This window comes from Jaculus jaculus, chromosome 18, assembly GCF_020740685.1.
Source record: "Jaculus jaculus isolate mJacJac1 chromosome 18, mJacJac1.mat.Y.cur, whole genome shotgun sequence".
NCBI classification, from domain to species: Eukaryota; Metazoa; Chordata; class Mammalia; order Rodentia; family Dipodidae; genus Jaculus; species Jaculus jaculus.
The window spans coordinates 37038279-37110367 of NC_059119.1; the positions used below are offsets into that span (position 1 = coordinate 37038279).

Here is a 72089-nt window from a genome sequence, read left to right on the forward strand (position 1 = left end):
AACAACAGGGAACAGCATGTTTAGTAAAATAAGTCAAACAGGGCTAGAGAGAGTGGGTCATTTATTTCTCCCTCTCTCTCTGCCTCTTTCTCTGTCTAATAAATAAATAAATTTTTAAAAATAGGGCTGGAGAGATGGCTTAGCGGTTAAGCACTTGCCTGTGAAGCCTAAGGACCCCGGTTCGAGGCTCGGTTCCCCAGGTCCCACATTAGCCAGATGCACAAGGGGGCGCACGTGTCTGGAGTTCGTTTGCAGAGGCTGGAAGCCCTGGCGCGCCCATTCTCTCTCTCTCCCTCTATCTGTCTTTCTCTCTGTGTCACTCTCAAATAAATAAATAAATAATTTAAAAAAAAAATAAGACAAACACAGGAAGGTAAATATGTTTTTCTCTTATATAGCTAAACAAAGAGGGACTATTAAGAACTGGCAGCAGAGCTGAAGAGATGGCTTAGCAGTGAAAAGCACCTCCTTGCAAAACCTGATGATCAGGGTTCAAAGTCCCAGTCCCCATAAAGCCAGATGCACAAAGTGATGCATGAATATGGAGTTCATTTGTAGTGGCAAGAGACCCTGGTACTCCCATCAACACACACACACTCTCTCTCTCTATCTCCTTGCAAACAAATAAATAAATATTTTAAAAAAAAAATAAGACTCAGGAACAGAGCCAGGGAAATAGAAGATATTTAAAAGAGTTTTAAAGCATAAAAGAGAAAGTGCAGAGACATTTGGTTAAGATGGTGGCGTAGGTACCACGCCAAAGCAGCCTGGGGGAAAAAAAAGACCAAAAAAACTCAGCAAAATACACACTTTTACTAAAAAGTGAGGTGTATAGGAAATTGAAGCAGCAGCGGAGAAGTAGGAGAGATCCAGAGCATCAGAGCCCGCACAGGCAGCAAAAGTGGCTCCGGCAGCTCCGCCAACCGCGGCGGCAGCGGCGCACCAGAAAGCCACCAGGCTCGGCTCCAGCCGCAGGAAAAGCCAGGTGCGGGCGCTTCCCCTCACACAGCGCTCTCTGCAACTCAGGAAACGTGAAGGGAGAGCAGCAGTGAGCAGCGGAAGAGCAGACCGCGACGTAGAAGAACACGTGGAGCAGCAAGAGAACCAGAGCAGCCGCGGCTCCCTCCCCTCCCCCACCACCTGAGCCCAGCTCCAGCGAACAGAGCAGCGGTTCTGGGACCCGGCCACGCCAACCTGAGCCGACAGCGAGACCCAAGCAGGAGCAGAGTTCGGCAGCAACATCAGCGGCTCCAGCACCGGTAACAGTGGCCCAAGCAGCAGCAGACCCAGGACAGGCAACAACAGCCGACCCAGCAGCAGAAGCTTCAGCTGCTGACAGACCCAGTGAGGGAGATGATCTGCAGGGCCACAGTTGCCAGGCTTGGTTTGACCCGCAGGAAAAGCCAGTGCCCAGCTCCAGAAATCACAACAACAGCCCGAAGACCCAGGCAGCAACTTGACTGAGACCAAACTCATCCAAGGTAACTGGGTTTCCACCAGGGAAGGGTCTCACTTGGTCACAGGCTGACTGGGATACCTCAACAGGCCAGAAATCTTAACCTCTATGTTGATAGACGATCTGGTTGTTATAATAACTACTCTGGCATACATACGTGGGGCTGTTTTTGACTGAATGGGTACAGTGTTTAGTTAACTTTTAGAATCTACCAGTATTTTATTCCACTCAGCCTACTTGAATACCCCCATAGCAGGGAAACTCAACCCCTAGGAGTACCTTTGTAGATACTCTCAGAGTCTTAAGAGCCACATCTAACACCTCAAGCTCCTACCCTGAAAATATATAACATCAAACCAATTGATACAGCTAAGAATACCCAGCTAGCTAGAAAATCCAAGCATTAACTTAATCCAAGATGCAAAAATATATACATTATAACACCAGAAACACTAAAAAGCAAGACGATATAAATCCATCTAAAAGTATTAATGCATCAGAAATAACCTCCAGTGAGAACGAGTTAGAGGAAATGCCTGAGAAAGATTTCAAAAGAATGATTATAAATATGTTCAAAGAAGTCAGTGAACGAATCAAAGGAGTCAAAGAGGAACTTAAAGAGGAAATCAAAGGAATCAAAGAAGATGCAGGACACCAATTTCATGAAATAAAGAAGGCAATACAAGACATAAATAAGGAAATAGAAATAATAAAGAAAAACCAGTCAGAATTACTAGCAATGAAGAACACAGTTAATGAACTAAAAAACTCTGTAGAAAGTCTCACCAGTAGAATGGATGAGGGAGAGGACAGAATATCTAAGCTAGAAGACCAGGTGGCAGATCTAATACAGTCCAACAAAGAGAAAGACAAACTTATAGAAAAGTATGAGTAGGAATTTCAAGATATTTGGGACACTATGAAAAGATCAAATATTAGAATTCAGGGCATAGTAGAAGGAGAAGAATTCCACTCCAAAGGCATAGTAGGTGTCTTCAACAAAATCATAGAAGAAAATTTCCCCCAAATTGGGAAAGAGGTGCCAATGCAGATACAGGAAGCCTTTAGAACCCCAGCGAGACAAAACCTGGAAAGAACCTCTCCTCGCCATATTATAATCAAACGTCCAAACACACACACCAAAGAAAAAAATATTGAAAGCAGTTAGAGAGAAAAATCAAGTTACCTACAAAAGTAAGCCCATCAGGATTACAGCAGATTATTCAACACAAACTTTTAAAGCCAGAAGGGCTTGGAGTGATATATTCCAAGTTCTGAAAGCTAACAACTGTCAACCAAGGTTACTTTATCCTGCAAAGTTATCCATTCAAATAGCCGGAGAAATAAGGATATTCCATGACAAAAGCAGGTTAAAGAAGTATTTGAAGAAAAAACCAGCTCTACAGAAAATACTTGATAGAATCCTCCATGCTGAAGAAAAGGAAAAGCACACATATAAGGAACCTAGAAAAATACAAGCAATACTCAAATGCTTGTTAAAAGAGCACAGGTAGAACCGGAACCACAAAAAAAAAAAAAGGCAAATATAAATACACACCTTTCAATATCTCTTAATATCAACGGCCTCAATGCCCCAACGAAAAGACATAGGTTTGCAGACTGGGTTAAAAAGCAAGATCCTACAATTTGTTGTCTCCAAGAAACTCACCTTTCTACAAAGGATAGACATTATCTTAGGATGAAAGGTTGGGAGATGGTGTTTCAAGCAAATGGGCCTAGAAAATAAACAAGGGTTGCTATCCTAATATCTGACAAGGTAGACTTCAGTCCAACATTAGTCAAGAAAGATAAGGAAGGTCACTTTATATTGATTAAGGGCACACTCCAACAGGAGGACATTACAATCCTAAACATATATGCACCTAACATGGGAGCTCCCAAATTCATCAAACAAACACTATTAAAACTAACGTCACAGATAACACCAAACACAGTGGTAGTGGGTGACAAATTCATCAAACAAACACTATTAAAACTAACGTCACAGATAACACCAAACACAGTGGTAGTGGGTGACTTTAACACCCCACTCTCATCAATTGACAGGTCATCCCGGGAAAAAATAAACAGAGAGGCATCTGAACTAAATGAGGTCATAGAAGGATTGGACCTAACAGATATATACAGGACATTTCATCCAAAGGCTGCAGAATATACATTCTTTTCAGCAGCACATGGAACTTTCACTAAAATAGACCATATATTAGGACACAAAGCAAATCTTAACAAATTCAGGAAAATTGAAATAATTCCTTGCATTCTATCTGACCACAATGGAATTAAACTACAAATCAGTAGCAAGAAAGGCTATAGAGCATACACAAAATCATGGAAAGTAAACAATACACTACTAAATTATGAATGGGTCAATGAAGTAATCAAGACAGAAATCAAAAAATTTATAGAGTCAAATGATAATGAGAACACAACATATCAAATCTCTGGGACACAATGAAGGCAGTTCTAAGAGGTAAATTTATAGCCTTAAGTGCTATATTAAGAAATTAGACGGGCTGGAGAGATGGCTTAGCCGTTAAGCGCTTGCCTGTGAAGCCTAAGGACCCCGGTTCGAGGCTCGGTTCCCCAGGTCCCACGTTAGCCAGATGCACAAGGAGGCGCACGTGTCTGGAGTTCGTTTGCAGGGGCTGGAACCCCTGGCATGCCCATTCTCCCTCTTCCTCTGTCTTTCTCTCTATGTCTGTCGCTCTCAAATAAATAAATAAAAAATGACCAAAAAAAATTAAAAAAATAAATAAATAAATAAAAAGAAATTAGAAAGGTCACATGTAAATGACCTAATGCTTCATCTTAAAGCCTTGGAAAAAGAAGAACAAGGCAAACCAAAAATCAGTAGACGGGAAGAAATAATAAAGATTAGGGCAGAAATTAATGAAATAGAAACAAAAAAAAACAATCCAAAGAATTAATGAAACAAAGAGTTGGTTCTTTGAAAGGATAAACAAGATTGATAAACCCTTAGCAAATCTGACGAAAAGAAAGAGAGAAGAGTCACAAATTAATAAAATCAGCGATGAACAAGGTAACATCACAACAGATTCCAGAGAAATTCAAAAACTCATAGGGACATACTATAAAAGCATATACTCCACAAAGTATGAAAATCTGAAAGAAATGGATGATTTCCTTGATCTATATGACCTACCTAAATTAAATCAAAATGAGATTAATCACTTAAATAGACCTATAACATACATGTAGATCCGTACAGTTATCAATAATCTCCCAACTAAAAAAAGCCCAGGCCTGGATGGATTCACTGCTGAATTTTACCAGACCTTTAAGGAAGAGTTAACACCATTGCTTCTTAAGCTTTTCCAGGAAATAGAAAAAGAAGGAATTCTACCAAACTCCTTCTATGAGACCAGCATCACCCTGATACCAAAACCAAGCCAAAACCAAGCAAAGATAGAACAAAAAAAGAAAATTGCAGACCAATCTCCCTCATGAATAGATGCAAAAATTCTCAATAAAATATTGGCAAACAGAATACAAGAGTATATCAAAAAGATCATTCACCCTGACCAAGTAGGCTTTATCCCAGAGATGCAGGGATGGTTCAATATACGCAAATCTATAAATGTAATACATTATATAAATGGGTTGAAGGACAAAAATCACTTGATCATCTCATGGACGCAGAGAAAGCATTTGACAAAATCCAACATCCCTTCATGATAAAAGTCCTACAGAGACTGGGAATAGAAGGAACATAGCTCAATATAATAAAAGCTATTTATGACAAGCCTACACCCAACATATTACTAAACGGGGAAAAACTGGAAGCTTTTCCACTAAAATCAGGAACAAGACAAGGGTGTCCACTGTCCCCACTTTTATTTAATATAGTTCTGGAAGTCTTAGCCATAGCAATAAGGCAAGAGACACACATAAAAGGGATACAAATTGGAAAGGAAGAGATCAAGTTATCATTATTTGCAGAGACATGATTCTATATATTAAGGACCCTAAAAACTCTACTAGCAAACTGTTAGAGCTGATCAAAACCTACAGCAATGTAGCAGGATACAAAATAAATACACAGAAATCAGTAGCCTTCATATATGCTAACAACAAATACACAGAGGATGAAATCAGAGAATCACTCCCATTCACAATTACATCAAAAAAAAAAATAAAGTACCTTGGAATAAACCTAACCAAGGAAGTAAAGAATCTCTACAATGAGAACTTTAAAACACTCAAGCGAGAAATTGCAGAAGACACTAGAAAGTGGAAAAACATCCCTTGTTCCTGGATTGGAAGAATCAATATTGTGAAAATGGCAATCTTACCAAAAGCAATCTACACATTTAATGCAATCCCTATCAAAATTCCAAAAGCATTCTTCATGGAAATAGAAAAAACAATCCAAAAATTCATTTGGAATCACAAAAACCTCGAATATCTAAAATAATACTGAGCAACAAAAATGAGGCTGGTGGTATCACCATACCTGATTTTAACCTATACTACAGAGCCATAGTAACAAAAACAGCATGGTACTGGCACAAAAACAGACATGTAGATCAGTAGAACAGAATAGAGGACCCAGATGTAAGCCCAAGTAGCTATAGCCACCTGATATTCGATAAAAATGCCAAAAATACTCATTGGAGAGAAGACAGCCTCTTCAGCAAATGGTTTTGGAAAAACTGGATATATATCTACAGAAGCATGAAAATAGATTCTTCTCTCTCGCCATGCACAAGAATTAAGTCCAAATCGATTAAAGACCTTAACATCAGACCTGAAACTCTGAAACTGCTAGAGGAAAAAGTAGGGGAAACCCTTCAACACATTGGTCTTGGCAAAGACTTTCTGAATATAACCCCAATTGCTCAGGCAATAAAACCACAGATTAATCACTGGGACCTCATGAAATTACAAAGATTTTGCACTGCAAAGGACACAGTGAAAAAAGCAAAGAGGCCACCTACAGAATGTGAAAAATCTTTGCCAGCTATATATCTGATAGAGGATTAATATCTAGGATATACAAAGAACTCAAAAAGTTAAATCATAAGGAATCAAACAAGCCAATCAAAAAATGGGCTATGGAGCTAAATAGAGCATTCTCAAAGAAAGAAATACGAATGGCATATAAGCATCTAAAAAAATGTTCCATGTCACTAGCCTTCAGGGAAATCAGATTAAAACTACATTGAGATACCATCTCACTCCTGTCAGATTGGCCACCATCATGAAAACAAATGATCATAAATGTTGGCGGGGATGTGGAAAAAAAGGAACCCTTCTGCACTGCTGGTGGGAATGCAATCTGGTCCAGCCATTGTGGAAATCAGTGTGGAGGTTCCTAAAACAGCTAAAGATTGATCTACCATATAACCCAGCTATAGCACTCCTAGGCATATATCCAAAGGACTCATCTCATCTCCTTAGAAATACGTGCTCAACCATGTTTATTGCTGCTCAATTTATAATAGCTGGGAAATGGAACCAGCCTAAATGTCCCTGTTGCAGTCCGGTTTGTATTGCTGTTAGAAATCACCCAACCAAGAGCAGCTTCTGGGAAAAAGAGATTTATTTTGGCTTACAGGCTCGAAGGGAAGCTCCACGATGGCAGGGGAAAACGATGGCATGAGCAGAGGGTGGACATAACCCTCTGGCCAATATAAGGTGGACCATAGCAACAGGAGAGTATGCCAAACCTTGGCATGGGGAAACTGGCTATAAAGCCCATAAGCCCGCCCCCAACAATACATTCCCTCCAGGAGGCATTAATTCCCAAATATCCATCAGCTGGGAACCTAGCATTCAGAACACCTAAGTTTATGGGGGACACCTGAATCAAACCACCACATTCCGCCCCTGGCCCCCATAAACTGATAATCATACATGATGTAAAATGCAAGGCATTAAGTCTGACTTTAAAAGTCCCCATAGTTTTTATCAATTCCAATGATGTTCATACATCCCCATAGTTCAAGATCTTTTAACTGAGCCATAATACCAAAAATAATCTCAAAAAACCCATAATGGCACAGAATAAATATTCACACTGCATTAGATGGCATTGAGCATAGCAAAGAAACATTCAACTAATACCAGATTTAAAACAACCAGGGCAAACGTCAATCTGTAGCTTCAAGTCCAGCAACTCTAGCCAGTGACAAATCTTCAAGTCTGATAATTCTAACCAGCAACAAGTATCTGGCATTCCAATTCCGCCCCCCAGCTAGGCTACTCACAGTCCTGGAAAACTTCATCAGGGCCGGCAGCTCCTCGGCAGCCATCTCATGGTCCCGGCATCTCCACTGGGTCTCCACTGCAAGCCACGGTTCATCCTCATGGCCCCATGGGGTCTCTATGCAGGCAACCAGCAAACCCGCTTCACACTGCCCATGGCCATTTCCAAAACACAAGACCGTGTTGCAAACTCAATGACCCTCTTTCCAGCATTTCTTATACTCCACGATACCAGGTAGGGTGCCAATTTGTTAATCCAGGGGGGAATAAAGCAGACATTGAAGAACAGGACACTCCTTGAGCACTCAGGCCCCTTCAAAAGAGTCTACATTCTTCTTGTTGCCCCAGCGCAGGTCAGCTAGCCCAGTCTCAAAGGTTGTAATCTCTCAGTTGCAGCTGAATGGGCAGCAGTTCACCCAAATATTTTTCTTTCTGTGCCATATCCCTCTGCACACACCAGTTCATTTCTACGCTAAGCAACCCTGCACAACTTCTCAGGACATGGGTATAAGAGCAAGCTTCTCATACAAACTGCTAGCCCAGTCCAGGCAAAGCTTTTTCTCATCCTCATAAACCAGACCTCACAGTCCATAGTTCTTACTGCCTTCAGGTCTTTCAGCTCTGACCAGGATAGACCATCAAGCTGTACTTACAGCACTGCAAAGCATCTCTTAGGCCAAGGTTTCAAATCCTCCCACATTCCTCTTGAAAATCAGCTCCAAAAGGCCAAAGTCACACAATCAGGTGTCTAGCAGCAACCCCACTCCTGGTACCACTTTACTGTTGCAGTCTGGTTTGTATTGCTGTTATAAATCACCCAATCAAGAGCAGCTTCTGGGAAAAAGAGATTTATTTTGGCTTACAGGCTCGAAGGGAAGCTCCACGATGGCAGGGGAAAACGATGGCATGTGCAGAGGGTGGGCACCACCCCCTGGCCAATATAAGGTGGACCATAGCAACAGGAGAGTATGCCAAACACTGGCAGGGGGAAACTGGCTATAAAGCCCATAAGCCCGCCCCCAACAATACATTCCCTCCAGGAGGCATTAATTCCCAAATATCCATCAGCTGGGAGCCTAGCATTTAGAACACCTAAGTTTATGGGGGGACACATGAATCAAACCACCACAGTCCCTCAACTGATGAGTGGATAATGAAGATGTGGCACATTTATACAATGGAGTTCTACTCAGCAGTAAAGAAAAATGAAGTTACGAAATTTGCAGAAAAATGGATGGACCGGGAAGGGATTATACTAAGTGAGGTAACCCAGGCCCAGAAAGCCAAGCACCACATGTTCTCTCTCATATGTAGATACTAGCTACAGATGACTGAGCTTCTGCGTGAGAATGAAAATACTTAGTAGCAGAGGCCAGTAAGTTAAAAAGGAGACATAAAGGGAAGAAAAAGGAAGGAAGGAGGGTACTTAATAGGTTGATATTGTATATATGTAAGTCCAATGATTGTGATGGGGAGGTAATATGATGGAGAATGGAATTTCAAAGGGGAAAGTGTGGGGGGTGGGGAGGGAGGGAATTCCCATGGGATTTTTTTTAATAATCATGGAAAATGCTAATAAAAACTTTAAAAATAAAAAATAAATAAAAATAAAAATGGAGAAAAAAAAAGAAAAATCAAAACTATAAAAAAAGAGAAAATGCATATGACCAATACACAATATGAATTATGTAAATGTCTCCATGAATTGATACATGTCAAAAAAATGTTAAATGAAAAAGAAGACATTATAATGGATGCTTCAGAGATAGAAAAGATCGTTGTAGGTGGGATAGCTCAGTGGATAAGAGTGCTTGGTGTGCAATCAGGAAGACCTGAATTCTATCTCCAGAAGCCATATAAAAATTGAGGAAGTGCCCTGCATGCCTGTAATGCCAGTGCTGATGGGGCTTGGTGGTCAGCCAGCTTAGCCTAAAAATAGACAGCTCTGTGTTCAGTGAGACACTGTGTAATAAGGAAATAAGGCAAAGAGTAATAAAGGAGTACACCACTAACCTTTTCATGCATGTGCACAGGGCATGCGTCTGCATACATATCTATGCATGCAGCACTCACACCTGCCTATAAAGAAAATTCCATGATTGGCTGACTTCAATAGCATATTTTATCAAATTGTAAGGCACTTAGCCACAGATCCTTTAGAAAATAGACAATATAAGTACCTCCTCCCAACATGGTCTAGGATGCTGCTACAGTCAGGTTTGTGTTGCTGGCAGAAATCACCCAACCAAAAGAAGCTAGTGGGAAAAAGGGTTTATTTTGGCTTATAGACTCAAGGGGAAGCTCCATGATGGCAGGGAAAACAATGGCATGAGCAGAGGGTGGACATCACCTTCTGGCCAAAAGCAACAGGGAAAGTGTGCCAAACACTGGTAAGAGAAAGCTGGCTATAATACCCATAAGCCCACCCACAACAATACACTGTCTCTAGGAGGCTTTAACTCCAACTTGCCATCAGCTGGGGACCTAGCATTCAGAACACCTAAGTTGATAGGGGACACCTGAATCAAACCACCACATTCTGCCCATGGCCCCTATAAACGGATAACCATCTATGATCTAAATGCAATGCATTCAGCGCAACTTTAAAAGTCCCCATAGTTTTAATCAATCCTAATGATGTTCAATTGTCCCCATAATCCAAGGTCTTTTAACTGAGTCATAATACCAAAAAGCCCCTCAAAACCCATTATGGAATGAAATTTCAAAGGGGAAAGTGCGGGGGGAGGGGGGAGGTATTACCATGGGATATATTTTATAATTATGGAAAATGTTAATTAAAAATGTGAAAAAAAATTATGGCACAGAATAAACACTCACACTACAAAAGATAGCATTGGGCATAGCAAAGAAATGTTCAACCAATACAAGATTTAAACAGGGCAAACATCAAATTCTGTAGCTCCAAATCCAACTACTCTAGTCAGTGACAAATCTCCAAATCCAATAATTCTAACCAGCAACAAGTCTCTGGCATTCCAATTCTGCCCCTCCAGCTAGGCTACTCACAGTCCTGGAAAACTTCATCTGGGGGCAGCAGTTCTCTTTAGAGCCATTTCATGGTTCTAGCACCTCCTCAGGGTCTCCAGTCCAACCCATGGTTCATCCTCATGGCTCCATCTGGTCTCCATGTGGGCATCCAGCAAACCTGATTCACACTGCCCATTGCCATTTCCAAAGTACAAGACCATGTTGCAAATTCAATGACCCTCTTTTTCCTGCATTTCTTATAATCCATACCAGGTAGGATGCCAATTTGTTAACCCAAGGGGAATAAAGCATTTTGAAGAACAGGACACTCCTTGAGCATTCGGGCCCCTTCAAAAGAGTCTACAGTCTTTCTGTTGTCCCAATGCAGGTCAGCTGGCCCAATCTCAATGATAGTACTTTATCATACAATTGCAGCTCAACAGGCAGAAGTTTCAGCCCAAAGATTTCTTTCTGTGACATATCCCTCTGCACACCAGTCTGTTTCTACGTAATGCAACCCTGAACAGGTTCTCAGGACACAGCATAACACAGTGGTAAAAAGGATTTATTTTGGTTTACAGACTCAAGGGGAAGCTCCATGATGGCAGGGGATAACAGCATAACATAACATAACATAACAAAACAAACATAACATAACATAACATAACATAACATAACATAACATAACAAATAGCATAACAAACATAACATAACATAACATAACATAACATAACATAACATACAAGCCTCTCATACAAACTGCTTCTAGCTCAGTCTAGGAAAAGCTCTTTCTCACCCTCATAAACCAAACCTTACAGTCCATAGTTCTTATTGCATTCAGGTCTTTCAACTCTGACCAGAATAATCCATCAAGCTATACTTAAAGAACTGCAAGGTGTCTCTTAGGCCAAAGTTTCAAATCCTTCCACATTCCTCTTAAAAATCAGCTCCAAGATTGAGTAAAGGAAAGGTGGAGGGAAGGCTAATCAAAGTCTGAGACAATATAAATAAATCAAATGGAATCCTTCAGTTTTGGACAATGGAACACTCAGGAGCCATAGATCGTTGCTAGAAAATTTTCAGTGCCAGGTATGGGATATCTTCCAGTGAGTTGTTGGCCAGGGAGGTCCCTGATGCCACCAAAACATTATAGGCCACTGCCAAGGCCCTCGGTTTCCCATCAGGAATAGATGGTAAGACCCTATTGCTGAAGACTCCACATACTTGGGCTGCAAGACCACTAAGAAGTCCTGCTGGAACTAAGCTGATCTCCTCCATGTAGACCAGCTGACAGAAAGCTGAAAGAAGCCATTCTACATGCAGTTCAATGGGCGAAAGATACACCACCAGTGAAGATACTCAACAGTGGACACTGCAAGCTTATAATTGGCCAGCCAGGCCAAATGAGCCAATGGGTGCAATAGTGGCATGCCTGTCATGGTGTAAACCAACTGCCCTCCAGTTGGACTGGAGGCCCGCTCCAAGGGAGGGAATACAACCCTGATACTGAAAACTTAAAACAGGGATAGTCATGAGCCCTAGGGTTGTAACATCTGCTGATGTCTGGATTAGGGTATATACTATGCTTATCAAACTGCCCTGAAAGCACTTCTCTTAATATTCATACCCTTATATTAATGCTACTCTCAGTTTGGATAGAGAATATTCTCTTTTCAGATGGCAGTGACCTTGGGACAACTCAGAAGGTATCATGGTGCTGGGAAGAAGTTACTGGAATACTGAGTAACATCTGGATCACACCTTCCAAGGCTAGCGGTCTAATGCAGAAAGAGGTGGCAGAAAGAATGTAAGAGCCGAAGGAACAGTAGAACTCCTTACAACGTGCTCCCTCCAGACAAAAAGTTGGCCTCGATATCCATGACCTCACCGTGCTGACATGGCCTACACAAATGAGAGGAGGGAAGGATCGTGGCATCCAAATAGAGGAGAGACTTACTGAGATGGGGAGTGGATGTGATGGAGAATGGAATTTCAAAGGGGAAAAGAGGGGAGGAGGGTATTACCATGGGATGGTTTTTATAATCATGGAAAATGTTTAATAAAATTGAGGGAAAAAAAAAACAACAAAGAAATAAAAAGAAAAAAAAAATCAGCTCCAAAAGGCCAAAGCTACACAGTCAGGTTTCAAGCAGCAATGACACCACTCTCAGAACCAACTTTACTATTGTAGTCAGGTTCACAGTGCTGGCAGAAAACATCCAACCAAGAGCAGCTTATGGGGGAAAAAAAGATTTATTTTGGCTTACAGACTCATGGGGAAGCTCCATGATGGCAGGGGGAAATGATGATATGAGCAGAGAGTGGACATCACCTGCTGGCCAACATCAAGTGGACAACAGCAAGAGGAAGTGTGTCAAACACTGGCAAGAGAAGCTGGCTATAATACCCATAAGCCTGTCACCAACAAAACACTATCTCCAGGAGGCTTTAACTCCAAATTGCGATCAGCTGGGGACCTAGCATTCAGAACACCTAAGTTTATGGGGGACACTGGATTAAACTACCACAGAGGCCCTGATACCAAGCCTGACAAAGAATTGTTAGGTATATTATATACATGAACTGTCATGAATATAGACATGAAAGCCTATATTAACAAAATATCAGCATATTGAATTGTAAAAATTAAAATACTTGATATTCAAGCCATCATCACACAATGTAGCTTGTCCCAGAAATATGTAATATTAATGTAACTTTCTAAAATCAACCAGTATTAATTTACTGTGTTAACAGAATAAAGAATAAAAGTATAGATTATGCCAATTGAAGAAGAAAAATCAAAGCACATGGGACTAGAGAGATGGATTAGCAGTTAAGGTGCTTGCCTGTAAAGCCGAAGGACCCAGTTCCATTGCCCAGGACCCACATAAGCCAGATGCACAAGGTGGCGCACGCGTCTGGAGTTCGTTTGCAGTGGCTGGAGGCCCTGGCGCACCTATTCTCTCATTCTCTCTCTCTCTCGCTCCCTCTCTCTCTCTCTCTCTTCCTCTTTCTCTCTCTCTTCCTCTTTCCCTCTCTCAAATAAATAAATTAAAATTAAAATATTTAAAAACCAAAGCACAGAAGTTGAATACACTTTAAGAATATATACAATATGTAAAGGACAAAAAGAAACTTCCCCAATCTGACAATGTATTATGTATTACAATACTGACGATAGTCATTCTCTTGTGCAGATTATAAAAACTATTCTTCCTGGGGCTGGAGAGATGGCGTAGCGGTTAAGCGCTTGCCTGTGAAGCCTATGGACCCCGGTTCGAGGCTCGGTTCCCCAGGTCCCACGTTAGCCAGATGCACAAGGGGGCGCACACGTCTGGAGTTCGTTTGCAGAGGCTGGAAGCCCTGGCGCGCCCATTCTCTCTCTTTCCCTCTACCTGTCTTTCTCTCTGTGTCTGTCGCTCTCAAATAAATAAATAAAATTAACAAAAAAAAAAAAAACAAACTATTCTTCCTGTCAATCTAAAAGTAGGACTTGAAACTGTGACATAGCTCTGTGGTGGAGCACGCATGAAGTTCTATTTTCAATCCCCAGCCCCATGAAAAAATGAAAAACAAAAAATAGAACTATGCCTTTTTTAAAAAAAAAATTATTTATTTATTTGAGAACGACAGACACAGAGAGAAAGACAGATAGAGGGAGAGAGAGAGAATGGGCACACCAGGGCTTCCAGCCTCTGCAAACAAACTCCAGATGCGTGCGCCCCCTTGTGCATCTGGCTAACGTGGGACCTGGGGAACCGAGCCTCGAACTGGGGTCCTTAGGCTTCACAGGCAAGCACTTAACTGCTAAGCCATCTCTCCAGCCCAGAACTATACCTTTTGATCAACAATTCCCCACTCCTTTCCTCCCTACCTCAATCCTTAGCCTTGAATGACTATCACTTTTATTCCCTGTTTCTAAATAACTCAACTGTATTAGATTTCACTTATAAGTGGAACCAAGCAATAGTTGTGCTTCTCTATCAGATTTATTTCACTGAATATGTTTTCCAGTTTCATCCATGTTGTCACAAATGATAAGATTTTCTCCAAGGATTAATACTACTTCATTGCATATTGATACCATGGTTTCATTATCTATTCACCTAATGATAGACACTTAGGTTGTTTCTACAACCTGGCTGCTATTGCTAATGTTGCAAAGAACATGAGCACACAGGTATCCTTTTTATCTTATATTGATTTAAGTTAACTTGGTCTTCCATTTTATATCATATTACCTATTATACATATATGTATACTCAGAAGTAGAACTGATGGATTCTACTATAGTATTTTTAGTAAATTTTCAGGTGCTCCCTATAACAGTCATACTAAGTTATATGTCCACTAACAATGCATGAGTCATTTTTTTTCTCTCCAATTTAAATTGGCATATGGTGGTATCTCACTGTGGTTTTAATATGCATTTAATTTTCATTTCCTTAACAATGAGTATTTTTCATATATCTACTGCCGTTTTGTCTTCTTTTAAGAAATATTTTTATGATCCTTTGCCCACCTTTCAAACGGGCTGTTTACTTGCTGTTGAGATGAGTTATTTACATGTTTTGGCTATTGGTTCTATAACTGATGTATGTACACATTTTCGCACCCTGTGTTGCGGTCAGATTCATGTTGCTGGGATGAATCTCTGAATCAACACAGTTTACAGGAGGAGTGGAATTTACTTGAAGCTTACAGATTGGGGGAGGTTCTGTAATAATGGCAGAAGGAGCTGGCCCCCTTCACAGGCCCTTGCACAGAGAAAAGCAACCACCATCGACATCACAAGCCAGCACACTTCAGGAGCCCAGGCAGTGCTCAATCACTCGGCAAATCTTTTGCTGGAAATTCCAGATCCACCCCCACATCTCGGGACTGTACCCTAGGATCCGCCCACAAAGACACCAAAAAGTGGAACAGTGTAAGGTGCATTAGCATGAGGTCTAATATTGACTTTGAAAAGAGGCTGAGCTGGCCCAGGTATCTGTGAGAGGGATGTTGTATACTGTCAGTCTCCATAAATATTAGAAGTTGTGTCTATAGAAGGTTGTAGTCATGGAGAATAAGGAGGAAGAAAGAGAGAAGATAATGTAGAAAAAAGAGAAAGTTGTGAATAGAAAAGTTGTAGAAAGATTCCAATAGTAGGCTGGGTGGAGAAAAATACAGAATTCTAAAATCCAACTGAGCAATACACACACACACACACACAAAATAGCAGCATGGAGCTTTATTCTGGAGCAGAGTTTAAAGCAGACAGGCAAAGGCAGGCATGGTGGTGCATGCCTTTAAACCCAGCACTTGATAGGCAAAGGTAGGAGGATCGCAGAGTGTTTGAGGCCACCCTGAGACTACATAATGAACTCCAAATCAGCCTGGACTAGAATGAGACCTTACCTTGAAAAACTAACTAAATAATAACTAAATAAATACAGAGGGCAAACTAATGAAACTAACAAAGCCAAATGGACTAAACTGGCTGGGCCTGTTGCCTCACACCCTTAATCCTGTCAACTGGAAGGCTGAGATTCCTAGGCTGCAGTGGGATCCAGTCAGCTGGGGCCCGAGTAAGACCTTGCCTCCAAGACAGACAGAAGAAAGGAGGGGTGAAAGGCACTAAAGATAAATAAATATCAAAAATGACAAAAGTAAACCATAAGACACAACTTATTTAAGAATGGCAAAGTAGACTAAAAGTATATCAATCTAACACATCAGTATTTTTGTCTTCGTGGCCTAGGTTTTGAATTCTTTCCCTCTTGGGGATTCTCATGTAACAACCTGCCCTGACATGAAAGGTGCAATTAGCACTTACAGTGAAGGCCTACATACCTGGCTTTGGAATAGGTATTGTGCCTGTGTAAAATGGCTGTTAGGGGATGAGGTCTGGTCTCACCTGTGCTGAGTGTGACGGGTTCTCGCTTTGTTGCACTGTGAGCTCAGGTAGGCACTTAGGTTGGTAAATTTGCTCTTCAGATCAGCTATGCTGGATTCTGTGTAGGTGAGGGATGGCTCTAATCCCTTGGCAACCAGATATCACCAGTGGTTCCTGGTGCTGGTGGTTGGGGGAGGTGAGACCATGGTAAGTGCTTGAAGTTGTGCCAGAGCTGCTCAGCTAGACCCTGTTGCCTTCTCCTTCAGCCCCCCTCAACCCCTCACAAGGCTTGTGTGAGTGGAGAATCCCTTCACCATAGTTCTGTTGTGCTGTCTCATATAGGACTGGGTGAGTAGCTCTTCCCAGTGGACCACCAGACCCTGGGCTGGAGCTGATTCTGGCTGGTTGTGTGGTTCCGAGAAGCTCTAGATCTATCTTGCTTCTTTGCTGGGGTTATTAATTTCTTACATACCTTCACTTTTTGGTAGAAGAGTGTGTTGTGCATTATTTTGCCTCTCCAATGCCCCCCAGACTGCGTTGGTGTGGTTCTACTTCTCCCCACCCCCCTTTTTTTTGAGGTAAGATCTTGCTCTAGACCAGGCTGACTCTGTAGCCTCAGGGTGGCCTCAAATTCATGCAATTTTCCTACCTAAGCCTCCCGAGTGCTGGGACTAAAGGCATGCACCACCATACCTAGCTACTTCACCTTTTTTTTTTTTTTAACTGGAATCCCATATCATCATTGATTAAAGAGAACCTTCTCTCTCCAGTGTGCATTCTTGACACCTTTGTCAAAAAAATCAGTTGAGCCAGGCTTGGTGGCACACACCTTTAGTCCCAGTACTCGGGAGGCAGAGGTAGGAGGATCGCTGTGAGTTCGTGAGACTACATAGTGAATTCCAAGTCAGCCTGGGCTAGAGTGAGACCCTACCTCAAAAAAAAAAAAAAAAAAAATCAGTTGACAGTTGCATGAGTTTATTTTGGCTTTTCTATTCTCTTCCACAGATCAACATTCTACTTTGATTCTGTACTCTGAGATCAAGGTGTGTAAATTCATCAACTTTGTTTTGTTATTATTGTTGCTATTATTGATTTATTGTTTATTTATTTCTTTTTCAGTTCTTTTAAAATCTATTTGCAAGCAGAAAGAGATAGGCAAGACGGAGAGGGAGAAAATGGGTGAGCCAGGGCCTCCAGCCACTGAAAATGAACTGCAGACACACGCGCCATTGCCTCTGGCTTTACTGGATACTAAGGAATCAAACCTGGGTCATCAGGCTTTTCAGGCAAATATACCTTAGTTGCTAAGCCATCTCTCCAGCCCTGTTTATTTCTTAGTTTTTCTAGTTTTACTTGATTGCTTTATTTTGTGTATAAGAGTATATACATGCCCATACAAACTTAAGATTTTTCCACTGCTGTAAAAAAGTCATAAGAATTTTAATGAAAATTTCACTTTGCTAATCTATGAACATAAGAACTCTTTCTAGCAATGTATGTCTTCTTGAACTTCTTTGATCACTGTTTTCTAGTGTTTTGTGCAGGTATTTTACCTCTCCAGTTAAGTTTACTGTTAAGTATTTTTATTGCTTCTCTAAATAGTATTTTTTCCTTGATTTCCTTTTCAAATAGCTTATTATTATGGCATAGAGATACTACTGATTTCTGTATGCTTATTTTATACCTTATAACTTCTTTCAAGGTGAACTATTAGCTCTAAGAGTTTTGGGTAACATTTTGGGTTATCTATATAAGATCATGTAATCAGCAAATAAAGATTCAGTTATGCCTTTTCAATTAGTATGCCTTTTATTTCTTGCTCTTGTCATGTTGCTTTAGCTAGGACCTTCAGTACTATGTTGAAAAGATGAGGTGTGCTTGAATGTCCTTTGTCTTATCACCTGATCCTTTTTGTTTGTATGTTTGTTTTCAAGGCAGAGTCTCGCTGTAGCCCAGGCTAACCTGGAACTTCTCTAGTACCAGGCTGGTCTCAAACTCACAGTAATCCTACCTTTGCTGGAATTAAAGGCATGTGCTACCACATCTGACCTATTATTGTGGTAGAAAAGAAGCTAAAAGTTGAAGTGATTCACTGAATTACTGTAAGAGTTAATTGTTGAAAAGCTAAAACTTATCTTTGTCAGCAGATGAAAAATCCCAAAGAAGGAACTGTCCAGAAAGGGCCCAAAAGGATGATAAGAAGGAAAGACAGTTTAGACTAAAACAAAGTAAAATGGAGGTCATTGTTAGGGAGGCCTGACTACAGAAATGATTGATATGCAAATTGACACATCTGGTTTGTTCACTCACTCTTTCCCTGTCTGTGGAAACTATAAAATGGAAATAAAATCTCATCTTAAGGGTCAAGGCTTCTTTGGAGGGCTACCTCAAGCTTTTTGGTCCCCAGGTAATAAACTCCTGTACTTTCACTCATTATGGCATTGGAGTGATCTTTCCAGAGAATTTGTACAAGACTTACAAAGTGCCTGATACTATGAAGCTATGCAATTTCAGATTTTATCATTTTCACTAGATTTAAAACAGTACTAGCTCTAATGAGAACTTTGATTCCAGTCCCTATTTAAATGACAGGGCGCCACAAAACTATGACTCAAAGCAGAATGACTAGCTAACCTGAAGAGTGAGTTACAGCAACAATCATATTTAAACTGAGTTCTAAAAACTAGTGGACCATATTGCTCAGCATCCTTTAAATGTCAAGTAAGACAAGCCGACCTGTGCTTGCTGATGGCTAAACAGCGCCGCCTACCGGCGCCCAATGGCCCAGCAGTGCAGGACGAGCAGAGCATAAGAACTACAACTCCCAGCAGCCTGCGGGCGCTTGCGCGTTTCCGCCGTGGGCCGCAGGCACTTCAAGCCGGCCTATCAGGAGTGGACCTGGCGCGCGACCCCGCCTGAGTGGCAACGCCAGCCGGTCCCGGAGGCGGGTTCTGTGACCTCATTGGTAGAAAGGCGACCCGAGAGAAACTGATCTAGCGATTCCGACAGCGTAGATGGGGGAAAGTGAGCCCGAGGAAACGGGCCAATCAGCGCTCAGGACAGGGCGCGAGCGAGGGAAGAGCGGCGGGGAGACCGGCTTCTGTGGTCACATGCCCCCCCGGGTCCAGTGGGCGGGGCAGTTGCGCGGCGGCCGCTCTGCACTTCCTGTTTCCGGTTCCTGGAGCGGGGCTCAGCGAGGCGCCCCGGGGAGCTCGGGCCAGGCAGGAGAGGACGGGGCCGTGTGCGCCGGCCGCGCCCCGCCACCCCAGAGACGCAGCGGGCAGCGGGCAGCGGGGTCCGGCCGCGGCGGCTCCGGCGCCTGCCACACGTGAGTCGGGGGCGGCGCGGGGCGAGGCGGGGGCGGCGGCGGCGGGAGGACGGGAGACGACCTCCGAGGTCTGAGGGAGACTTACGATGTCTGAAGACGGGGAAGGGAAGGCGGCCAGGTATGGAGACTTGCTTAAAGTGTTACTCTTGCATTGTGGAAGCAATTTTGACCTGCATCGTGGAAGAAGGTAACGTGGCGTCGTTTAGGTAAGGTTTGTCTTCCAGCTTTTGCAAAGCAAGAATTCCCGGACTCCTGAAAGAAGTCGAGGCGGGATGTTAGCTTGGTGAAGAGTAGCCGAGGGACGATTTTATTTCCCCTTGGTGGGGATTTGGAACATAGAACTATCTGTCAGACTTTTTCAACATTGGACTTTTGCTGCTGCTCTTCTAAAAACGTACGCTTCTGGAGAAAAGGGATCATGAAACAAGTGAACCAGGGGAAAGAAAGTAGAAATCCCATTGAAAACTGAAAAATGGCCTTGGCTATTCCTGATGCAGAAGTACTTACACAAGCCAAGTGATGTAAGCTGTTTCCATATGACTTTCTTAGTCGTTGGCCATCCCAGTCTGTTTCACTATTGCCAGCAGATCTGTACAGAACAACAAAACGAAGGCTATATTTTCATGAGATCTGCTTATTTCCCATAGTATCTGGACAAATGCTTGTGTACTGAGACTCTTACAAAAGGATTGTACCATATTAAAAAGGGACTACCCGACTTGGACTTCGCATTCACTAATCATTGCACCCTTGCGTTTATCAGCAGTTTTCCAACACTTGCTGGGAATGGCCTGTATGCCATTTGCATTTGGGTTGTTCAGGAATTTCACTTGTTGAATATTTGCATCGCCTAAAACTAACATAACTCTAAGCATCAGTTCCCTCATCTTTAAAATTATCCCTACTTTTCTGGGTTGTGAAATTTAATGAACATAATCTATATGAAGCATATAGACTAAATTTTAGAGAATACACTGAATTAAAACAGCAGTTTACACTTACAGCAAAACCTTAAGCAGTAGAGAATACAAATTTATTCTCTTTTGAAACAATAATCAAATGAAGCAGCCTAGTTAACACTTCATCCTATTTCTAGTTTTGTGAAATTCTTACTCTAATTTGGGAAATGTGTGTGTATGTGTGTGGTTTTCTGAGGTAGGGTCTCACTCTAGCCCAGGCTAACTTGGAACTCACTATGTGGTCTCAGAGGGGCCATGAACTCACAGCAGTCCTCCTACGCGTGCCTCCCAAGTACTGGAATTAAAAGTGTGCGCCACCATGGGCGACTGGGAAGAGAAATATTGACAGTTAATAAATGAGGAATTGACTTAAGCCAAAGTACATAGCATTCTTTGCGAGCATCCCTCCAGAAGATGCTTCTGGGGAAAATGCCTTAAGAGCCCAGAATGGTGACTTTTTACATTAGGTACTGAGAGAACATAAGAAAAATGAATCGTAGAGAAAGGACTTTTAGTGGATTGGCTAGTCAGATTGTAAATTGAGCAATAATAGGCTGACTTGGGGAAGGTGCCAGTTGGTAATCTGCTTTGATTATTCCACTTGAGTCTACTGTGCTAGGAGTCACTTCCCCTTCCTGCTTTGTTTAAAGAACAAGAAAGGTAGCTGTTTGCTCTCATCCCTCAGAATGATGGTGAAAGGAGATGTAAGGCCGAGCCCTGAAGCCACTTCATTAGCTATGTCTGCTTTATCTTGGGATGTTTGTTTTAATCTTGGAAATGAGGGCAGTTCCAATTACTGTGTAGAGGTTTCTGGAAGGATTGGTTAGTGTAAGTTCAGGCACTTCAAAGTGCCTGTCTACATACAGGCTCTCACTGTACTGCCTGTTGTAGTTTGGTTTGATCTGTTGGTTAGCTATGATTATCCTGTGTAAATACTTTGCATTACCATAGTGAGCTGATGTTTGGAGCACATGAAGTCAGGAAGATAACTTTCTAAGTATTTGCTGCTCTACTAGAATGAGGGAAATAGAAATTCAAATTAAGTTTATTTAGGGGTGAAGGGAAAGTGCATTTAGAGCTCAGTATTGGAACTTTCATATTCCTGTCTTAAGCGAGAAAATAATTGGAAGAATTAAATGTTGTCTTAGGAAAACTAGTGATTCTCTTAAGTTTAGCAAATAGCAAGAACCTGAAGAGTCATTAATGGATAACAGAGTGAAGTCTCCTGCAAGCATAAATCAGTATGGCCAGGACTAGAGAAATGGTTCAGCAGTTAAAGGCACTTGCTTGCAAAGCTTACCAGTTTGTGTTTGATTCCTCGGGACCCATGTAAAGCCAGATTTGCAAAATTAGTATGGCCTGGCTTGAGGATGGGTTGGAATAATACAAGCAGCCCAGCACTGTCATCAGTTTAGAACATAGAAAGACAGCTGTACTTAGAGGAATCTAAAGGCCTTTAATATTTGTGACTTGTGGAAGCTGAGACAGGTTTTGGAGGATTTCTTCAGACCATTCATTTTGAACTAGTGAATTTTCATCTTCCTATAATTTAACTGATTGAATGGTTTTTCAAAAAAGATGAAACAGTAAATAAAAGACAAATTGCCGGGCGTGGTGGTGCACGCCTTTAATCCCAGCACTCGGGAGGCAGAGGTAGGAGGATCGCCATGAGTTCAAGGCCACCCTGAGACTCCATAGTGAATTCCAGGTCAGTCTGGGCCAGAGTGAGACCCTACCTCGAAAAACCAAAAAAAATAAAAATAAAAAGGACAAATTTTAGGTGCTGTGGCTATAGTTGCCTGTACTCTGCTTTCTTATAGTAAATATAAAGAAAGATTATTAGATGTTCTTGGAATACGATATAAGGCATTAAGAACTCAACATGCATATGCTTTTCTCTACATCTTTTAAAATAACTCTGACTAGACATATGCAAGTTCTAAGTTGTAATTTGAATGCTTTATGGAAGGCCAGTGGCTCACACTTTATTGGTAGACTATGAATGATGAGATAACTCAATGTAAACGTTCATCAAACATTAAAGAGGCAAAGATAGCTGCACTCAGGCTCTCATAATTTTCTTGTTCTTCCTTTCCTTATAATCTTTATAGTTTGTTTCAAAAGACTCACCTATAAAGTAGACTAAAAGTTATATAAATGGGTTTCCTGCTATATTAAGATGTACTGTTACATATATCAAAGAATCATGCTTTCTGCATATTCAAAATACCATTCTTTTTTTTTAACATACTCATGTGGTTTCTCTCTTTCCCATCTCTCCTTCTTCAAAATACACCCTCTTCAAAAGGATGTTCCCCTTCTGTAGCTGCTGGAGTACAAGGCTGTTACTCTTGCTACTCTTGGCTGTGGCACTGAAAGAATCCTGGCAGACAGAAGAAAAAACTTGTGACCTGGTAGGAGAAAAGGATAAAGAATCAAAGAAAGAGTTGGCTCTAGTGAATAGGTTGGAACCACTGTTTAACAAAAGGTAAATGGAAAGAACCTTACAGGCCTTAAGAAATTGCTAAGTCTTTTTACTCACTTTATTTCAACAATAAGGGTTCTAATATGAAGTTTAGCAGTAATAGTTTTATTTGGCCCTGAGACATTTAAATTCTCAGCCATGTAGCCATGTGTGTTTCTCTTTCACACAGGAGTAGGGATTGCCCAAGATTAGATCTAAAACACTGGCTTGCAGAAATTCAAGTATTATTTGACACCTTCAATATATAATAGGATTTGAAAAACAACAGGTGAACATATTTAGGCATATACATGTCTAAATATGTCTTCATCACTGTTAGGAATAATCAGATACACAAATCTGAAGGTGATTCTTAAACATGGGCATGTCCCTTGACATCAACCCATGTAATGGAGAAATAGCTAACACTTTAGCATAGCCTAGAACAAGTATTTTACAAATATCTAAGATGAATAGCTGTCTTAAGTAATATATTTTAATCATCCATCACTAACAATTAGGATGATCTGTCAAGGTCACAAATTTCAATGAATATTATGCAGTATACATTTAGCTATGGCCTGAGATTAATAGATTGTAGATCAAGCACATTTTGTAGCTGTCATCAAAGAAATGCAGGGTAGTCTGGTTTTCCCTGTGGCTGATAACTAGTGAATTCTCTTTTTTCTTTCCACTTCTCTTTTAGTTTTGAGAGCACTGTGGGCCAGGGTTCAGACACATATATCTACATATTCAGAGTATGCCGAGAAGCAAGCAACCATTCCTCTGGGGCAGGCCTGGTGCAAATCAACAAAAGTAATGGAAAGGAGACAGTGGTAGGGAGAATCAACGAGACTCACATCTTCAATGGAAGTAAGGCTTTCCCTGTTGAATATTCTCAAGTCAGTCTTGGAATGATCCTGTGTGTCTTGGACTTCCCTGTTCTTTCCATTATGTCATGTTTTGTTTTATTTGGTATACCTGCTATCATAACCCTCAGGATGCCTAGTTCCAGAGCTACTCTGTAGCCACGGCACTGGACACAGATTTTAAGATAATGAAAACTGATGAAAAAAGCATCTAAGGTTGAGGATGCAGCTCAGAGTAGAGTGCTTGCCCAGCACACACAAGGTTCTGGCTTTAATCTCTAGTACCACAAAACCAAAAAGAAAGTGGAAGGGGGGTGGGGAATCTAGCCAGAATTGTATAGCCTGGAGTCTGTTGTTGTTGTTGTTTTTAATGCCTTTTACTGGAAATTTTAATATGAACATACTGTGAACTGGTTGTGTTCCCATCAGGTTATCCTCTTGGTACCCAGGTGCTTAATGAATTCCACACCAACCCATTAAACCAAACAAATTTGCTGTTAAGAGATTTTGTTTTGCAAGTCATTAAATCTATAAAAGGTTCCCCACCTGTTTGTACTAACATAGTAGTGATATTTCTCAAATGTTATAAAATCATATGCTGGAAAGGACTATTTGCCTTTGTGGTTTAATGCCTTCCATAAGTATATAAAGAACTAAGTTCTCTAATCAGATATTTATTCTTATAAATAATGTAGCACAGATGAGTGCATTCTTTCACTTTATTTCCTCATATGCAAAATTGGAAGAATTCTTACTTTAACATGATTGTTGAGTGAAACAATATTTTACAAAATAATTTTGAACACAGTAAATACTAAAGAAGAGGAGTATATCCTAATCTCAGAAAACCACTTGAAGTTATCTGTGACATAATTTTTTTTTATTTTTACTTGAGACAGAGAGAGAGAGAATGGGCATGCCAGGGCCTCTAGCCACTGCAAATAAACTCCAGACACATGCACCACTTTGTGTATCTGGCTTGCATGGGACCTGGAGAATCAAACCTGGTTAGGCTTTCCAGGCAGGCACCTTAACTACTAAGCCATGTCTGTAGCCCCTATAACTAATTTTAAAGCTTAGGGGACTGGGAAGAGATGGCTTAGCAAGTAAGAGTGCTTGTCACACAAGCGTGAGGACCTCAACATGCCTGAGTTTGAGCCCCAGCTCCCACATAAAAAGCTAGGCATGATCACATACATCTGTGACCCCATTCTTAGGGGAGCAGAGTAGAAAGGAGAATGACTGGGGCTCACTGGTTGGCCAGTTTGACTGAAAATTCATCAACTCCATATTCAGTGAGAGACTCCATCTCAAGGAAACAACATGCAGAAAAGCAATAGAAAGCACCCAAAGTTCCCCCCTGGCCTCAGCATGCATGCATGTATCTGCTCACATTGTACACAATACATACATATATACTGACTACCCACACATACATATGTCCCCCCCCAAAGTTGGACTTTTACCTGCTAACAATCATGGAACCTTTTCTAGTGCTGTATGTGTTCAGAAATGTGAGTCAGTGTTAAAAGTATGACAGTTTTCACACTATCAGTCGCCTAATTTTAACATAGATTAATGTAATTAATGTAAGATTCATATTGTTGAATGATTTTTGTCTAAAACAAGGTGTAGCGGTTACTTGTTGCTGAGGCAAAACACGCGACCAGAAGCAACATATGGAAGGAAAGTGTTTATTTTTGGCTTCAGGGAAGTTTCATCCCAGTGTGGAAAGCATGGCAGGACCAGACAGCCAGGCACCACATATTCCTGTCAGCAGGGAGAAGCAGCAAGAGCAGCCGAGTGCAGTAGGCCAGGCTGAGCCTAACCCCTCAAGGCCTGCTGCCAGTGGCACACTTCTTCCAGAAGACTGACTGCACCTCCCAAAGGCTCCAGCTGCCTTCCAAGCAGAGCCTCCAGCTGGGGATTAAATATTCAAGTTCATGAGGCTGTGGGGGACAGTTTTATTCAAACCACCACACAAGGAAACGAAGCTTTATAACAAAGCAAGTTGTTAGGCCAGGCACTTGGGAAGCAGCGGTCACAAGTTTGAGGACAGTTTGATCTACACAGCAAGTTTGAGGCCAGCCAGGGCTACATAAGACCTTGTGTCAAGGAAGGAAGGAGGGAAGGGAAAAGTAAGTTTCTCACCTCTGCCATACCTTCCAAGGCTTAGAGTCCATTGTGGAAGAAGTGGCAGAAAGCATGTAAGAGCCAAAGGAAGGATGGGACTCCTTACAATGCACTCTTCCAGGCACAAAAATGGCCTGGATATCCATGACCTTGCAGTGCCTGGAACTACCTACACAATAGGAGGAAAAGATCAAAATAAGAGACACTAATTGAGACAGGGAGGGGATATGATAGAGAGTGGAATTGTGAAGGGGAAACTGAGGTGGGAAGGAATTATCATGGTTTATTGTCTAATTATGGAAGTTGTCAATAAATTTAAAAAAAAAAAACAAGTTGCAGCTTGACATTTTTGGCATACAGACTGTTTAAAGGCAGTCTCACTAATTCACTCTACTCTTCCGTGCTATCTAGCATTGCCTCTGCCTCCTGCCTTCACCCTGTTTTCCCTGTCCCTCCTCAGGTAACTGGATCATGTTGATATATAAAGGGGGTGATGAATATGACAACCACTGTGGCAAGGAGCAGCGTCGAGCAGTGGTGATGATTTCCTGCAGTCGGCACACTCTCGCGGTGAGGTGCCCTGGAGCCTATAAGCTTAGGAAGTTGTTTGAAAGGACTGACCTGAGTGGGAGAGAATAGCCAGACTGGGATAAATTCTTATGCTGCAGTAGACATAAGAAAACGAATCTTCCCCCTGACAATGCAAAGCAAGCTACTGAATCAGGAAGAGCACACTTTGTGGAAGGGGAGGGAGTTCTTTTGTTGGATCCAAGTCACATAAATACTGTTTGGTGCTCTCATTATCAGGGCAGTTTTACCCCAGTATCTGAGGAGCGTGGCAAAGTCCAAGATTGTTTCTACCTCTTTGAGATGGATAGCAGCTTGGCCTGTTCCCCAGAGGTTTCCCACCTCAGTGTGGGATCTATCTTACTTGTTACGTGAGTACTTTTTCTCTTACCAGTGTGATCCTTTTTTAAAAAATTAGTGATTACATAGTGATATGGGCACAGATTGTGGTAGGTGCATGTGTTATATACACTGAGTTACAGATGACTGAAAATACTGGCACTAGTAATTGACTGCAAGTTTAAAGAAATTAGATATGTTTAATCCCCAATAAACATTTGTTTTTGCAGATGTTTGTTCTGGGAGGCTGGACAGTTTGCAGTATTGCCCCTTGTATTAGAACTTTGACAAAGTCATCCATCTGTCTGTCATCTCATCTGATGGTGACTGTCCCTGGCTGTTATAATCATACTAGATATCCCCCCACTGAGCATTTGCTTCTGTCAGATTAATGGCACACTTACCAGGTTGTTATTGAATATTTCTTTATTGGAGAGAAAGGCAGATAGAGAAGGAATGGGCACACCAGGGTCTCTAGCCACTACTGAGCTCCAGACACATGCACCACCTTCTGCATGTGGTTTATGTGGGTACTGGGGAATTGAACCTGGGTCTTTAGGCTTTGCAGGCAAGCAGCTCAACTGCCCTAGCCCCTACTCAGCAGTCTTAAAGAGGCTACCAGTCCCCCCCCCCCATTTTCTTGGTCACTACCACTTTTTCCTTCTTTTTCTTAGAATATAACTTAGGAAATAGCTGATACTGAGCATAACCACTACCCTTGGTGTTATTTTGTTTGGCTGTAAGGGCTCATTATGTTGCCCCAAGCTGGACTCAAACTTATCAGTCCTTTTGTCTCGGCCTCCTAAGTAGCTGAGGTGACAGGTGTGTGTACTACTCCAGGACTGTTTTTGAGTACATATGTCTTTCTTCCTCTCCAGACTTGTATCACTGGTTGCTGTCTATATCATTGGAGGTTTCCTGTACCAACGACTGGTGGTGGGAGCCAAGGGTATGGAGCAGTTTCCCCACTTGGCCTTCTGGCAGGATCTTGGCAACCTAGTAGCAGTAAGTTAACAAGGCTATGTCATCCAAACAAGTTTAGATCAACTTGGTGTCCTCAGAGGAGCTTGTTAGGACATAAAACTTTGGATACACCACCATAAAAGAACCAACAAAAACAAGCCAGTTTATTGCCACAATACCAAGTAATTAGTGGCATAATATTAAGATTCTGGCTTTGCCTAAGATGTGACGAGATTGTAGATGATCTTTCAATTCAAGTTAGCTATTAGGTAGACCTCTGTGGGAAGTAACAGCAAAACTTTGTTTTCTGTTAGTTGGGTTAACCCTTTTTGAGCATTCTTTTAAATTATCCCTGCAGTAGGGGGATCGCCATGAGTTCAAGGCCACCCTGAGACTACGTAATAAATTTCAGGTCAGCCTGGGCTAGAGCAAGACTCTACCTCAGAAAAACAAAATAAAGCCGGACATGGTGGAGTACGTCTTAAATCCTAGCACTCGGGAAGCAGAGGTAGCAGGATCACTATGAGTTTGAGGCCAGCCTGGACTACAGTGAGACTCTGCCTCAAAACAAAACACAAAATCATCCTCATCCCTGGAATAAAACAATTCTTACCATATTCTGAGGCCATAAATATACTTTGTCTTACCCTTAAAGTTGGATAGTCCAAATTATCATCTTTGCTTTTTTCCCCCCTGCAGGATGGTTGTGACTTTGTATGCCGCTCTAAACCCCGCAATGTGCCTGCTGCATATCGTGGTGTGGGGGATGACCAGCTGGGGGAGGAGTCAGAAGAAAGGGATGATCATTTATTACCAATGTGATTGCACCTTAAATGTCCAGCATTCTTCAGTTCCCAAACCACCAAAGCACACTTAGCCAGATTTCTCAAGCCATCTCCACCTGCCTCTCATCTCACCCTTAATATTCTTGCTTTCCATTTCTATCTTCTAACACTACTTTCCATTTGCTCCCCAGTTTTTCTCTGGAGGTTAGGTTGTGGACCTGTGGAAGCACAGGCTACTGGACTATGTCTTGCTGTCAGACATTATAGGTAGAAAAGCTGAAGTGGACAAGACAGTTACTTGTTTTACACACCATGAGTGTTTGAGACACTGGATTTAGTTTTTCAAAAGCAAAGGACTATTTATACATTTGATTGCTCCCATGCTGTTACTCTATCCTAGTCTCCATGAGAATCTGGATGTAATTTCTTGCTGCTTCGAACTACTTTAGTGATTCCCTTGTTGTAGTCCAACAAGGTGATTCTCCCATTTCTGGAATCAGGACAGGAAACAAAAATGTGGAATTTCCTAGTTATCACATTTATAGTTAGGTCTTGAGGGTGGGTTTATAGCTTCAACTGGGCTCTGGATGGCGGACATGTTACCAGTCCCTATGTAGTCAAAATACCTAGTCAGGCAGTCCGGTCGGTTGGAAAGGGAAGTTAAGATTAGGAAGGTTTGCCTTGTGGTGGGATAACCTTGACTTTCCTCTTGTTCGAAGCTAGCAAAGCTGTCCTTACTTGTTGCCCTCTGCTGGTATTTCTAAATTGCACTTCTTTCCTATGCCTGTGGTTGTGGCTTTTACTTTCTCCCGATCTTCTGGAAAGGGAATGGAAGCAGAAGTGGGAGGCTCTGCGTCGGTGGGGAGTGCTGCTCGCCTGTCCCTTCTGCTGGCTCAGGGAAGTATCTTCTTGCCACTTTTCTGTGGGGAAAGGTTTTAATCCTCGGATGCTTCAATCTTTCTGCTTAGGCTATATGCCTAGAGTCCCGGGTGATCTTTCTGTAATAGTAACTCCTGGGCCACAAAATAACATGGCTCCACTGAACACAAGAACACAAAGGGAGCCATTTATTACCTTAGAATATGAAGTTATTTCATTTTTTAACTTCTCGATACTATGAATGGTTATGATGTTCTTGTTTCTTTCTAAACAGAAAATAATGTTATAAAAAAATCTTGTTACTTGTTTGCATCCCTTCCCCATACCCTGATGTTTTCAAATGAAAAGAATACAATAACACACTTTTTGTACAAAAACACTTAATGATTAAAAAACATACAAAACCTGCTGGCGTAGTCATTTGTGTTAAAGCAGAACATATATATTCAGGAATGGAGTCAGGGACAACAGACCAATTTTCGTCCTTTTACTGAGGAAAAAAATATTTACTATTTTGATGTACAAGGAAAAGTACCTAAGGCAGGTCCTTCCTTACGATCCTGACCTCAGCCCCACACACTCTGGTTGTATAAAGCTATAGAACAGAGCAGAATGGAAACTGAAAAGGGTTGAAGATAAACTGGAAGGTGTCAGGGAAAATATAGAAAGAATGAGCACAGCCACGCGAGCCAGCCAAATACTTTTAGTCCCTGCAGCAAATAAGATACCAATGAAGTGTCTTCACTTGCTGGTGGCCTCAATGCTAAGAGAAAGTGGCAATAAAAGCAAGCAGCCACAGCCACAACGAATCTGGAGGGGAGAAAGACGGACCAGATTGTGCTACTTGTGTCATACAGGCTAGGAAATCCTACTTTTTCCACTGGGATGCAGGCCTATATTCCACCTGTTTCCTTGCCTTACCATACAATATCTTTCTCCTCTTGGAGTATGAAGACCCTGACTATATGCTCCACTCCAAGATAAGGCTGAGCAGAGTTCTCTAGACTGCCTCTTCTAAAGATTGGATTAGGGTAGGTAGGAATGGTGAGAATTAAGGTTTTTAAAAAGTAAACTGAAGCCAAAGAAAATGTCAAAGCTGCCCCCATGTAGCACCAGCAACCAATTTTTACACTTTCTTCCCTTTCTCAGTAATTCCCCTACAGGTCTCATAAGTGGAACAGCTCTTTCTTCCCTTCAAAGTCTGCTGGTTCCAGATTATAAACTGGTCAGTGGGATGTGTCTGCCTTAGGCTGGTTTATGCAATAGAACCATTTTAGGTCTCCTTGAGAACATTTATCTTGGCGCAGATCTTGAGGGCAGGACCCAACTTGATGTTCATGGCACTCATAAGGTGTTCTTCTTTAAGTAATAAAAGGGCCTGTCCATCAATCTCTTGGGAACGAAATTCCTCTGCAATCTCTTGGCAACCTAAAAGGAATAGGTGAGACGTGTAAGAAATTTTATACATGGTAGCACCAGATGACAAGGGGAAAACTAAGATGAAGAAACACGCCTAAAAGTGGCTAATCCCAAATTAGTGCAAATTCAGTAAAACAAAGGTCTAAGCACACTCTGAAAGCAAAATGAAGTTAGAACCACTGGCTATTAAGAAGAAAGATCAAGTAAAGAACTAAGTAATTTGTTCAACCATAAAAATAACTTTATGACTCCCTTAGAAAGATAAAGATTACATATGTGTGTGTTTTGTTTAAGGCCCAGGACTCAAATACCAAGAAGAATGGGGTAATTTTCTGTTATGGACAGCAGTCCTGCCCTGAAGAAGTAAGTCCACAATGGTCCCTTCATTTCTAATGTTCTCCACTGAAATACATCATCTATTATGGCCAGTTAATTACACATAATAAATTTTATCCAAAAACCCCAAGTGAAAAATACAGCCATATGCAGGTGACTCAAGGAACCTCTTTACTTCAGACTCAAGCCCCAGCTGCTTCCAAGCCAATTACATTCCTTCTCATGAAGAGCCATGTAGGAAATGAAGACCTGGGCTCTGCTGGCGAGGCTGCTCGTACCTTGGAGAGAAGCGATGAACTCATAGACCTCTTCTACGCTCCATCTGCTAGGATTACTAGACAGGAACATGGGGTTGATGCCGTGTAATTCTGGCGTAGGTGGAGCTGTAATGGTGTTCCCAAGTTCACGTTCTCCGTGCCCAGCTCTTACTGACAATGGCCCAGGAGAGGTTGGGGAAAGTGCTTCATCATAACTGGAATTATCTGAACCCCGACTAGAATCCTCTTGACCCTGTAGAGAAAATAGCAAAACAGGCAAGTATAAGTATCATGAGTGTCTTACCTTCCTCAGTTGTCCCAGGTTAAGCACTGAAGAAAAATTAATCTTCAATAATCTACTTCACTCACAAATGCACAGAGCCTACTCCAAGCACCTCTCTATAAACTATCGCTTCTTTAAGTCTCCCCTTGTGCACACAACTGATTTTTCTCTATTCAAGTACAGTGAAAACTAGTGGACACATGAACTACTCGACAAGTTAAAGGAGACAAAAGAACAGGATCTCTTGCAGTGTGGAGTAACAAAATCAATGTCAAACTACATTCTGGTATCATGTCCTTTTACCTGAGCAAAGGAATTGCCCCAAGAGAAAGGAAAATGATCCCTTCAAACTTTAGCTGGCCCTGCACTATAAACTTACCCGGTGACGCTTGCCCTGGACCTTGGCACGAGCAATATCTGAAGAGCTGCGACGGGGTCCACGCCTTCGAACACGAGCATAGCTGGCTTCCTGGAATTCCTTCATCTTTTTCCTCTTCAGCCGGAATTGATGGCTACAGCTCACATTGTACCTAAGGCCAAGCATACAGAGGATGTCAAGTGCAACAAGAAACTATACGCTGCCCTTCCATAAATGTGAGTTGGTATTTTAAGAGCTGATTTGGAAAAAGGAGTGAAAACAAAAAGGAAGCTTGGCTGGGGAATGACCCTGGAGAAGGGATGTAGCACTGGATGAGAAACCAGTGTTGAGGTGGAAGATGGTTGGTGTACACATACCTCTTTGCACAAGTCATAGAACAAAACCTCTTGGAGCCACGAAACTGCTCTGCTGGGGCGTACTTCCCACAGTACTCGCACTTCAGGAGGTTAGCCTTCTTATCTAGCTCTGGAAAGGCAATGAATCACTGGAGTTACCACGGACTAGTTTTCTACAGGGTTTTCCCCAAAAGACCTATACAAGTTAGTTGAGTATCTCTAAAAATCAAACCCTATAAATATAAAGGCTTGTATCTCAAGACTGATCTGGCCTGGCATGCAGTGCAAGCCCATCTGCCACCAGCACTTAGGAGGCTGAGGCAGAAGCATGTTAAAAGTTGAATTTAAGGCAAGCTCCTGCTTTCCCAAAACAAAGGAGAAAGATAAAAGACTATAAGATGCCTGCCACACCTTAGGCCACAGTATTTCCATTTCAGCTTTCTTACTAATTTTACCCTAATTCAAATCAGATTTCAGATACAATTCCATTTCTTTTTTTGTTTGTTTGTTTTTGGTTTTTCGAGGTAGGGTCTCACTCTAGCTCAGGCCAACCTGAAATTCACTATGTAGTCTCAGGGTGGTCTTGAACTCATGCCTATCCTCCTACCTCTGCCTCCCAAGTGCTGGAATTAAAGGTGCACGCCATCATGCCCGGCTCTACAATTCCATTTCTAAACAGGGAAGCGGAACTAATTACTAATGCATAGACGGATACAAAATCTCTTTCACAGACTCCAAAAGTATGGAAAAAATTTAAGAGTCCTTAATATAGGTTATGAAACTTAGAATAAAAACCAGAAGTTAAGAACATAAATGCCCTAATCTATTTATTCTTCAGTGTTGGGAATCAAACCTAACGCTTCATGTGTACTAGGCAAGTGTGAGCTAGTACTCAGCTACACACTATCATCTTCTGAAGAATATATCCTTACACACTTAAAAATAATTCAATAGGTTACTTTAGCTTGATGAAACTCTCCTAATTTTATATAGTTCTTCTGTATGGTTTTATATACTTTGTAGTACACAATGTGTATAGATGGTTACATATTGTGTTCCATTCAATATGTTACTTTAGCTTGATGAAACTTTCCTAATTTTATAGTTCTTCTGTAGGGTTTTACATACTCTGTAGAACACAATGTGTATAGACAGACTTTATCTAAATTCCTCTTTTAAGAACACAGGGGTTAAGTGGGTATGGTGACCTATTCCTGTAATACCAGCACACAGGAGTTAAGTGGCAGGGGGATCTCCACAATAACAGGAAGCCTCAACTACACAGTGAAACAATGTTTCAAAAACCAAACAAGCTGGGCCTGATAGCGTTAGCCTTTAATCCCAGCACTAGGGAGGCAGAGGTAGGAGGAGTGCTGTGAGGCAACCCTGAGACTACATAGTGAATTACAGGTCAGCCTGGGCTAGAGAGGGACTCTACCCTGAAAAATAACATCAAAACAACAAAAGAATAAATAAAAAAGCTAGGCATAGCTGTGCATGCCTCTAACCCTAGTATTAGGTGGGAGCAGGAGAGTGGGAGTGGAGACAGTAGAATCACCAGGGATCCATGGTCAGCTCGTCTTACAAAAAATTGGAGAGCTCCAAGTTAAGAGACTCCATCTCACGGAAGTAAGGAGGAAGAGCTATGGAGAATACCCGATGTCTTCCTTTGTTCCCTGCACATTTGCACACATACATGCATACACACCTCATGTATATATACAAAAAAATGAGTAAAAATATACTCACCAATGGAAGGGCTGTCTCCGCCCAAAGGGCCACTTGACTGACTTTCATTTAGCCCTGTTGGGACACTGGTTTGTAGTGGCTTCTCAGACTCCTTCAGTAACTGAGAACATCCCACCTGTCTCAAAGGAAGTTCACAGATAATGTAGCCTAGTTCCTTTCTGCCTTTCTACAAACTTCATTTCCTATCATGTGTCTGCCTGGGTGGTCTCTGAGCTGAAGGTCAAGAGCAGCTCAGAGGGGAATCTCTTCCAACATGATAATCAGGGTCCCTAAATGGCTTTTACCAGCTAAACTAACGACAAAACAATAGGCTTTCCTTCCCTATCACTTGTCCTTTCCTCATGAAGGTATAGGGACTGCAAGAGGAATCAAGATAAGTAGGTTCTGTCTGATTATGCAACCCGTACACCAGAAACATCACTCAGATCCTCTCATAATTTTCTTCATTACAAAGCCACCTAGTTTACCTAACAGACATTATAGCTTTAAAAACTACCTTTTTCCTTTTCTTCTTCTCTTCCCATCATTTTCACTTGCTGATGATCCACATACTCCCCCTTTGTCTTCCTTTCCTTCTTTGCAACCAAGAAAGCAGCATAATGGAAGGGCCACTCTAAATAAGTAGTTCTGTGCCATCTGCCCTTTGAGTATTGTGAAGAGACTAAATCCCCACCAGCAAATCCCACCTTCTGACCCTGTCCTCACCGGGAAAGGTTCTGCTCCTTCCTGGATAACAAAGCCTTCAATGATGTGCGTGAGAATCTGGGGCTTCACAATGGCCTGTGGGAGTTTTGAGTCACCCATCTGTCTGGACACCATGGCTAGCGTAGGAGGTGGTGCTGATGGGGTGGGGGTCAAGGCTACTAGTTCACTACTTGGGGTATTAGCATTCATACTGGCCACTGGTTCAGCTTTCTCTGAAAAACAAACACATGAAAGAACAGATAAGGAGTGACAACTGATCCACTTACTACTGATCTCCCATAATATGGTCACCTTTGATCATTCACCATGGAGCCCATTTTTTGGATTTACTCATTCATCTACCAAATTTAAGCCCATCTTCTCCTGAACCACATTTATTTTTCCATTCATTCAGAACACTTCTCTATGCACTCAACAGGACTCTGGAAATCAGTTACTCACCTCCAAGACTGTTCTCCTCCATTACCTTTGGGCTCTCTGCTTCTGGAGATGCCTTGGTAGGAAGCAGCGAGCCCAATGTGGGGACATCATCTCGCTCCTCCTCAGACTCAGCTTTGCGTTTTACAGCCAAGGTCTGGGGTTTACTCTATTCAGAAAAACAGGAAAGAGGCCAAGATTTTGTTGTGAAGGAACTATAATTTGCACACTTTCAAAGAAATTTCTCTTAGCTGCAAATTCCACAATTTGTTTACTTCCCATGATGTACTTGGTCATCTCAATTAACTTATGTAAGGGCAAAAGAAGGTATCATTGAGTCCTGACTTAAGACTGTAAGACTCTTGTGAACCAACCACTATCTGCTGTCTTTCCAAAGAATGATTTGGTTAAGGCTACCCTGACCTAAGTTAGTATACATAAACCACTCCAGTAGTTCATTAACGAGTTTGGCAATACAAGTTCAGACATTTTATATACCTAACCCACAGAAAAAGAACAGATAAATAACACCATTATAATCTTCTCAATTCTAGCTTCCCATTAAATGATGCTCTATTTCCACTCAGTCCCAGGTCCACTCATGAGTGGCAGTACCGTCAACGCCACAGACATCACTCACCGGCAGGTGCACAGGCTGCATGTGGAAGGCAGCAGGGACCTGCGCTACAACAGGTGAGGAGCTGGTGGCCCCGCCTTTTAACACATGCGCTGTTCCTTGCACAGGAGCCAGGGTCATCCCAGGAGCCAAGGTAGGAGAACACTCCTGCAGTGCACCAGGAGCCTGGGATGAAGGTGGTGAGGAGGCCAAATGGGCTTGGCCAGGCTGCACTGCACCTGGCATCCCCCGAGAAGTAGGTACAGCAGCTGCCAGCTGTGCCAAGCTCAAAGCCTGTGCCTGTGCTGAACCTGGCTGCCGGCTACCCACAACTTGAACAGGGATATGAGGTGGTGGTTGCTGGGTAGCTGAAATCTTAGCAGTCCCTAATTGAGGAGGCTTGATAGGTGCTATGGGCGGTTTGGACTGGATGGGGATAGGGGGCTTAGGGGCTGAGTCAGGTGGAAGAGAGAGGGGTGACGACTGAAGCATGGGTTGAACCACCAGGGTTTGAGCCTGTTGAGACTGGGAAGGTGGGACCTGCTGTGTAGGTGGGACCTGGGGTGGCTGAGGAGCAGTGAGGGCTGTTGCTTGCTGCTGCTGCTGCTGCTGTTGCTGTTGTTGCTGCTGCTGCTGCTGCTGCTGTGCCAACTGGAGGTGTGTGGCTGTGTGCAACAGCTGGGACTGCCGGTGCTGGAACTGCTGCTGGTGGTGAATGGCAATCTGCTGCTGAATCACCACCTGTTTCTGCTGGAGGTGAATCTGCTGCTGTTGCTGAATCAGTGAATGGGGCTGGATCTGTGTGTATGTGGCTACAGGAGTAAGCGAGAATGGAACAAGAGAAAAAGAACAGAAATTAATAATCCTTCTTAGTGAAAACTAAAATCATCTTTCCAAGGTATTATGTAATGGTAGACTAGACAGTGAAAACTCTCCTAATCTGAGAATCAGATTGTGAGTAAAAACCCAGCCTGTACAGAACTAGACCACTTCATCCATATTCTTCCACTGAGTTGGACATTATCAACTGTCTGCACTGTCAAAGATCTCAGACTCCCAGCCAACCTGGTGGCACAGGCTTGTAATCCAAGTACTTGGCAGACTAAGGCAGGACTACAAACTCAAGGTCGGCCAGGACAACCTAGTGAGATCAGGTCTCAAAGTACCGATTTTGAAAAGGGGGGAGGGAGGGAACAAGCATCTAGTTCCATGGTACACTGCTTGTCTAATTCTTCAAAATTACTCAAATCCAATGATTAAGGTTTTAGAAATAAAGAGTATAGCTGGGTGTGGTGGCATACGCCTTTAATCCCAGCACTCAGGAGGCAGAAGTAGGAGGGGAGCTGTGCGTTTGAGGCCACCCTGAGACTACATTAGTGAATTCCAGATCAGCCTGGGCTAGAGTGAGACCCTACCTCAAAAAACCAAAGTAAATAAATAAATAAAGAGTATAAACATCAACATTACCAAGCAAGGTACACACATTTGATCTTTTACTAATTTACTTTTTAGTTTTAAATATTTTGTATTGATTGATTTGAGAAAGAGGTAAATAGGTATAGAGAGAATGGATGCACCAGGGCCTCCAGCCACTGCAAACAACTCCAGAAGCATGCACCATCATGTTCATCTGGCTTGCATGGGTTCTGGGGAATCGAACCTGAGTCCTTTGGCTTTACAGGCAAGCACCTTAACCACTAAGCCATTTCTCCAGGCCAAGGCACACACATTTTAGCTATATTTCATCCACAGAATGTAAACATGTATAGGACTAAGAGATGGCTCAGCAGCTAAAGGTGTTTGCTTGCAAAGCTTTCCAGCTCCAGGCTCATGTAAAGGCAGGTGCACAAAGTGGGACATACACCTGAAGTTCATTTACAGCAGCAAGAAGGCCTGGCATGCCCATACTTACTCACTCACTCTGCTTATAAATAAATAAAAATATTTCTTTAAAGAAATGAAAGTGGGCTGGGAAGATGGCTTAGTGGTTAAGACGTTTGCCTGCAAAGCCAAAGGACCCAAGTTCAATTCTCCAGGACCCACGTTAGTACGATGCACAAGGGGGTGCAGCATCTGGAGTTCCTTTGCAGTGGCTGGAGGCCCTGGCGCGCCCATTCTCTCCTCTCTCTCCCTCTCAAATAAATAAATAAAATATTTTTAAAAAATGAAAGTAAGCTGGGCATGGTGGTACACGTCTTTAATCCCAGGAAGACAAAGGTGAGAGGATCACTCTGAGTTCGAGGCCACCCTGAGACTACATAGTGAATTCTAGGTCAGTCTGGGCTAGAATGGAACCCTACCACAAAAACAAACAAACAACAAAAAAGTCACCAAGTACCCCTACAGCAAATACCATAACCCCACTGAGGAGGGCCCTCCAGGGTAACAGGAGCTGGGGTGAGGGGATAAGAGTGTAACCCACACTGAACAGAGTAAGGAAAACTTCGTCTTTTATATTACACTGTAAATAGCCTGATGACAGGGAATCTGCTTTTCAAAGATGTATCCCCAGCACAGTAGGCCATCTCAGAACTAACCTGTTCAAGGCTGACATTCTCTTTCCTTGCACTACTGCAGGGCCAAAAGAAGCAGAAAAAAATGGGGGTGGGGAAAGGTACTTTAACAATATTCAAATGACATGTAAAACCAATGACATTATGAGAGGTGACGACTTACCTGAGCTAATAAGGGTCTGGCTGGGGGCAGGTGTAGCTGTCCGTGTCAGATTCATGCCCACGTTCTGCTGACCACTCCCATCTGCTTCTGCCTTCTTAGCAGCTGCGCTTTCTGCTTCTGTCTGGCTACCCTGGCTCATAGTCACTGTTTGGGCTGCAGGCAAGGGCTGCACCACTCCTGTGCCCTTCCTGGAACAGCTTCCACCACCCATTCCTGAGGACGGCAACTGACCCAAACCACCAGGAACTTGGCCACCTCCACCTGGACCCATGGATCCTGGAAGGCTATTCCCACTGCTTCCACCAGCTTGACTAAGATTAAGGGACTGGCCTGAGGCCCCAGAAGCCTGTGCCACAGCTAAGGCCTGGCCAGAGGCCTGGGAAAGGCTAGAGACAGGGGAGGCTCCAGGAGGAATGGCCTTCTGAGTGGAGCCTGGAATTTGAGGTCCTTGAGCTGAGGCCTGTTGGTTCCTTACTGCCAAATTCTGCACCTGGAAGATATAATATGTAAAATATATATGCATACACACACACACACACACACACACACACATATATATCAGTAGGTTGATAGATTCTATGGCATATTCAAAAGTGGCAAAGATAGCTGGCTAAAGTGTAATTCTCCACAGCCCACCTCATTCTTGCGCCACCACTTCTGCAGTAACACACATTAAAGTCCTTCCAGTACCCTAAAGATGAACTATGCAAAGTCTTATTTTTCAGTCTCTGTTATTCACTACCAAGTTTACCATTAATTTTATCATTTATTCTTTCAAAATGTCTCTTTGACCTTCCATGTCTCCATTCATTCATTCAGCATCTACCAAATGGCTACACCATTCCAGGCACTACATTGGATATTGGAAATCCAAGGATAAAAGACACAGTTCTTGCTCTAAATGCATACTTTCTTTTTTTATATATATAATTTATACTGAAGCCATGTGTGGCAGTGCATGCCTTTAATCCCAGCACTCAGGAGGCAGAGGTAGGAGGATCACCATGAGTTCAAGGCCACCCTGAAACTACATAATGAATTCCAGGACAGCCTGGGCCACAGTGAGACCCTACCTCGAAAAACTAAAAAAAAAAAAAAAAATTTTATATATATATATATATATATATACACACACACACACAAACACACACACACACACACACATATACATACATACATACATATATATATATATATATATATATATATATATATATATATATATATGAAACCTTAATATATGAACATATTATATATAAATTGGTCATATTCCTATCTGGTTATACTCTCATGGCTCCTCTCCCCTTCCCCCATTCCACTGAGGGTCCTTCTCAGTGAGGTTACTGGTATTCAGTGTGGGGTTAAAAAAGCACTAGTCAGTTTCTATGGTGATTACCCTATGGGCGACACCTCAGAGTATGTCTCCCCACCCTGTAGCTCTTACATTCTTTCTGCCCCCTTTCTGCAATGTTCTCTGTGCCTCAGAGTGCACATCATAATGCATACTTTCTATTACAGTATGACACATCAATACACACACTGTAAACAAAGTTCTACAGCCATACGGAAGACTAGGGAAACCAAGGAAGAGTTCCTATAGGCTATCTCACTGAGGCTCAGAAGGGTAACAGTGAAGACATACCTAACAGCATGTGTGAGGCCACATAACCAAGAAAGAAAAAAATAAATTTTTTTGTAATTTTTTCATGAAAGGGACAGAGAGAATTGGCACTAAAGGGCCTCTAGCCACTGCAATCAAAGTCCAGACACATGTACCATCTTGTGCACATGTGTGAATTTACATGCTTTTGTCACCTTGTGCTTCTGGCCTATGTGGGACTTGGGGAGTCAAACATGGGCCCTTAGGTTTTGCAGGCAAGTGCCTTAACCACTAGCCATCTCTCCAGCCCAGTTTTAAAAATTATAAATATGTCGCTATGTTTGGATGAGTTACAAGGAGTAGAACGAAGCAGGTAAGAACAGGTTGAGACCAGAGAGGAAGAAAGATGATAGGTCATTAGGGACTTACTTGGTGTGCTAAAATAAGAAGAGTCTGAATGTTAATTTAGAAACACCAAGTTTATCTGTCTGTTTAGTGTTACAGTCCTAATACTGACACAGTGCTGAGCATGAACAGAGGGAGGAAATGATGACAACTTAATTGATTATAAGAAGCCACTGAAAAATGTCAGAATAAACAGGATCACATCTTTAGTTGAAACCATTCTTTCATATAGTTTGGGGAAAATCCTAAAGTTGACACACATATTCACATATACCATATACATTAATAAAAACCTAGAAACAACCTAATTTGGGCCTATAGAAAATTAGTAAACTGCAGCACAATCAGACAAAAGAATATTACATAAAAATTAATAAACCATGACAACAGAAAATGAATCTTAACAATATTCTATGAAGAAAGGGTAGAGGCATGTTCCTGTTATCCCTACTAATGAAGCTGAATGAGGAGAACTTGAGCCTAGGATTCAAGGCCAGCCTGGGAAAAATAACAAGACTCCTCAAAAAAAGTATTATCTAAAAGATTACATACAATCTCAGTTTTTTTATAAATTTAAGTACAAATAAAATATATGGAATATATAAAATAGCATCTACGATTTGCTTCAAATTAATCCATAGTCAGAGGGCAAAAGCCTAAACAGTATGGTAATTTGCTGATAATTACTCAAGCATAATGGTAAATGCACAAAGAATCAATTTTTTTATTTGTGTATTGATTTGATATTTTCCATGAAATAATTTTTAGAAACAGACATTTGGTAAAGCCATATTAAAAGGGATTCAAGGAACACGAATAGATGAACCTATAAATCAGAATGAATGAGCAACGTCATGGATGGGGCAAAACTGGAAGGAAGTAGGGAATTTCTTCTGGTGCACAGAACTGGGTATTAACCCAGGGCATCATACAAGCTAGGTTAGCACACCTCCCGCCTGCTTATTATCTTGTTAATAATTACTGAATAAATAAATAAATAAAAGTGGGTCACAATGGACCAATGAACCAAGGACTCAACAAATTATGTACTAGAGGAACAATTTTTTAAAAGTTAGTAAGAAAATATTTCTTGTTTTTTTTTTTTTAAATCTTGATAGGTATGCAGAAAAGGACTGCAGGCAGGTAATACTGAAGTCAAGAAGATCCTTCAGAAAGTTAATACACACAGTATAGTCAAGTGAAAATAAGAATATGAAATCAGGGGGTGGAGAGATGGCTTAGCAGTTAAGGCACTTGTCTGCAAAGCCTAAAGACCCATGTTCGACCCTCCAGGTCCCACGTAAGCCAGACACATAAGATGATGCAAACACAAAGTGGCACATGCGCGTAAGAGGCGCACAGGTCTGGAATTTGATTGCAATGGCTGAGGCCCTGGCATGCCAATTCTCTCTAGCTCTCTGGCATTAAAAAAAAGTGGCCAGTCTGTTGTGCTTGCCTCAAAAAAGTATGAAATCAGGCAGTGACTGTACAAAGGGGAGGGCCTGGCAGTGTATTGATATCTATAACACTCCTCAGGAGTGAGGGCTGTGGCAATTACACAGCGTGATTTCCACAGTTCCTATTTCAAATTTTTCTACTCTCCCTATACCTCAAAACACATTTTCTTTCTTTGCTTAGCCTTTACCACTGCAGAAAAAAATGAAACGTGGGAACATTACTTCATCACGTCTATCATTACATGTATACATTTGCCTGCATGTTGGGTCCCATCATTCCCACCTTGACTCTTCTCACTCTTCTTCCTATCGAAGTGGGGGGAGATAGAGTTAGGGCGATTGGACCCCTGAAGGTAAAAAGGGCAGGAAAGTTTGTACTTGCTAGAAATCCAAGATGATCTGACTTATCTTTTGCCTAGTTCCCTCGGGACCTGTTTTCCCACAATCAATCAATCAGGACCCCTTCTGAGAGGAAGGTCTTTCACAGGATTTAAACATTGTGGTTGGTCAAGTTCAACCCCTGGAACTTGGTACCTCCAAAGCTGATCTCTTCCTGAGACAGGCCCTAGCCCTAAACCAACCAGCTGGCCTGGTACAAAAGACAGCCCACCACCCTAAGGTTAAGTAAGGGGAGGGTAGTGGCTCTCTCAATCTCTCTCTCTCTGATCACTTGGGAACTTCCAGCTGTGGGTGAGCATTTTCCCTCAGGTGGACCTGGGCTGGCCCCCAACCCTTACTCTCCACATGGGTTCTTTATCTCCTCCAGCTCCCCACATGGCAGGAGCTCCTTGAACTTTCTTTTCTCTTCTTTCCACGCTTTCTTCCCCAGATCCATTTATCTGGTCACATGGGCTCCTTAGCTACATGTGGGCTTTTGGGCTCCACATGGTGTACTTCTCTTCTCCCCAATTTCTCTCCCCTTACCTCCCAGCCTTACTGTTTCCCCAATCCTTTGTAAAATTTGAATAAAATCTGGTATTTTAAAAATCATTCTTTTTAATCTGAAATTGCCAATTCTTTGGTTAGTTTGCAGATATAAACTCAGAGCTTTGGGTTCCAAGAAGTACCCCAGAACCGCAATTTCCCTGTTACGAAAGGGCAATCCTTATGCTCTGAATCCTCCTCCTCTATTCCTGAGAAGCTCATCACATCAACTTGTTTCTATCACTTCAGCCCCTCCCACCACTCTGTGTACACTGCCCTTTCCTCCCAGATTTGTCTATTTTTCCCTCGCTCTGCTGAATTCTTGTGCATTCACTTTGCTCATTCCTACTCTACACATATTCCTCAAACTCATACTCCTTCAAATTTAGTCTCCCCTCCAACTCCTGTGAAGTATGGCTCCCTGCACATTAACAAATCCATTCTTGTTTCTCTCTATTACACTGGAAAGAGATGAGTCTCCCCCACATGTCCACGTGAGTCTTGGAATATCTTATGTCCTTATGTTTTAAAAAGTATTTTCTTTCTTATTTATTTAATTTACTTATTTCAAAGAGAAAAAAAGAAAGGATGCACTAAGATCTCCTGTGCTGCAAACTCCAAATGTATGTACCACTTTGCATCTGGCTTTACATGGATGCGGAGGAATCAAACCCAGGCCACCAGGCTTTGCAAGGAAGCACCTTCAACCCCTGAGCCATCTCTCCAGACCCTCCCTTGTCTTTATAATACTACAGTCCTGATTGTTCTGTTGCTCTTTCCTGTTTCACTTTATCAGCCCATCACCCTCAAATTCAAACTGCTTTTCTAAGGGCTCATCCTAACCCTATTAAATGTTTTCAATTCATGCCATCTTCCTATAAAATTTTAAATATTCTCTTCATTTTGATGATCATCTATATGTCTACCATTTTCAAATGTGTATCTCCAACCTAAACCTTACCTGAGTTCAAGAACTATGTACATGGAGCTGCTACTGCCTTAATCTCTCAATCATGCTCCACAAGCATATCTAACTGAGCTTGTTCAAACTGAACTGCAACCTAATTCCATTTCTCTAAAGTTTATCTCATGAAGAGTACCAACCCTGACTGCTGTGTCACACCTCACCGCTGGTCTCTCCCTTGTTTCCAGTCTACAGATATGCAAAGTACTGAAGTTGCTGCAGTGCTTGTTTGTGGGATGGCTTTTGGGGTTTTTGGCTTGTAGCTTCCCTCCCTCCCTCCCTCTCTCTCACTCTGGACCTGTGAAAGCAGGTCAGCTTCTTCTGCCATTATGAAACTTCCCCTTGATCTGTAAGCTTCAGTAAATATCCCTTCCTCCATAACTGCCTGGTTTAGAAGTTCACCTTAGTGAACTGAAGCTATCTATTGCTATCTACTACACTAGTAATGGTCTCTTCTACCATCAGGCATGTTGTCTCCTTCGTTTGGGGTTTTTGCAATAGTGGGGATCAAATCCTGGGCCTTGTGAATGACAGACAAGAACTCTGACACAGAACCCTGTTACCTTCACTTTATCTACCCCAGATTCAACCCTACTACACACTCTTATATAAATGAACTATACTCTTACACTCACTATTTTTTATTTTCTTCTCACTCCAAGTCAAATCAGCTGATGTTTCAAAACTTTTCAAGTGTCCTTCAAAGTAATACAACCAATTCTTCTCAAAACTCATGTTTCACTCAAAGTTAGTACCATTTAGTATAGTTGACCCCATGCTTTTTGAACAGTTGACTTACATGTCTTTTTAAAAACTATTTCATTTACTTAAAAAGAGAGAGAGAATACGTTGCCAGGGCCTCTAGCCACTGCAAACAAACTCCAGATGCATGCATCACCATGTGCTGGGGAATCGAACCTGGGTCCTTTGGCAAATGCCTTAACTGCTAAGCCATCTCTCTCCAGCTCAGTGTCTTTTCTTATTGTTTCTTTGTCTACAAATATTTTTATTTGCAAGGAGAGAGCAACAGAAAAGGCATGCCAGAGCCTCTTGCCACTGCAAACGAACTCCAGATGCATGTGCCACTTTGTCCATCTAGCTTTACATGGTTACTGAAACCCAGCAAGCATTTTTAACTGCTGAGCCATCTCTCCAGTTTGTGTTCTTCCCTTCAGCCTCCTCAGGTATTTGTTTTTTATTAGTTTCATTTATATGAAAGAGCAAGAGACAGAAAGATAGTAAGAATATAGGCACACCAGGGCTTCTTGCCACTGCAAACAAAATCCAAACACATGAGCCACTTTGTGCATCTGGCTTAACTTGGGTGCTAGGGAATCAAACTTAAGGACGGGCAGGGTTTGCAAGCAAGTGACTTTAACCACTGAACTGTATCCCCAGCCCTCATATTTCTTTTTAATCCTTTCATTCACAGTACACATATGAGCACAATATATTTATTTACCTGCCAATAGACTAGAAGAATGAAATAACTATTGTAAGATCCTAGCTTGTATCTCATCCATAAGCTGAAAGTTAAAATACATGTGTTTTGGGAACAAGTCACAGAAAGCAATGGTGAGGTAGACTTTATTGGAAAAATTCACAAATAGGAACAGGAGACTGAAAGTTGAGAATTATAGTGACTCATGGGCTGTTGCAACCAAACATTCACAAGCAACTGAGCCAAGTCTGCTTCATATCTAACTAACAACAGATTCCCTAAATCATTCCTATCTTCAGAAGACACTGCTGTGAGAGAATTAAGAGTAAATAAAATTAAACCACTGCCACGCGTGACTGGCACATGCCTTTAATCTCAGCACTTAGTGGGCTGAGGTAGGAGGATCACTTTGAGCTTGAGCCAGCCTGGGACTACAAAGTAAGTTCCAGGTTATCCTGGGCTTGAGTAAGACCCTGCCTCAAAAAAACAAGTAACCAACTCTGCCCCCACCAAAAAAAATAAATAAGTAACCAACTCTGTCACCCCTAAAACCATTTACCCAACTCTGCCCCCTCTCCCAAAAAAAGCAACAGAAGAACACAAGGATGACTAACAAAAGTCACACTGTATTGAAAATAAGACTTCCAGATCTATAGGAGTGTTTTTTAGGCAATTCGGCTTCCTTTCTAGCTCAAAACTTATATGGGATTCAAGTGTAATAGAGGTTTTAAAAAAAAAGGTACACTGAAACACACACAAAATAAGAATTCTGAAAAGCAGTAATGGGGCAGAGGGTGGGCCTGGCCCATAATCATTCCCTTCATGCTCTTGGGTTTCGCCACAATAAGTGGTTCCCACTGACCTGATCTGCATCTGCATGCACTCCAGGGGACTGAGCGGGTGGCACCTCCTGCTGGACTGCAGCCACTGCCCCGTTAGGCATCAGGATGAGCTGGGAGGCTAGAGGCACATTCCGGCCCAAGGTCCGGTTAACCTGCAATAGGTTTCCCAGCTGTGGCTGGCAAGAAGAAGAGTGAGAAGAGCAAAAAGAAGAGAGGACAGCAGAAATGGAAGGGAAGGACCACAAGACAAAATAAACAGCAGATATTAAACAGCTAAGAGACTCCCTTTTCACACCAACCCAAATGTGACGAATCATCCAGAAGGAAAAACCTGCAATGTACAGAAGTCTATGGATTGACGACAAAGAGTCAAACATCAAAGAAGTTTAGACAGCAAGAATTTTTAGAAAAAGTAGTTATATATAGTAAGGATATAAGCTGAGAGGTAACTTAGAATTTGTCTACTTGAGTCATAAGTTTAAAGTCATAAAGTTCCTCTATCTAACACTAGTTGAATGTCAAGACCTTCCAATATAGAATCTCAATGTCACCTGGAAGCTACCTTGCAAATTTGAGCATCTCTTCTAGCCCCAATAAGGCATAAGAAGTAGATGAGCTTGTCTCAAAATATCTGGGTAACAAGAATTAAGTAAAACACTTTTCAGACTGGGATGTTGCACAGTGGTAAAGCACCTGCCTAGCATGCATGAGGCCCTGGGTTTGCACACACACAAATAATAATAAATGCCAAGGAAAAGCACAATAACGGACTATGCTCTTAGGACAATGGTGACTATTGTTTGTGACTTACCCGCAGATACATCTGGGCCTGAGACTGGTTGAGGGGTGGTGAAGTAGTGTTTCCCAGTAGCACAGACTGGGTCAAGGTGGTGGCACTGGGAGAGCTAACACTCTGGGATCGGCTAATTAGCTGGGCAGCTGATGTGGTGGCCAGATTTATCTGTATGATACAGAAAGGACCAGGACTAAGGACTTTGGGAGGGAGATACACAACTGACAAATTTAGAGTGGGGCAGTATAAAACTGGGTATCTCATGTTCATGAGGTCAGATGAAAATGAATAATCACTTCCTATCCAAAACTGTCATCCTGGTTACTTTGTGGTATTATCAAGATTGTTTAAAAAACAAAAACAAAAACCTCTTGAAAAGCAAAAGAATGAAATGGAACAATTATTTCTCCCCCTCCCCCCCCCCCCCCGAAGTAGGGTCTCACTCCAGCCCAAGCTGACCTGAAATTAACTATATGTAGTCTCAGACTGGCCTTGAATTGACAGCAATCCTCCTACCTCTGCCTCCTGCTGAGTAGTGGATTTTGTTCTTCTTTAGGCTTGGCCATTAAATACCCCTATACAAATCCCTACAATCCCAACGTTCAGGAAGCAAGAGGCAGGAGGATTACTGCAATTCAAGGCCAGCCAGGGTTATATAGGGAAGACTGTCTCAGAAAGGAAAGGGGGAAAAAAAGATTCCTATAGAGATCCAAGTTGGTTACCTACCCATTTATTACAAATATCCACATAAAGCCGGGCATGGTGGCGCACGCCTTTAATCCCAGCACTCGGGAGGCAGAGGTAGGAGGATCGCCATGAGTTCAAGGCCACCCTGAGACTACAGAGTTAATTCCAGGTCAGCCTGAACCAGAGTGAGACCCTACCTCGAAAAAAAAAACAACAACAAATATCCACATAAGAATAAATACCACTGACAATAAACATTCTTGGATCAGCTGTACATATTTTAACTCAGGGTTCTCTCAGGGGGAGAAACAGGACTCACCGAGGCCTGGGTGGTGTTAGTCTGCTGCTGTGTAGTGCTGGTGTTTGGGGAGCTGGCCTGTCGACTGGCAGCAATTGTAGCCTGATAAAGGGGAAGTATACAAAAACAATGAGGGAAGTTTTCAGTCTCTTAGTCTTCTAGTAATGTTACAGGCACAAAACAAGCAGACTGAAGTAAGAGCAGAAAGACACTTCTCTGGAGTAAAGAAAAGGATAATCATTATCCCAACAACCTCACATGACTGCATGTTAACCCAATAACCCCAGGAGCAACCTGTGCTCCCCATCTTGCACATTTTTCCTGGTGGAAGAATTTTTCCTTCAGGTCACATCATGTTGAGTGACTGATAAATCTATATTGCCAAGCTGTTCAATACAACATGAAGTTAGTCACATACATAATTTCCTACTGTATATAAAAGGCAATAGAAGACACTAGGTTCAATGATTTACTTTATTCAATGCATCTAAAGAAAAGATTATAATTTCTTTTCTTTTGTGAGTGAACAACATTGGGAGTGATTAAATTCAGGACTTCACACATGCAAGGTACATGCTCTGCCTCAGAGATATCTCTCAAACTCCCAAATATTATCATCTCAACATGAAATACAGAAAAGTACTAGGATATTTTATCTTCTTTTTGTCACTCTTAGTCTTTTAAAATCTTATAGTGCATCTCAATTTGGACTAGGCACATTTCAATATTCAAAAGCCACATATATATATACATATATACACATATATACACTGCATACTGCTAGTGGTTAACATTGGACAAATAGATCTACAACACTGTCAACTCCACTTCTAAAATACAACCTCCCAATTCTTACTGCAACCTCAGGACCGAGTAGCCATTTATCCTCTTTGTTTTTATATAAATTTTATTAACAACTTCCATGATTGTTGACAATATCCCATGGTATATTTTATTTCTTTTTTTATTATTTATTTATTTGAGAGCAACAGAGGGAGAGAGAGAGAGAGAAAGAGAGAATGGGTGCACCAGGGCCTCCAGCCACTGCAAACAAACTCCAGATGCATGCGCCCCTTGTGCATCTTGTTAATGTGGGTCCTGGGGAATCGAGCCTCAAACCAGGGTCCTTAGGCTTCACAGGCAAGCACTTAACCACTAAGCCATCTCTCCAGCCCCATGTATCCTCTTATAAGACAGGAAGCAAACAAGAAAACCTTGTATGACACAATGTGCCCCAAACATCTCCCTAGCCCTTGCATTGTCCATCCCCTCCCTGTAGGGTCAGCTGGTGCTGACTCTCACCTGCTGGACAGCAGCCAAGCTGTGTAGCTGGGCATTACTGAGCTGCTGCTGGAGCATGAACTGGTGAAAATACTGGGCTGCATTGGGCTGTCGCTGCAGTGCCTGAAGAGCCTAGGAGAAGACAGCATACAATATTTAGAAGAATCACTCCTAACTCCTATGAAAATCACTAATTGTGGGAAGGAAGGGAGTCACCACAAGGAGAAAAACCAAAGGAGATAAATATTGGGCCAAATCATCAATATCTAATTTGTCCATTACTGTAGTAGGATCCAGTAGTTTCCAGAGTCATCTAAAACTGGAGAGGTAATTAGTTATAGGGTACATCCTCATACATAAAGAAAAGCAAACCAGTGTAATTCATATGAACTCTTACTTCCCAAAACAGGATCTCGAAATATATAGTAAGAATTACAGAGGCTGACCAGGAAAGTGTATCTTAAGACCACTTTAAGATTTCATTTCATCTCGTCAGAATAGCTATCATCAAGAAAACTGATGATAGCAAATGCTGGTGAGAGAGGTTATTCACTGTCGGTGAGAATGTAAACGGGTACAGCCACTATGGAATGCAGTGCAGAGGTTTCTCAAAAAGCTAAAAATTGAATGACATATGACCCAACTATACCACTCGTGGCCTATACACAAAGGACTTGCCATATCCTACCACAGATATTTAGACATCCATTTCACTGTTGTTCTATTCACAATAGCTAAGAAATAACAATCAAGCTAAAAGTCCTGATGACTAAAAGTGTGGTAAACATACACAATACGATTTCATTTCCAGAAAGTTCCAGAAAAATGGATGGAAATGGAAAAGATCATACATATTAAGTAAAGGCCCAGAAAAACAAGCATTGCATGTTCTCTTTCATGTGCAGATCCTAACTTTTAAGGTTTCTGTAGAAGTCAATATAGTGATGTGAGAGACAGACTATAAATTGTGGGGGAAACAAGAGGTGATAAGTGTGGGAGAAGAAGGAGAGGAAAAGGAAACCTAGTATGAGAGCTGAGACTATGGGAGGGGAGGGCACACAGGGGAAGGGAAAGGGAGGAGAGAAACATAAAAACAAAATTTGTTTGAAATGCAACATAATGAAACATAATTCTTTGTACACTTATAAAAAATAAATTAAAGAGCTAGAGGATTGGCTCAGTGGTTAAAGGTACTTCCTTGCAAAGCCTGCTTGCCTAGGTTCAATTCCCATGCCACCCACATAAGCCAGATGCAAAAAAAAGTGGCACAGGCATGGAGAAATTGCTGAATGGTTAAAGGTACTTGCTTGCAAAGGGTGATGGATGGCCTTGGTTCAATTTGCCAGTACCCACATGAAGACAGATCCACAGAGTGTCACAAGGGTCTGGAGTTTGTTTGCAGTGGCAGGAGGCCTGGTGTGCCCTCTCTCTCTCTCTCTCTCTCTCTCTCTCTCTCTCTCTCTCTCTCTCTCTCTCTCTCTCTCTCTCTCTCAAATAGCTGGATGTGGTAGAACATGCCTTTAATCCCAACACTTGAGAGGCAGAATTAGACCAATCACCATGAGTCTGAGGACAGCCTAGGACTAGAGTGAGTTCCAAGTCAGCCTAGGTTTAGAAAGAGTAAGGCTGGAGCTCAAAAAATTTAAAATCAAGTGGCACATATCTGGCATTCACTTGCAAGGGCAAAAGGCCCTGACACACCATACACATGCACACACACACACATGGGTATTTTTTAAAAATAAATTAATTAACAAAAAATGGTTCGAGAGGCTGAACATAAACATAAAGGGAAGACAAAACTGGACATAGTGAGTTCCAAGTCGGCCTAGGTTTAGAAAGAGTAAGGCATTCATTTGCAAGGGCAAAAGGCCCTGACACACCCATACACATGCAGACACACACACATGAGTATTTTTTTAAATAAATTAATTAAGAAAAAATGGTTCGAGAGGCTGAACATAAACATAAAGGGAAGACAAAACTGGACATGGTTGTACAAGCCTATAATCCTAGCACTTGGGAGACTCTGGTAACTCTGAGGCCAACAAAGGCTACAAAAGTGAGACCCTGTCAGAAAGAAAAAGAGAGAGAGAAAGAAAGAGAAAAGTGGACTGGAGAGATGTTCTAGTGGTTAAGGCATTTGCTTGCAAAGCCTGAGGACCCAGGTTCAACTCCCCAGAACCCACATAAGCTGGATGCACATGGTAGTGGATGTGTCTGGAGTTGTTTGCAGTAGCTAGAGACACTGAAATGCCCATTCTCTCTCTCTCTTAAATAAATAAATAAAATATTAAAAGAAAAAGAGAGAAGGAATGAAAGAAAGGCAGAGAGGGGGAAAAAAATAAATGAAAAAAACACATATTCTGGATATAAAGTAAGGCTTTAGAGGTAATAGAAAAATGGAGTAAACAGTGGCTTCTGAGAGATCTACCAAATAAAATTTTCAACTATTCAACATTTTCATATATATGTAGTATAATGCTAATGGATATTTATAAAAATGACAGTGAGAACTTTAGTACTTACTAGATGTTAACATATTCTTTTTTAAATATTTTATTTATATGTTTATGTGAGAGAGAGAGAGAGAGATAAAGAGAGAAAGAGAGGGAGGGACAGGTAGAGAGAGAATGGGTGCCAGGGCCTCTAGCCACTGCAAACAAACTCAGACACATGTACTACCTTGTGGGTACTGGGCAATTGAACCTGAATCCTTAGGCTACACAGGCAAACACCTTAACTACTAAGCCAGTCTCTAGCCCAGATTTTACTATATTCTTACTCTTCAATATTTACAACTATTACTATTATAGGCATAGTTATTCTAGTAACCAAAATATTTTAAGTAAAAGGTCTCATTCACAAAGGAGAAAAAAGCTTTTTTTCATTTCTTATTTTTTTCCCCCCTCTGAGGTAGGGTCTCACTCTAGCCCTGGCTAGACCTACAACTCACTCTGTAGTTCCATGCTAGCCTAGAACTCACAGTGACCCTCCTCTGCTTCCTGAGTGCTGGGATTAAAGACGGGCAATACCACACCTGGCTAGAGAATTTTGTTCTGTTTTGTTTGTTTTCCAATGTAGGGTTCTGTTCTAGCCAGGCTGACCTGGAATTCATTGTGTAGTCTCAGGATGGCCTTGAACTTATGGCAATCCTTCTACCTCTGCCTCCCAAGTGCTACTGATTAAAAAGCATGCACCACCACACCTGCCTTGAAAATTTTTTAAACATGAATTTGCTGTATGTCTAAAAATAAATATCTGAAGAGGTCTATTACTCAGGATGATTTAAAATAAAGGTTGAAGATTAAAAACCTTACACTAAAGAAAAATGTTTAGTTAGAATCTAGAATCTATAATATATGGCTGGATGGACTGATTGCTGGCTGGCTGGATGTAATGTATGTGTTTATTTACTTAGTAACATTCAGAACTAAACCAGAAACCTATGTATGTTTACAAACATTCTACACTTTTCCCAGCTTTTTAAATTTTAAATTTTTTTATTTTTATTTATTTATTTGAGAGTGACAGACGGAGAAAGAGCAGAGAGAGAATGGGTACATCAAGGCCTCCAGCCACTTCAAATGAACTCCAGATGCATGTACCACCTTGTGCATCTGGCTTACATGGGTACTGGGGAATCGAGCCTTGAACTGGGGCAAGTGCTTAACTGCTCAGCCATCTCTCCAGGCCCCAGTCTTCTTTAAAAAAAAAAAAAAAAAGTGCTGCTGGGAAAACTGGATCTCCACATGTAGGAGGATGAAAATAGACCCTTATATATTTCCATGATCCGGGGTTCTTGGGCTTCACAGGCAAGCGCTTAACCATCTCTCCAGCCCTTAAATTTTTATTTTGAGACAAGTTCTTATTAAGTTACCCAGGCTGGCCTTGAATTTGCTGTATGTAGCCCAGGCTGGCCTGGAAATCAAGAGTCTTCCTGTAGCTGGGATTCAAGTGTATTCAAGTGTATACACAGCTTGTACATAATTAGTTGAAATACAGAATTTCATTTGGACATGGTGGATATCACACCTGTAATCTTAGGACTTGAGAGACTGAGGCAGAGACACTCTGGTGTGTTCAAGGTCAATTTGGGCCTACACAGTGAGTTCCAGGGCAGCTTAGGCTAAGAGACCCTGTTACAAAAAAACAAAACCAAGACTGTATTTCACTCTGTGCTTACTCAAATTTTGTAAAATGCTAAGATTCTCTAGGATTGATGGAAGTTCATTTTATCACCTAATCCAACTCTGCAAACTATTGGAAAGAATTTGAGGACAATTATGTTCCTGCATCTTTGTCTATCCCACACCAATACTCACAGATCATGGCCACTCAGTTGAGCCTCACCTGCACTGCTTGGCGTTCATACAGGGACATCTGAGCTATCTGGGGCCGAGAGCTGCCCCCTGAGCTGGAACTCCCATTGGTGGAGCTGGAGTTCTGCTCACTCTCAGTCTCCATGACAGCGTTCCAGGGTCCCCAGGAGTGGTGTTCTGACTCAAGACCTAAACAGGAAGCAGTAAAGAATTAAAGTTTTATCTCGATTCTAAAATGTTACCTCTAGTTATATTATTCAAAGTATCTAAAAATGTTCCTCTTAGGAGACCTTATAGCTCCCACATCTACCCTTCCTCATCATCTTTTTTAAGCTGTTCACTGTCTCTAAACAAATAACCTTTATATGCTCCCTATGGCTGTCATTAGTAACAATGTCATTAGTACATTAGTAACAAGGCATTTTTAAAGTCACCTCGCATCGTCTGGCACATATCAAGTCTAAAACCACTCATTTAAAATCTGCGATGACCCCCATCTACCTCATTACCAAATGAACAACAGCGCTTACTGTGCAGCCTCTAGATGCCCCACTTCCCTGTCCCAAGCCCATCACCTGTGCTATTTCTCACAGCACTATATAGCTACTTTGTCCCCACTTTAAAAGTGGAAATGAGGATTTTCCAAGCTTCAAGTCTTCATACTAGAACATGTTTCTTCCTCAAACAACAGAGAAATGTACTGTAGAGCAGTGTCACTCGGTGTGGTCTGAGAGTGCTCGCCTCATTTCTTGGAGAGCCTTGAGGAGTGGACATGGTGCATGGTCAGGGAAGGGAGCTAGCCTACCAAGCACACAGCAGGAAGAGCTGCCTGGCTCCAGCCCAGACATACAATAAAACCTCAGGCATGTTACTTTTTTCCTTCTTTTAACACAATTTCCCTGTTTACAAAAAAGGTTTCAAAGTCAATGTAGCATATCATCTAAATGATTACTCCTAGATATGTAATATATTAAACATTAAATCTCCAAAAACAAAAAGATTCAACTTTTTAATCTACTAAAGGAGGAAATTACCCTTCAGGAAGTATATTAAAATTTGCAAAAGGGGCTGGAGAGATGGCTTAACCGTTAAGGCGCTTGCCTACAAAGCCAAAGGACCTCGGTTAGATTCCCCAGAACCCACATAAACCAGATGCACAAGGGGTACAAGGGTCTGGAACTTCTTCACAGGGCTGGAGGCCCTGGCACGCCCATTTCCCCCCCCCTCCCTCCCTCTCCCCCCCCTCCCTATTTCTGTATCCCCCGCCTGTCTCTCAAGTAAATAAGTAAATAAATAAAAATATATTTTAAAAAAATTCTACAATTATCAGGTCACCAAAGCACTATTTAGTTTAGAAATTTAAACATCAAACCAGAATTTCTGGTGAGGGCTATCGAAGTTTCTTAGGTGAATGGATTTATGTGAGAAATGCCATTCCACACAAAAAAGTAAAGAAAAATCAAACCTCTTGGCCTTGGCAATGAAGTTGAGATTTCTCCTTATTCTATCCTCAGTGTCACCTGATTACATCCCGCGTCTTTACCCATCTTAGGAATAACAAATGTCAGTCCAAACATGGATAACCCGAAAGGTACACAGAAGAAAATTATCAGCTTCAGTTCCAGTCTACCTTCTCCCCACACCTTTTGCCAAAATATCAAAGCACTAAACAGATACAGACCCATGAATCCTCAATATCAGCATGTGAAGAAAAAAAGTGGGTAAGGATTAGAGGCAGCATGGCATAGTTGTATAGATTAGTGGACTTATCTCCCTGCACCTGAGACCCTAGGTACTGGCTACAGAGGGAAAAAAGATTCTTACAGGCTTGCGTAAAAATGTTCATAAGTCATAGGAACCCTCTCCCGCCATCTTCCCCAGTTTGTGAAACTGGAATGGAAAGGGAACATTAGTTTTTCCTGTGGGGAAACTGTCAATACCTCACATGCACAAAAATCTGTTCATCTCTGATCCATGTTTTGAGCGCAAGATTAAGCACAGAAAGTGAAGAAAACAATTTTGGGAGGCAGACTGAGCTTCAAAGTGAAGAGCTGAAGTGAGCAGCTGGTCTGGTCATCGCAAAGCTCTCATGTGAGTGTGTATGAGTGCCATCGGGTAGGTGACAACTATGGAAGGGAACTAGAAAGGCATGTTGAAGCCAGCAAGATACCGGGCCCAAGGGGACAGGAGTAGACGGAGGCCAAAATCCTAATAAGCATAAAACTGTTGCAAAAAGAATGAGGCACGAGAAGCGAGCGGGGTGGGAGGAGGGTGGTTGGGGAAGCCGGCCAAAGAGACCGAAGTGGACTCCGGGGCTCGCGTCTTAGAACCACGATGCAAACGCCGTTCCAAAGAGAACCGAGCAGCGCGGGCGGGGAGGACCCAGAGGCGCGGGCGCGGGCTTCAGGTGAGCGGGCGCTGCACCGACGGGGGCACGGGGGACGGGAGCCGGGGCAGGGCGGGCGCCGACCCGACGGCGTGCTCGGGCGCGGGACCCGGGTCTCGGGCAAATGAATGGAGAGGGCGGCGGGCAGCCCGGGCGGCGCGAGCCGCGGCGCACGCAGGCGGCCCGGCCGGCCGGCGCGGAGCCCAGTGCGGGCGGGCGGGCGGCGCGGGGCTGCGGAGGGCCGGGCAGCGGCGGGGCAGGGACGGGGCGTCGCTGCGCGCGGGCCGAGCACCTCCCGCCGCCGACCCCCGGAGGCCGGCCCTCCCGGCCCGCGCCGCGCCGCGCCGCGCCGCGCCGCCCGGTTACCTTCGCGCCCGGCGCGGCTCGCGGGTCCCGGCGGGGGCGTCCTCGTCGCGGGCCGGCGCCCGGCGGCCGGGCAGGCGGGGGCTCGCGGCGCGCGGCCTCCTCGGCCGGGGGGCGGGGGCGCCGCGGGCGGGGGGGAGGCGCCCCGCGAGGCCGCCGCGCCCGCCCCGCCCCGGCGCTCCCTGCCGCCGCGCCGCGCCGCTGCCGGCCGGCCGGGCCGCTCCGCCAGCCGCGGGGCCCGCTCGACGCCCGTCCCTTCCCGCCGGCGAGCGGGGCGCGGCGGCGGCGGCGGCGGCGGAGGCGGGGGCGCGGGCCGGGGGCGCCCGCGGGCGGGAGGAGGGGGCGCGGGGAGGTGCTTCCGGGGCAGCCGGGCCCTCCTCCCGCGCGCGCCCCCCGCTTCCTGCCCGCGCCGTTGCCATGGCCACCCGCCGCCCCGCGCCGGCCGCGTCCCCTCCGCCCCTCCGCGTCGCTCCTCCCGCGCCGGGCCGCGGGGCGGCGGGCGGACGGGGAGCGGGACGGGCCGGGGCCGGGAAGTGACGCGAGGGCCGGGCGAAGAGGGCTTCGCGGCAGCCCGGGGATACGCGGCGGGAAGAACGGAAGGCGCCCGGGACCGGGAAGGAGGAGGGCGACCGCAGACCCGCGCGCCCGAGGCCCGCCCGTCGGGAAGGACAGCCGAGGGCGGGGAGGCGGGCGGCGCTGGCTCGGGCGACGGCTGCGGTGTCGGTCCTTAAGTGGAGGACGCGGGTGGAAGAACGGACACAATGGGGAAGGCGCGGCGTGAAGCGGCGTGGACAAAGCGCTAAATCGGGGGCAGAACACCTGGTGGGAGAGGCTGTCACTTTAGGGTGTCCTTCTCGGTTTTTAACTATCCTCTTAGTTTTTAAGCGTTCGTGGGACACCTGCTATGTGCGGCCCACACTTTTGGAAGCTCGAATCGTCAGTGCCTCCAAACAAAGATAACTGCTCTCACCCACCTTTACAGAAGGGGGAGTCGCCCTGCTGATTGATCACTGGGATTGGCGCTTTTTCATTGGCTATTGTAGTCTTTTGCAACCTCTTCTGTAAGAACCAGTTATTTTCTCGGCTAGTCCACTCTCAATTCCCTCCTTTGAGAGCCTACGTGCGACATGCATTCAGAGAAGAAGACTGAAACATTCTCTTTTATAAATTACATCCGTTTAGGTTTGTACTGACTCCAGGCTCTTAATCTGTAGAAGCCAGATTTATGTCAGTTAAGACCTCTGCCAGCCTTCTAGGAACCAGTCAGACAAGTATGCTAGGGAAGAACCCCAAAGGGCAGCCAAAGGACTGGAAAAGCAAAACATAGGGTGCGGAGAGGGTGAAAAGGTTTGCTGCCAGGCCATGGGTGATACAGCATTGGCTGAAGATGAATTGAAACGACTCTGGCAAAGGGGAACTATTAGTGGTTAAAAACAAGGTAAAGCATTAATCATTTAATTCAAACCTGAATTTTTAGCATGTCAAAGAAGTTTAAAGCTTTACTGCAGAGGCTTACAAATGGGTGTATCGAGCCTAAACTGAATTTAACACCAACCAAAAAGATCTGTAGATGTTTCTCAGATTGCACAGCTTTCGTTTGGGCCAATCTTGTGTGTTCCTGTGGCTTCCATGGGAGAACTATCACTATTCATGTGTCTAACGATGGCTTGTCATATTTCCCCAAAATAAGGAATCCAGATCCCACAGATAACTTATTTTTCAGATAAGCTATGGAACTTGTATAACTAGATGAAATGCAGCCCATTCACATTCCAGCCTACTTAGAAGCAGGAAAGAGTCACTGTTGCTGCATTTTGTCTCAAAATTTTTCTTTTCTTTTTTTAATATTCCTGGATCTTTGGCTCTACATCTACTAAATAACATTAGGAGATAAGATAGTGATATATAATTATGTTTAGTGCCTGATGTGAAATTTAGCCTAGAAATAATCCATGACCGAGCATATTGATTCTGGGCCAGTAGTTCAATTCTCCTGTTAAGGTTTCTCCAAGACAGGTCAGTTTTGCTGGGCCTGGGGCTAAGCAGTCTTTACCAAAATTAATTTAGCACAAAGAAGAAATGTATCAACAGCAAATTGAACTTTCAGGAACGCTTTCATCCAGAAGGAAGTCATTTTCATAGCCTAGATTACTCAGAAAGCAGGCAATGAGCAGTTGCCTTAGCCTAAAGAAAGCAAAACAATTTTGTTCCCCAGAAAATCTTCAGCCCATTATCCTATTTAAAATTTTGCTAAACTTTCTCATTTTCACTTCTGGAATTAGTCTTTTCTTTTTCAAAACAAATAGTTAAGTTGAATGGAGTCTGGATAATTTCTTTTCTCTGCATGACACTGAGGTCATTAGCCTAAACAGGTGAAAAGGAAATGCATTCATCCTGTTTTGTAGAAATTGAAGCCCTCCTGCAAACTTTTCTAAATAAGGAAGGAGTGGGATTTGAAAGGAAAATTGGCAGCAACTAAAACAAGTGAGAGGTAAACTAATGTACTTTTGCCCATCAACTAAACACTGAATAGCATTCTTTAAGCTTCTCTAAATCCTGTATAATGCAGTCAATTGTTTTCTCCCTAAAGTGGGTACTTATTAGAATGTGTCTATCTACAACTAATCAAGTGTAAATGTGTGAACACATTTTTATGCAAATATCATCCTTAGGATGCAGTACAGAAACAAAGAAATAACAGCCCTTGCTCTAAAATAAACTAATTATAGACCACCATATCTGGCCATAGTTCTCTATACCACTTTAAAGTCTAGTTGGGAGAAAATGAAATGAACATTAAGAATATTTCCAGGCTTTGATATTTAAAGCAAACTGCTGTCAAAATCCACTTTCAGTGGAGAATATAAAGCCTAAAAGACGTCTCAGGACTGAGGGTACAGCACAGAGGTAGATCACTTCCATGGCATGCACAAGGCCCTCAACAATACCAGAAAGAAAAAAGTCCAATAAATATTAGTTAACAAGGTTCATTTCCTAGATTTTTGCCCTTCTCTCAAGTAAAAAAAAATATATATATGGAATTTAAAAGATATTAAAGATACATATCACTCCTCATCTTACCACCTTAGTCCCTTTCTTCAAAGCAGAAACTAAAGTAACATGTCAATTGGTTTAGCCCCAAATTCCATCCAACCCTGTTGTGAAGAGGAATACAAATACACCCGTATGTGCTTTGTGCATGTGTGTGAGGTTCTGGGGACTGAACCCTGGGCTTCCACACAAGCAAACGCATTACAGCTTTACAGTTTGAGCTTCCCTCAAACCCTTCAGTAGCATAAGAACTCATCCGTTTTGACCATTATTCACCCAGCAAGAGAAAGTATGCATCTCTCAGTTCTGGTTTTCTTTCAAGAAGGTGGGGATAATACCTAGTAGCTGATGGAAATAGGTGAGATGTTTGTAATGTATTATATTGGATATCTGACACAGCACTTATTTGTAGTTCATTTAGGTTACATCACTACTTATTAACTTGCAATTGACTTGAGTGTATTCATTAGCTAGTTTAGTTAACATTACTATCTTTTAAAGATTTAGATTACCTGCCTTGTGCACTAACTTTACTTTTGTTAGGCTTTAAGTGTATCTTCTGGTCTTTGTTTCAGAACAAATTCACATTGAGGCTGAGCACTAGATTTGTACCTCTGTGTTATGTCCCCTTGCCAGTAACACTAAACACTGGTCAAGAAGTCTAAAGAGGGAACAAGTCAAAATACCTAGCGCTTCTGCTGCGGCTTCACACTCCTTGTTGAATCCAACCCTCTCAGTATTATAATCTCTAATTTCTAAGGGAGGATTTTGAAACTCAGGTGAGTTGGATAAATTGATCAGGATTCATGGAAATAGTAAGTTTTGGAGTTGAAATTTAAATTTAAGTCTAACTCCAGAATGACCTCATATCCTTCACAGTGTGAAAACAGAAAAAGAGTCATGCAAAAGATCTATTTAAAGTGCTGAGCATATACATAAATGTTGGCACAGAGACGTGTTGCATTTGACATTGAAAAATGCTTGCAGTGGAAGCTCTGCTCTGTCTTGCTCTGGTTATCAGGTCATTGAAGATACTAGGGTGTAGGGAGAGAAGATAGTGGAGAAATGTCTTAGCAAATAATAAAGAGAAATTTATATATGATTTCCCTAAATTATCTTCTGCCTTCTCTACTTGTCAACCTTATTAAGCAATGTAATGAACTCCAAAATGTATGGTTAGCAATCAGCACTACCTGTGGGTTTCAGGCACGCATGAAATGTGTCATAGAATATGTCTTTTGTGAGTAAGCAAATACTACTATATTTTTTGCTTTTGTTTTTCAAGGTAGGGTCTCACTCTAGCCAAGCTGACCTAGAATTCACTATGTAGTCTAAGGGTGGCCTTGAATTTACAGCGATCTTCCTACCTCTGCCTCCCCAGTGTTGGGATTAAAGGTGTGTGCCACTATGCCCTGATCAATACTGTATTTTTGAAAAAGCAGTTAGGGCTACAGTTGTGGCTCATTAGTAAAATGCTTCCATGGAAAGACCGTGGGTTTGATCTCCCACACCACAAAAAATATTAAATTAATAAATTTTTAAAGATTACCAAGTATATTGCTCCTGTGACAGCCAAGAGGGAATTTATCATAAGCTTGGACTAACTAATGAAGAAGTACTCAGGCAACAGCTTGTGTGTCAGCTTTTTGGTTTTGTGAAAATGATGTTAAAAGTATGATTTTTCAAGAAGTTAGTATCATAACTCATGCAAATATAAAATGGGATGTCAAAGATCTTATACCACTTGTTAATTCATGAAAGAAATGAATCAGGCTGGAGAGATGGCTTAGCGGTTAAGCGCTTGCCTGTGAAGCCTAACTAAGGACCCCGGTTCGAGGCTCGGTTCCCCAGGTCCCACGTTAGCCAGATGCACAAGGGGGTGCACGTGTCTGGAGTTCGTTTGCAGGCTGGAAGCCCTGGCGCGCCCATTCTCTCTCTCTCCCTCTATCTGTCTTTCTTTCTGTGTCTGTCACTCTCAAATAAATAAATTTTTTAAAAAATTTTAAAAAAAGAAAGAAATGAATCAAATCAGCTCAATGTGCAGTTGGGAAGCTTAGCTGTTTGTCAGGCAGTTTAAAAAGGGGATGTTAGAGGATGACTGCTGGGTTGAATACAGAATTGTTTAACGCTCTATAATATGCAGGACGCTCTTTCCATCACAGACAGAATCTGAGGATAGTGCTTGTATTGATAAAATAATCCCTGTCCCTTTAATAAATGAATTTTGGGGTTCTTGCCAGTATACCAGTATGATATGCCAAAGTACTAATAGTTTGGGGGTGTCTGGATTCTTGTCTTATGAACTTGAAGAATGAAATCCACAGAACAGAGGATAAAGTTCAGAAAGATTTTATTATAGCTTAGAGCTTCAGGATGGAGAGTTTTAAGAGGAGAGCTTAAGGAAAGAAAGGAAGGTAAGTGGAGGTTTGAAAATCTCAGGACTAAGAAAATGAAGCAGGGCAGAAGTCTTACCCAGGGAGGAAGAGAAAGTTTGGGAAGTCTATCTATTTAGTTGGGTATTTTTATGGTTTTTATTATTATTATTATTATCATTATTATTATTAACAACATATTTCATATGGATACATCATGTGTTGGTACCCTCTTTTCCCTCATCCCTGCCACTATTCCATTATTGGGGTATTTTATATGAGCCCCGTGGATAGGCTGCTGGTGTAGCCATTTTAGTCCTGAAGTCAGGTGTCTGGGGTCAGGATCTCTGGAAAAGGGCAATCTTCCCCAAAATGTTAATTCCTTAGAAGGGCCTTCTCACAAGGGAGTAGAAGGACTAAGGGGACAGAGATAAGAAAAGGCCATAACCTTCTGACATTTCTGACCTGTAGTAAAGTGAAATGACCTAGATTTTACCCTATAGGCCCAAATACAATGAACACATTTGCCAAGAGAAAGCTATTCTCTTTGGGACCCTGCCATCCCCAAACTGCATCACCTTCAGAGTTGGAAAGTAACTAAGTTAATAAAAAGTCAACCAAAACACAGCTGAGCATAATGTCTCCTTTCCGGTTTCAATTATGAAGAAAGTTTTGGCAACTAGAAATCTGAGTAACAAAACTGTGGAAAATAGATTGTTTATCTACCAACCCCACCCCAATACTGTTTCTACCCTAGTCTCAGGAGGTGTCAAGTAATCTGTGTTTTCAGTCAACTTTTGCTCTGTCACACTTTTCTCTCTTAGGAAATGACAATCATACTTGCTTAGGCAAAAACCCTTGCACATTTTCCGTATGTCACTCCTGGTATCTACGTCATCACTTTATTCAATACATTGCTACAGACGTTTTCACAAAGTAGCAGGATAAAAAATTAACACACAGAAATCATTAGCCTTCCAGTATACCAAACCACAAACATGCTGAAGATGAAATCAGGGAAACACCCCCATTCACAATTACTTCCATAAAAAGTACTTTGAAATAAATCCAACGAAATGAAGGATCTCTATAATAAAAAATTTAAAATACTCAAGAAAGATATTGCAAAAGACTAGAAAATAGATATATCTCATGTTCGTAGATTAGAAGAATAGATACTATGAAAATGTTTTATCAGTCGGGCGTGGAGGCAGAGGTAGGAGAATCGCCATGAGTTCAAGGCCATCCTGAGACTACAGAGTATATTCCAGGTCAGCCTGGACCAGAGTGAGACCCTACCTCGAAAAACCAAAAACATATATATATGTGTGTGTGTGTATATATATATATATATATATATATATATATATATATATATATATATCTGTCTTATCACAAGCAATCTTTAAAAAAACAAAAGACAGAGCCGGGCGTGGTGGTGCACACTTTTAATCCCAGCACTCAGAACACAGAGGTAGGGGGATCACTGTGAGTTTGAGGCCAGTCTGAGACCACATAGTGAATTCCAGGTCAGCCTGGGCTAATATGAGACACTACCTCAAAAAGATAAAATAAAATAAAATAAAATAAAATAAAATAAAATAAAATAAAATAAAATAAAATAAAATAAAATAAAAAGCAATCTACATATTTAATGTAATCACTATCAAAATTCCAATGGACTTTTTCATTGAAATAGAAAAAAAAACTATACAAAAATTCATTTGGAAGCACAAAAGATCACATAGCCAAAAAAATTCTGAACAACAAAAATAAGGCTGGTGTTATCCCCCTATCTGATTTTAGATATATTGCAAAGCCATAGTAACAAAACAGCATGGTACTGGCACAAAAAACAATACACATAAGTCAGTGGAGCAGAGGAAAGGACCCAGATGTAAACCCAGATAGCTACAGCTATCTGATATTTGACAAAAATGCCAAAAATATTCACTGGAGAAAAGCCAGTCTTCTTTCTTTCTTTCTAACTTGGTTTATTTTTATTTATTTATTTGAGAGTGACCAAGGGAGAAAGAGGCACAGAGAGAGAGAGAGAAAGAGAGAGAGAGAGAAAATGGGTGTGCTAGGGTCTCCAGCCACTGCAAACGAACTCCAGACACATACATCCCCTTGTGCATCTGGCTAATGTGGGTCCTGGGGAATCAAGCCTTGAACTGGGGTCCTTAGGCTTCATAGGCAAGCGCTTAACTGCTCAGCCATCTCTCCAGCCCCCAGTCTCCTTTAAAAAAAAAAAAAAGTGCTGCTGGGAAAACTGGGTATCCACATGTAGAAGGATGAAAATAGACCCTTATCTTTTTCCATGAACAAAAGTCAAGTCCACATGGATAAAAGATCTTAATATCAGACTTGAAACTCTGAAACTGCTAGAGTAATAAGTAAGGGAAACACTGCAACATATTGGCCTAGGCAACAACTTTTGGAATATAATCTCTATTGCTAGGAAGTAAAATAACTAATCAGCCATTAGAACCTCATGAAATTATAAAGCTTTTGAATAGTAAAGGGCACTGTGGATAGAGCACAGAGGCAACTTAAAGATGGGAGGAAAATCTTCGCCAGCTACACTTCTGACAGAGGATTAATATCCAGGATGTACAAAAAACTAAATAATAAGAAATCAACCCAATCAAAAATGGGCTATAGAGAAGAGTTAGTGATTTTTTTGAAGAGTTAGTGATTTTTTTTTTGCTGTCAATCCCTAAATAATAAAAAAGGACTTTATATTTTAAAAAGGCCATGGAACTGAATTAAATTCTTTTTTTTTCCTTTAGGATTATTTTATTAAATCATAAATGTACAACAGCTTCTTAACTCTACACACACACTTAAAATTTTTAAAGGAAAAACGTTATGTCTTATTACACCATGATCCTGGCTAATAGCTTTTCAAAACTTTGAGAAAAATCTTAAAAAAGGTTTCACATGTCACCTGAAACTTACAAATTTAACATTATCAAAGAAGGAATGCTTCTACACTGTTGGGGACCACCCTGAAGAAATGCTTCGTCTTTCCCTTACCCCCTCCTCCACCCCCGCTGCATTCTGGCTAAAGAACAAACATTCTGCTCTGCGCCTGCAGTATCAAGGCCCCTGAGTTATGACGTCCCAGAACAACCACAATGTCTCTGGCCTGAGGCCAAGAAGAGTTTGTAACCTTCCACCACCTAGGTCACCTAGGTCACCCTGACCCCCTTCCATATGATTCATGTCTGCCATATGATTCATGCCTTGTGCAAGAAGATTCTGTACTGTCTCACCCTCTACTCCCCTTACCCCTCCCCTACCTAAAACTGACTTTAAAAGATGAGCCTTCTGGCTGAATAAACGACTCTCGACAAGCGTTGGTTTGCCTGAGTCCATTTCCCTCTCTGGCCCGTTTTCTTTGCAGGCTAAGGTCCTCCTGGTGCCCTCATGAATAACTAGGTCCCGCTGGTCGGGGCACTACACTGTTACAAAGACCACTAGAAAGAAACAACAATTAAAAAGCTAAGAAACTGTCTCAAAGGCATTTTTTTTACAATCCTTCCTCCACAGTAAGGTAATGTGATTAAATAATCCAATCCATTCACAAAACGGCTCTCTGCATCTGCTCTGCTGTCTTCTGTCATATCACTGCACATTTGTGCATGGCTGAGATAAGAGTTTCCTTAACATTGTTATTTCGATAACCTGAAGCTGTTCTGTTACCTCTGGGCTCTCATCCTCTCCTATTTATACAGTGCAGCCCATCGCAAGTAGGAAGAAGCTCAGTATCGGCTCCTCCCGCCATAACCCCCACGTCCTCCTCGGCCTCCTGGACCACAGTTTCCTCCACCATACGGTCCCCCATGTTCCTGCTGCCACCAAAGTTTCCACTCTTCACTGGACCACAGTTAGAAGGTTGCTGGTTATAATTTCCAAAATCATTGTAATTTCAGCTTCCATAATTTCCTCCAGGTCCGCCTCCATATCCATTGTAGGCGTCCCCAAATCCACGTGCACTTCCATATCCATCTCCTCTTCCACTCCCTAGAACTCTGGACTTCCTGCATTTCGTGTCTTGACAGTGCTTCTCTTACTTCTGCATTATGACCATTAATGGTGTGGTATTTTTGCAATACCATTTTATCCACAGGATCATGGTCATTAAAGGTAACAAAGCCAAAACCTCTTTTCTTTCCAGATTGCCTATCAGTAATTATTTCAATAGTATCAATTTTCCCATATTCTTCAAAGTAATCTCTAAGGTGATGCTCCTCGGTGTCTTCTTTAATTCCGCCAACAAATAGCTTCTTCACAGTCACATGGGCTCCAGGTTTTCCAGACTCCTCTCTGGCTACCGCGCGTTTTGGCTCAACTACTCTCCCATCAATCCAATGAGGCCTCGCAGCCACGGCAGCATCTGCCTCAGCCATGGATGAGAATTTACAAAACCAGATCCTCTTGACCTTTTGCTTGCAGGATCCCTCATTACCACACAGTCTGTGAGCTTTCCCCATTGCTGTAGTAGTTTCTCAAACTTTCTTCAGTGGTTTCAAAGCGTAAGCCACCAATGAAGAGTTTACGGAACTGTTCCTTTTCTCTCTCCATCGCGGACTCAGTCGCTTCAGCCCGATTTCCCGCAGCCGAGCGAGAGAGAGAGAACTCCGCGCACGGACCCGAACCGGACTCGTCCTGACTCAGAGGCGACCATCGGCAGCTGCCCCGACCACGCGCACCCGCCGCGGAGACCTGCACACAGCACCGGCGCAGCTGCTTCTCTGAATTAAATTCTTAAAAGAAGAAATACAGATCTCCAGTAAACATTAAAACATGTTCTACATTCTTAGCTATCAGGAAAATGCAAATTAAAAATACTTTGAGATTCCATTTCACTCCTGTCAGAATGACTATCACAAATAACAATGAATGCTGGAGAGGGTAGAGAAGAAAAGGAATCCTACATTTTTTGGTGGGAATGTAAATTGGTATAACCATTATGGAAACTGGTGTAGAGGTTTCTAAGATAGCTAAAAAAATAGACTTACCATATGACAAAGCTATACCACTTCTTGGCATCTACCTTCAGGACTGCACTCATTAATATGCAGATAGTTGCTTATCTATGTTTATCCTTTTTTTTGGTTTTCTGAGGTAGAGTCTCACTCTAGTTCAGGCTGACCTGGAATTTACTGTGTAGTCTCTGGGTAGCCTCGAACTCACGGCGATCCTCCTACCTCTGCCTCCCAAGTGCTGGGATTAAAGGCGTGCACCACCACACCCAGCCTTATCTATGTTTATTGCTGCTCTATTCACAATAACTAGGAAATGGAACCATCCCAGATGCCCTTCAGCTGATGAATGGATGAAAATGTGGTACATTTACACAATGTAGATTTGTTAATGGTAAAGAAAAATGAAATTTGCAGGGAAATGGATGAATCTGGAAATGATTTTGCTAAATGAAGTAACCCAGGCCCAGGACGCCAAATGCGGCATGTTCTCTCTAACATATGGTTCCTAGCTTCAAATGTTTAGATTTGTGTGTGAGTTGGAATTAAAGTCAGTAATAGAGGCCAAGAAAGTAAAAGGGGGCTAGGAGAGTGGAGAACTTAAGGCCCAGGCACCATTGTGGAGGAGGTGGCAGAAAAAAATATAAGAGCCAAAGAAAAAGGTTGGACTGCTTGCAATGCTTTCATCCAAACATAAAGTGGCCTTGATATACATGACCTCACAGTGGCTGATACTACCTACACAAGACCTGCATAATAGGAGTGGGAAAATTATGACAACAAAATGGAAGAGAATCTACTTGGAAAGAAGAGATTCAGTGGAGGGGGGTTGGGAGTGGAAAATGGGAGGCTGGTGAGAGGGGATTATGCATATGGCATATTGTCTATATTTATGAAAGTTATCAATAAATAGTTTTAAAAAGAGAGAGAGAGACTTGATGGGACAGAGAAGTAGCCATGTGTATATCTGTCCCTGGCAGAAAGATTCTGTGCTCAGCGGGACAGACGAAAAAGCAATAGCAGGAACTTTGGGTGTCCTTAACTGTACTGGTGCCTTATCTTGGCTCTTGGGTGAGCAGCAACTCAGAAGACGGGCTGCCAGACCCTCAACCATCATACAAAGCTTCTATTATAGACCATAGAGCTTATAGAGATAGAGCTTAAGAGAACACTTGGGAGAAAGAAGACATACAGAGCTTCTGCCCACTCACTAACCAAAGTGTGGTTCTCAGAAAGTAAGAAAGCCCACTTAGAAACACAGATTGCGGTAGTTTATGGACCAGATGGTGGACTAGACGGACTGCAGGTGTCTGGGTGTTGCCAGGTCCTCAGGAAGAAAGCAATCCGATTATATTCATTTCCCTTCTAAGGAAGGAAGTGATAAGACCAGAGGCACTTATTCACCTACTCTGGTGAGGTTTAGAAGAAAGTAGTTAAGGGTACAAAAAGCTATATTTTCTCTTACTGGCCCAAGAACATTTCTTGCTTTTACTTTTGGGGACCCTGTTACCCCTTAACTGTCATAGCAATAGTATAATAGGTGTGTGACATTGGTGGTACAGTGATAAGCATAGCTGCCTTCCAAAGTCTAAGGGGCAGCAGCGGTGGTATAGTAATAAACGGAGTTACTTTCTAGAGTAGCAGTGATGGTAGTATGGCAGTGAACATAGTTGTCTTACAGAGTGCAGAGACGAGGTCAGAGTCATGAGGCAATGTGGGAGAGCCTGGGGAAGGAAATGTGAGGGAGGCAGAGAACAAATAAGTTATAAAACTGACTTTGGATTTTCTTAAAACTGAGAATTGGGCTGGAGAGATGACTTAGGGTTAAGACACTTGCCTGCAAAGCCTAAGGACGCAGGTTCCATTCATCAGGACCCAAGTAAGCCAGATGCACAAAGCAGCACATGGGTCTGGATTTTGTTTGCAATGGCTAGAGGCCCTGCTGTGCCCATTCTCTCCATCTGTCTATTTCTCTCTCTCTCTCTCTCTCTCTCTCTCTCTCTCTCTGACTCCCTCTCTCCCACCCTCTCTCTCAAATAAATAAATAAAATATTTAAAAAATAAAAATCCCTGAGGGTTATTTGAGTAGAAAAGTAATGTGATTTGACTTACAATTTATTTTATTTTATTTTTATTTTAGAAAGAGACAGAGAGAGAATTAGTGTGCCAGGGCCTCAGCCACTGAAATAGAACTCCAAAATGCTTGTGCCACCCAGTGGGCATATGCAACCTTGTGCTTGCCTCACCTTGATGCATCTGGCTTAGTGGGGTATCTGCAAAGTGGAACATGGGTCCTTAGGCTTTGGAGGCAAGAGCCTTAACTGCTAAACCATCTCTCCAGCCCTGATTTAACTTACATTTTTACAGGATCACTTTGTTGTATTAAGAATAGTGGGGGCTTTATCCCTTCCTGCCTTCTCATTGGCAGGAGCTCTCTGTACTTTCTCCTCTTTTTTCCCTTAATCTGATAAAGTCTTTCTAAACTTAAAAAAAGAAGGAAAAAAAAGGCTTGGCAGGTGTAGTGGCATGCACGTGCAGCCCCAGCATTTGAGAGGCGAGAAGGATGGTGAGTTCTAAGCCTTCATGGACTACACAGTGAGATCCAGTCTCTGCGGAAAAATGTCCTAAGGGACAACCTTAAAGACAGGTGAGTCATTAAAAGTTTGCTGCGGTAATAAGAGCGGTAACAGTGGGAGTGACGGGAAGAATACGCTGGGGACACTTTGAGTCTAGCATGATGGATCAGTAAAACACATACTTGCTGGTTTTGTCTGTAGTAATTTGTGCTGAGCTTTTTGTCTTTCTTGGATCAGCGTCATGTTTCTGCAAGACATACAATATATTATTTCTCTATGAGTGAGTTTTGTAAACACAAATTTATACATATAATGAAATTACTGAATGAAGAGTGGATGAACTCAGTAGCTTCTGGCGTCAAGAGCATTAGTGGAAAATATAAGACTAGTCTCCGTGTTATCCCTGAGATTTAGCCAGGTACATGAGCTTTAGTAACGTTACTCATTTCCATTCCACAGTTTTCTAAGTGAGCTAAAACTTAGCACACAAATGAAAAGTGTTTTGCCGGGCGTGGTGGCGCACGCCTTTAATCCCAGCACTCGGGAGGCTGAGGTAGGAGGATTGCCGTGAGTTTGAGGCCACCCTGAGACTACATGGTGAATTCCAGGTCAGCCTGGGCTAGAGTGAGACCCTACCTCGAAAAACCAAAAAAAAAAAAAAAAAAAAAAAAAAGAAAAGTGTTTAAACTGTAATATTATATGGATGGCCAGTATATTTTATTTTTAGATTAAAAGTATAGTAATGTTCATTATTACAAAGATATTTGCTTATCCATGTTCAATGCTATTCAATTCACAATAACTAGGAAATGGAACCAGCCTAGATATCCTTCATCTGACAAATGGATGATGTAGATGTGGTACATTTACACAATGGAGTTTTATTCATCTGTAAAGAAAGATTATGAAAATTTCAGGGAAATGGATAGATCTATGAGGTAATCCAGACCCAGAAAGTCCAACACTGCAAGTTCTGTCTCTCACACATGAATCCTAGCTTCAAATGTTTTATGTGTATGTGAGTTGGAGTAAAAGTTTACTAAGGGGCTTTGAAGGAGGGAATAAAGGGCAAGAGATCAGTTGATATGTATCTGGGCTGATCACATTTCCTAGCTATTATTAATGGAGAAACAAAAAAACAAGGCTGAGCAAGTATCTCTCAGGTAAAATGCGGTCTTTAGGGTATATGCCCAGGAGTGGGAGAACTGGGTCATATGACAGATCTACTTTTAGATTTTTGAGAGACCTCCATGGTCATTACCATAGTGGCTGTTCAAATTTATATTCCCAACAACAGTAAATATGGGTTCCTTTCACCCCATACCCTCACCAGCATTTTTTGTCATTTGATTGTTTTTATGATAGCTATCCTCACCAGAGTGAGATGGAATCTCAAAGTCATTTTTAAAACAAAAAATATTTTTATTTATTTATTTGCAAGCACAGAGAGATAGAAGAAAGAGAGAGAGAGAGAGAAAGAGAGAGAGAGAGAGAGAGGGAGAGAGGGAGAGAAAGAAAGAGAGAGCATACCAGAGCCTGCAGTTGCTGCAAATGGACTCCAGATGCATGTGCCACTTTGTGTGTCTGGCTTTTACATGGGTGCTGAGGAATAGAACTCTGGTTGTTAGGCTTTGCAGGCAAGCACCTTAACTGCTGAACTATTTCTCCAGCCCATAAAAGCAGTTATAATTTGCATTTACTTGAGGGCTAAAGATATTGAACATCTTTTTAGATGTTTTTTTTTGTTTTTGGATTTTCGAGGTAAGGTCTCACTGTAGCCCAGGCTGACCTGGAATTCACTATGGAGTCTCAGGGTGGCCTCGAACTCACAGCGATCCTCCTACCTCTGCCTCCCGAGTGCTGGGATTAAAGGCGTGCGCCACCACGCCCGGCTTTAGATGTTTTTTGGCCATTTGTATTTCTTCCTTTGAGAACTCTGTTAAATTCCCTGTGCCTTTTTTTTTTTTTTTTTTTTTTTTTTTTGGTTTTTCGAGGTAGCATCTCACTCTGGCCCAGACTGACCTGGAATTCACTACGGAGTTTCAGGGTGACCTTGAACTCATGGCGATCCTCCTACCTCTGTCTCCGGAGTGCTGGGATTAAAGGCGTGTGCCACCATGCTCGGCCCATTTTTTTTTTTTTTTAGTGGGTTGATTGATATTTTTATTGCTTAGTTTTTTATGCTTGTATAATTTAGCTATTAAGCCTTTGTCAGATATACAGTTAGTTGAGATTTTCTCTCATCCTGTAGGTTGTCCATTGACTCAGTTGATGGTCTGCTTGCAGGAGCTTCTTAGTCTCATG

General features: G+C 42.2%; 2 protein-coding genes and 1 pseudogene across 8 annotated transcripts; 1 reads left to right on the forward strand and 2 right to left on the reverse strand.

Annotated features, from left to right (window-relative positions):
• Positions 1-19811: 19811 nt before the first annotated feature.
• M6pr (mannose-6-phosphate receptor, cation dependent) lies at positions 19812-30268 on the forward strand. Its single transcript, XM_045137802.1, has 7 exons — positions 19812-19902; positions 23170-23349; positions 24032-24198; positions 26788-26897; positions 27135-27265; positions 28112-28238; positions 28896-30268. Exons 2-7 carry the CDS (start codon positions 23171-23173, stop codon positions 29016-29018), a joined length of 837 nt encoding a protein of 278 aa, XP_044993737.1. The 5' UTR covers positions 19812-19902; position 23170; the 3' UTR covers positions 29019-30268.
• Phc1 (polyhomeotic homolog 1) lies at positions 30022-56840 on the reverse strand. Of its 7 annotated transcripts, XM_045137797.1 has the most exons (16): positions 55987-56471; positions 55728-55736; positions 54078-54235; positions 49746-49856; positions 48465-48545; positions 47477-47626; positions 46686-46841; positions 39033-39522; positions 36381-37168; positions 35765-35909; positions 35324-35535; positions 34619-34733; positions 32891-32999; positions 32535-32685; positions 31894-32125; positions 30022-31288 (listed from the first exon to the last, which is right to left on the reverse strand). In XM_045137797.1, the coding sequence occupies exons 2-16, from the start codon at positions 55729-55731 to the stop codon at positions 31134-31136; spliced, it is 3057 nt and encodes a 1018-aa protein (XP_044993732.1). In that variant the 5' UTR covers positions 55732-55736; positions 55987-56471; the 3' UTR covers positions 30022-31133. The 7 variants fall into 7 exon arrangements, with proteins under 7 accessions (XP_044993732.1, XP_044993735.1, XP_044993734.1 ...); XM_045137800.1 differs by lacking the exons at positions 55728-55736; positions 55987-56471 and adding an exon at positions 56799-56840; XM_045137799.1 differs by lacking the exon at positions 55728-55736.
• A 9145-nt stretch (positions 56841-65985) lies between these two features.
• On the reverse strand, positions 65986-66847 carry LOC101603842 (annotated as a pseudogene).
• Between the last annotated feature and the right edge of the window lie 5242 nt (positions 66848-72089).

Bases quoted from the DNA above. Each gene is read 5' to 3' on its own strand.
- M6pr (XM_045137802.1), top strand. From the start codon at position 23,171: ATGTTCCCCTTCTGTAGCTGCTGGAGTACAAGGCTGTTACTCTTGCTA. The intron at 23,350-24,031 runs GTAAATGGAAAG...CTTCTCTTTTAG, and splicing joins GAACCACTGTTTAACAAAAG to TTTTGAGAGCACTGTGGGCC. The intron at 27,266-28,111 runs GTGAGTACTTTT...CTTCCTCTCCAG, and splicing joins GGATCTATCTTACTTGTTAC to ACTTGTATCACTGGTTGCTG.
- Phc1 (XM_045137795.1), bottom strand. From the start codon at position 55,892: ATGAACATTTTTACGCAAGCCT. The intron at 47,627-48,464 runs GTGAGTCCTGTT...TGTATCATACAG, and splicing joins CTAACACCACCCAGGCCTCG to ATAAATCTGGCCACCACATC. The intron at 35,536-35,764 runs GTGAGTAACTGA...TTTGTTTTTCAG, and splicing joins GGAGGAGAACAGTCTTGGAG to AGAAAGCTGAACCAGTGGCC.